Source organism: Lolium rigidum, chromosome 3 (genome assembly GCF_022539505.1).
Source record: "Lolium rigidum isolate FL_2022 chromosome 3, APGP_CSIRO_Lrig_0.1, whole genome shotgun sequence".
NCBI classification, from domain to species: domain Eukaryota; kingdom Viridiplantae; phylum Streptophyta; class Magnoliopsida; order Poales; family Poaceae; genus Lolium; species Lolium rigidum.
The window spans coordinates 39,942,207-40,010,569 of NC_061510.1; the positions used below are offsets into that span (position 1 = coordinate 39,942,207).

The following is a 68,363-nucleotide window of genomic DNA, read 5'->3' on the forward strand; positions in this document are numbered from 1 at the left end:
ATCTAATAAATATAACATGCATGATACCACATTGAGTACAAGTAAGTGCGGCCATCTCGTACGCTAAAAGACCCATCTGCCATGGAAAAAGACCTTTGTGGTCTGTGCCGCGGAAAAAAAAAGACCCATTTGGACTTGTACTACTGCGTCGTCCATTTGGCATTTGTACTGCACGTACTGCACGCGAGCGACAAAAAAAAAACCGCTGAACTTTGGTACTCGACCTCCCGACCCTGTTTTCTTTTCCGTCCTTCTCTTCCTGCCGGCGGCGGCTATTGGAAGTAGCATGACGAGCCTGCAGCCGGCGGCGGGTAATGGCGAGCGTTGGTCAGTGCGGCCTCCCCCATGCCCGCCGGCAAAGCTACGCCTCACCCACCTCACCGCTTTTGCCGTCGTCGCCCTCTACCTCCCCAGCCCCATCGCCTTCGCAAGGGTGATTTTGTCCTGCTAGGGTGTCGCGGCGATGAGGCGGTGGTAGATGGGAGCCATGGCGGAGGCGGAGCACGAGGGCTGCATGGAGAACCAGGCGGCATCGAGCTCCTCAGCCTCGGAAGGGAGCAGCCAATAGATGTCCCGATTCTGGATTGTAGTGTCTACATTTTTTGTTTCTCGGCGTATATTTTCGGCCTAGCATCTTATGCTGACCAGTTCTAGGAATTTGGTTCTAGGATTCAGATGTGGAAACTCAGAGATGGCCGCACAAAAAGCAGATTGACCTTGTCAAGGTATCTATCAACGTTCATCCAACGCCCGGGCTCCTCCTCAGCTGCAGCCAAAGAGGTACAACGATATCTGGTACCTTTATCTGATTGTAGAAGATTAGCTTGGCTGCAGTAATGTTTCAATTTTTGCGTTTGCCGTGTGATCTGATCTCCAGCTCTCCATCTATGGAGCAAATTGAATAATGGGGAAATGTGATTTTAAACAGCAATCCAGTGTGAGTGTTACATTGGGTCAGAGTTTATTTCATTATAACCATGGATATGAGTTCATTTTCTGAATTTATTCTTCGCTGACTTTCCCTATGTTTTTTCTTAAATGTGGTTAGAAAGGAGCAATAGAAGAAATCTCTCATGTCGCTGGCAAGATAACTGTTTCATCACCAGATTTGGGGTGGATCTAGGCAAAGTTGTAAGGCCACTGTCCAAGGTGCATGGGTTATTCCATGAGTTTTTTTTGTCAGTATAATGTACTACCTGTCACATGTTCGGCGAGTAACTAACCTTTGTATGAAATGGAAACTGACAACTTCAGTTTTGTTTGTTCTATTTGCATCTAAAAATTATTTGATCGCTTGTTTGTTCTTGACATTAAATTTTCTCCTTAATATTTCAGGAGTATCTGGTGAAAAAGAATGATAGAATTGACTTAATGGCAATGGTGGGAGTGTTTGGATCAGTTTTTAGTGGCATACAGATGTATCCTTGGAATAAATGATATTCTATTAAAATGATCCCATCTTACACCATTTGCATGACTTTCCATCGATTTTGATATGCACTGCATTATGTTTCCTTTTTGAGATTCCATATTATTCTCCTTCACGTTAGCACAGAAGTATTCTTGAGTGAGAAGAACTTCATTCTATTAAATGGAATGTTGATCCGTAAGTCCCTCACTGTTGCCAAATTTCCCCAAACTTTTGTACACATAGAACACTTGTAATGAAAAATATATACGGTGCACCCTAGAGAAAGTATACTCCTGAATAACAAGGCAAGTTTGGTGTAGGCGTGTAGGCGTGTAGCTAATTGATGTACATCCATGTCTCCAGTTGTGTATAAACTTGTTTCACTATTCTAGATTGTAAAGATCACATCATTTTCTGTGGCAGAGAAGTCGTTTTGAAAATCAAATAAAACAGAGTAAATCTAAACGTGCTGCAATGGGTAAGAAGGTTAAATTTACCAAGGGTAAAGGGGGTGGCGATGAGTATTCATATGAAGTTTCCTTGGATGAATATTTACTGACTTCTTTGGAATATGGGGATGCCACCTTCTTCTGGAAGGGTATGATCCTTAAAATTGTCTTCAATTGTTTTTTCTCGTGGTGTAATTTTATCTCTGGCAAGTTTTCACTCAACTATTTGTCATTTATTATTAAATTATGTGGCTTGTGCGAAAAAATTGTGTGGAACCTTTGAACTTATAGGGCCTTGGCATCGACCGGCTAGCAATATTGTTGACGAACTCTGCTAGCATAAGGGGTGTTATTGCTTTTCATGTTCTGAAGCTTCAGCAATAGGACCTTTGCTCGGGGTAAGATGAGATGCAATTTTGACAATGCTGGTAAGAAATTCTGCCAGTAGATCTTTTATACCATTATATAGATATTGCCTATTGCTTCATTGGTAATGGATGGTTAGGACGGCCAAGACTCCAGTCTAGATTTGTTCTTAGGAAAAATAGTCGATAGGTCCCAACACTGGTATTAAAAATGATTCGCAAATGCAGGAATGCCATGGATGTTTTGTTTTGACCCACTTTCGTGCTGACTAAATGACCTCTTGCTATGCTTTCAGGGGATTCGACAATTTGCCACCCTTTTGTTTGCAATTTGATTATGTTTCCAGAGCTGCAAAAATCATCGGATTAGCTAATTAAAAATGTCCACTTGCAATCAGCTTGATTTGTAACTGTTTCTTAAGAAAAATATTATAACCTTTCTTACATCGGGGAATGACAGTGCATCATCTTCCCGAACACAAAGATCCACCCTTCCTTGTTGCGTAGAAAACACCTGGTTAGCTGCATACAGGTCATGGCTTTTGGTAGTCGTCGAACTTGGGTTATACACACACGCCCAAATATATTTATTTCACTTGTAAATGCCTTTTTCTTTCAGTAGAAAAAAGATTTGTTTTAATGCTTTCTTGGTTAAGAGTGCAGATTCGTACTAATTAACAGGAGGCAAAATCTTCAGTTATTGGCAGAGCTAGACTTGAGTGACACACATGGAGCCTGGAGATGCCACCATCGGTGATTCTCTTCATTGACAAGTGAGGACATGATCTTTTGCCTTACCAGGTATCTTATATATGCGGCAATGGATATGTTCATTTAGTTACTAAAGATCTTTCAAGGCAGTCAGAATGTCCGAATGGTATCACTAGATCCCAATCCTATTTGGAATTTGCAACTACTTAGTTTGCTCTTTGTATCATCGACCAATGCATCCAAACTCCCGTGTAACCTGTAGTACTTTGTGCGTTGACCTTGGCCTCTGTTTTCTCTCCACTTAGTATGATATGACTGCAGTTCTAGAGTGACAATATATCTTAGTGTGCATAAACAAATTTATTCCTATGATACCAGGTGCCATGCTACGGAAAACAAAGTGGGATTTGCACGGCTAAGATTTACATAAACAAAAAAAGAGATTTTTCTATGCAGTGCCACGGAAAGCATTGAGCTCATCATCAGTTCATCAGAACACTGGATTTTCCTATGACGAGGTTTCTACCTGGTTGTGAGTTAAGGACTGTTTTTGTTCAAGCATCGTTTCAAACTTGTCTGTAAAGTGAACCGTGTAACGATCATTACATGTATCAGCTACTTTTTGTATTTTCGTCAAGAAAAATCAAATGTACACTTTGTTTTCTGGTAGTCATTGCTGTAAACAAGTTTTGTAAGTTACATATTATGGAAATCAATCAGAAACCAAGCGCAACCTCAATCTTAGTTATTGGTGAGGTAGGAAAAAACACGTTGATATGAGATTGTTGTGTGTCCAAGATGACTTGAGTTGACTGGAACTAAATGAAAAGATTTGGCCATTGATTGGACTGCACCTGACCAGTCAGGAGGCGCCCCATGGGGCGCCCCAACTACTAGTATATGTAACTACCCACTATGAAGGTAGTAATATAGAGTAGTAACATGCACAATGTTACTACTCTATGTTATTCTCCACTATGACCAGTCTCACGATGCATAGTCAATCGGATGTGCCAGGTTTAACTACCGTCAGAATAAATATATCTCATAGCTCGCGGTGGTGCATATGGAATCATCTCGCACCTCAATACTTGATTCCGCCGCGCGCGACGACGAGGTTAATGTACACATGTTGTTCTGCGAATCGTAGCAGCGGAGTTCCCATCGGCCTCGGCGACCTGCGATGCAGCGTGTAGAGTGGATGGCTCGACGGATTTGCAAGGACGCCTGTAAACTCGTTCACATCCAATGTCAGGGCGGTAGATCATTCGTAGAAACCATAGATTAACTTAGACACGATATTTCGCGTGAAAACTGTTGCTACAAAAAATTACGCATGCATAATTGCGTGTGATGTCCAATTACAACTTACAACACAGAAGCATTACAAGAGCAAGAATGTTGGAGATTTGTAAAAAATTGAATGTATTTAGTACTATTTTTCGATAAAAGATGCTTTGTTACTCGAAGATTCAAGCATTACACACAGCCTCTGCATAACTAGGATGCACACATCCGTTTAAAAATCTAGTATCCAACAAAAAAGAGTAAACAAAAAAACGAGAGGAAATAAGCCAACTAGTCCGTAGCTCCATTGGCTTCTATCCTACGGCTATGTAGCCACCCATGTTGGAAAATAAACTCCTTGGCCGTATTCTCCAACCGTACAAATACCCCCATAAATAGGTCTCGGTCATCCAAGCGTTGAAGCGGCGACCATGAACAGAGCATATCTGTACACCGGTAAATAACCTGCATGATAGAATAATTTTTGTCATTAAAAATCTTGTCATTTCTACACAGCCAAAGTGATCATGCAACCGCAATCGCTTCCACTCTGATACTCGTTTTGTACCTAGAATCCACCTCATTTAGCCAATTGCCAAAAATGTTAGCAATACTACGGGTGGATACAGGGTAGAACATATCTGAATGATTGACTATATAGATCTAGCAACCCGACAATTGAAGAAAATGTGTTTTATTGTATCTTCTTCATGACAGAACACACATTTTTTACAACCCTGTCATTTATGTTTTGCAAGGTTATCTTTATTAAGAATCACATATCGACGAAGATACCATATGAAGACCTTTGTTTTCAGAGGTATCTTCATCTTCTAGATGGATTTATTATTTACGACTGGTTGAGTAGGAATGCAAAGAGCTTTGTACATAGACCCTACCGAGAATACACCGTTCTTGGTAAGACTCCACCAGAATTCATCAGTTCTCTGAGCCAACTGAATTGAATCTACCCGCTGAAGCAGATCGTTCCAAGCATGTAGTCGGGGGCCAATAAGATCACGTATGAACATCACCGAGGGAGGAGAAGATTCCATCACCTTCTGTAAGGTATGCCCCTTATAACGAACAATATTGTACAAGCCAAGATACTGTTCACGAAGAGTGGTTGTTCCTAACCATCTATCCTCCCAAAACCGTATCTCCCTCCATTTAGTACTATTTAGTGTCTAGGTACACCTAAATTTAGACAAATCTTAGTTCATGAAATGGAAGGGTATGACAAACTAAATTTAGATGAGATAATATGTTGTCAACTAGATGTAGTATTATTCGGTCTAGCGCATGACTTGGCGATGATGACTTCGGATCAACAATAAGTGCCATCACGCTGAGATCCAATATCTTGAAGTCAACTTGTACGTGGGGAGTGGAGCTCAAGTTGACCGTGTAGAAAATGCTGCACTAGCATGTACCAATTTGTATTTTTGAATCATGCAAATATTGATATACTGGTACGCTGATTCTAGTTAGAGTTTGGCCCTGTTGGAAAGCCTATCGATGGGAATGTGTAGGATCATTTTCCTAAATAAGGTTTCCTCTTTGACTTTACATAAAACACCACCTCCAATAGTTGTTTTTCGCCTGCCTACGGTTGATATTTGTGTACCAGTGAGACCTCTACTAGTATTGTTCGTAGTAACAATGCTGCATCGACTGAAGAGACATATTGACGTTTTCTTATTTACAGTAGATCGATACACATAGATGTATTTAACTTCCCATCTCTAGTAAGATCGTGTTCCATGATAAAAGTCAACAGCTCCTCAAGTTGCCATAGATCTCAAGTTGCCACAGATCTCAAGTTGCCACAGATCTCGACTCGTAACTTTAGAGCAATTCCAATAGTATAGCCAATTGTTGGCTATAACAAGATGTCATATCATTTGTAGTCATCATATAGCTAACATGTACAATAGTTGGCTATAAGAATGTAGTACTTTACTAATATATGGCTCCACCTTTCACTCTCATGAGCGTGCCTGGAAGACGCTGCAAGAGCTGACTATTGTATAGTAGCCCACCTCTCTTCTCTCTCCTCTTCTCTCTCCTCCAACTCATCTAAAATATATTATTTAATGTCTTATAGTCAGCTGACTGGACTCTATTGTACTTGCTCTTAGTGCAACTTGCATCATTGAGGTTTCCCAGTCGATCTAGCGGTTGCCCTTCTTTGGTGCCCATAAGGCCATAAATAGCATCCTAAGTGCACCGGCTAAGTTGATCAAACGTCTTCTCTGCATATCTCCCTCTCTCTTATTAGCTTTCTTGCTGCCACAATAATGGCTTCAGGTTCATCCACTCTCGCTCTCAAGGTTGATATCATCGCTGTCATCCTCGTCGTGCTCGTCGCGCCTTCCATGGGGCGCTGCCGATCGGCACCACCGCTGCCGCCGCCTCCAGCGCTCACCCCACCACCGCCTCCTCCGCTAGCACTACCAGCGTCGACACCGGCGCCGGGTCCGTCACCGCGGTTGGATTGCATCAAATGCAATGACCAGTGCAGAAGGGAGTGTGAAGACTCCATTCCACAAAAATGCAGCGTGCTTTGTGAAAACTGTGAAAATTGCAAGACCGACGCGTTCAACAGCTGCCAGTCCCACCCCAACTGTAACGGCACTTGTGACTGCAGCGAAGTTCTCAAGACCAGATGCACCATCATATGCAATAGCAGCCCATGCTACAACTGCAGGGGAAGTCTTGGTTATGAGTGCCAAGTCAAGTGCTGCCCCCCGGTCAAATGCGACTGGGATTAGGCGAGCTACCAAGCAGATCCCCTTTCGTCGCTGGCTTTGTTCACGGTAGAGGGCAACCACAACTCTAAGCTGTCATTTTCTTGTTTTTCTTCTGTTTGTTGTTGTCCTTATTGCTTGTAAGCTACTCAAATAGCACAGTTGTATCCATATCTTTACAGGCCACCCTCAGTTCGGCTGCGAAATCTGTGTATCTGCGAGTTGGGAAGCTGAATTTACCGAGCACGTTAAAGAAACTTAAAGATCGCGCCTATTTACGGTATCTTGTGTAGTATTTTTTTCTCCAAAGCCGTAAACAAATGATTATTTTAAGGATTGAGAGGATATAAGGGATTTTCTAGAGTTGCTCTTAGCGTATCAAGACATCGATATCTCCCTTTCTCTCTTCTTAGTTTGCTTCCTGAGAAAACAACCGCAAGGACTAAGGAAGAAAAGAAATTGGAAGAATAAAAACAAGTAACCAAGGCGACAAAAAGAAACTTGGCAGAATTTTCGCTAGAGAGTGGACTTTTGGAGCAGGTGCTTGGTAAGCACCCGTATCCATACCATGTATACTGCATCAAGATTCGTGCAAATTCTTTTTATCCACTCTCAAACAATTTCTCATTTTTGTATCTCTCGCACCACACATTGTTTGAACAAAAAAAATTTGCCGATCACTTAAACATAACAATTAGAACGTGGGAAAAATATTTTGGATTTTTTATTTCATTGTGTAAATATATATTTCAAGAACTTATTTTGAATTTTAAATAATTTGAAATTTGAAATTGCACAAAAAAAATTAGAGCTATTTTTGTCTCATTCCATTTGTTATTTTTTAGTGAATTGCAAAAAAATCAAATCAAAATATTACATAGTTTGAGAGATATAAAAAAGAGAAAATCAAAAAATGTGAGGGTGCGCTCTGCCCACCTGCTCTCTCACACTTTTCCCTTTTCGCTAAGTTAAACTTAGTGTTCCGAGTAGAGATCTTCATGCTCCTTGGTGAACTCGGTGACTTGTTCCCGGCTATCCTTAAGGGCGCCGACTTGCTCCTCAGCAAGCTTCTTGGCTGCCTCCAAAGCCTCCTTCAGGGCCTTGATATCCTCCTGTTGCTTGTTCACAACAAGATCGGCGCGGCGGAGGCCTGACGGCATAAGATTCACTAGGATAATAATTTGTTGGGATTTCAAGCGCAAAAGTGATGTAGCAAGGGCTTCTTCCCCATATGGGTGACTCGAGAGCTTATATCGAACTCTCGGGGAAACAATTATACTTCTATTGCCTCTTCTAGCAACCTACAAAATGAAATAGTATGCCTTTTGTCCCCAACTCCACTAAGTGGCTGTCAAGCACAAAGTCATGCCGGAATTGAAAAAAAGTAATTAAATAAATTAAATATGCTACAAAATAAACTGTGTAAATGCAGTGCAATATTAAAGGTAGAGCAAATGCTATGTAAGAATGAAGTAGTATGGTAATGGTAGTGGTTAGTTTACGTGATAGAATTAAATGCAAGAAAGATTTTTTTATATTTTCGAATTAATTAAGTGCTGAAATTGTAAAGCTATGTAAGTGCAACTAAAAGGTGTTTTTATGATTAAAAAGGATAATGGTTCATGTGTTCACTTGTCTAATCACTTATAAGCACGATGAACTCAAATAGGCTCCAAATATAAGTACGTATTGAATTGTAACTTCAATACATGTTTGATAAATTTCATATGGGCACCATGTTCTATGATAGAGATGATACTACATATCCCACTAATACTTCTATGCATAAATACCTCTACATAGATTTAGGATGAATAGAGTATTGCCTTTGCTTTTATGGCATGATGTTCAATATCAAATATGCTACCTCAAAAGATATGAGATCACCATTGTTGGTCACTTGATGATAGTAACACGTACGTACATGCATTCATTTATCACTACTGAGGTAACAACGAAAAGGTAAAAACCATAGTAGGGACAAACTGTCTGGTCACTATCCAGTTCCATACTACCATGTTACTCCAACCAATGCACAAGTTTTCCCTCACATGCCATATCATTCTAGTTGGATCAGAACTTTTGTACTCTAAAACGAGGTACATAATATATATTAACTCGCACGTCAAACACAAACTGAAAAATACAATCTCAAATACCAATCTTAATAAAAACCAAAGATCCACCACACAAGGGATTACATAAATATGGTCACAGTCATGAGGAAAGATCATGTGACTATATAATCATTGAAGAACTAGAGAGAGATGGATCAAGCTACTGCACAAACATGTAGTCCGGGGGTGGACTACTCCCTTTTTATCATGGAGACGAATGAGATGTTTTTGGAGAGGTTGGAGATGTGAGCCGGTGGTGTTTCCCCCTCGAATCTTCGCAGCAACCTTCGTTTCGGCGTTTCTATTTTGTGGTTTGCCGTCCTATGAGATCGCGATCGAGACCCTTTTTTATAGAAGATTTTAGGTCAAGACAACGAGATCGATGCGTAGATGGACGACAACGGAGCCGCAAGGCCCAAAATGGGACCCGTCGTGCGACATGGGTATTACCGTATTAGGCTGCGCCATGGGCTCTATTGTGTCCCTCTTGACAGCTGACATAGGCATCCCGAATGGGCCTGCCGAATAAGGTACCCGAGGATAGCTGAAGGCCCACGACCCGAAGCTTATGAAGTCCGGAAGCCCAATAGACATCGATATGGAAGATAGAGATAGATTAGGAATAGAGAGTCTTGTAAAAATACGGGAAGGACTGAAATAGTCTCCCGAACTTTGTAACTTGTACGATACGAAAGCCTCGGCTCCACCTCCTATATAAAGGGGAGCCGAGGGAGAAAGAAGGGATCGAATCATTGTCAACACAAACCCTAGTTTTTCATAGTCGAGCACCTTTTCGGCTGAACCTTCGAGATCTACTTGCCCTCTACTTTCCGCGAAACCCTAGTCTACAACCTGCTGGCATTGACAAGTTAAACCCTTGTCAATTGGCGCCATTTGTGGAAATTGGAGGCGACAAGGAGCTGATCTCGATGGCATCGTCAACATCGTCAACATCATCAGTAGCAAGCAACGCGATGGACGGAGGTAAACCGGTCAAACCTGATCTCGTCGATTTTGTTCCTCACCCTCCCGCCCGTTTGCATATGCCGATCTGGAAGATCCGACGGAGATGATGTTCGGGAGTTTCCACTTCCTCGCCGGGAAACAAGGATCGCACCGTTTCGCGGCACCGATTTTTTCGGGACCGTTAGCGGCCGATTCCGATTTTTCGGGATCATCAACATCAACCGTCGAGTCAGGCGACGAGGAGGTTTCGCCGCCAAGCTTCACCAAGCCCGCCATCTGCAGAGAACTCGTCGATATGTTCGGCGACATGTCTTTCAGGTTGTTCGCGGGCTTCGATCTGAGAAGCGACTCGGAAAGCGTCGACAGCTTCGACATGTCTACTTCTATTCGGGAGGTTTTCGCCGATCTATCTGACGGTGTCACCGACCTTGAAGAAGAAAACAAAGCTACAATATATCATCAAGTCTGCGCAATCGGTGACTCAAGTCGCCAAGAAGATGAAGCTCAGAGGCTTTCGATGATTTGGGCAATCCATACACCGATCCCACTGATCCTACGCGAGGAACCGGAAATAAGTACGTCGGGACTACACCTCGCGAAAAAGTGCAGCTTTCGCAAGCAGCTTGGGACAAAGCTCAGAGAGCCATGGATGGCACAGAGCCGATGACCATAACGGCCACAACAGAAGAACTGCAAGAATATCAATATAGACTCGCTCGTGCCGGACGTGAACTAGAAAAACAAAGAAAAGTACTTGATGATAGAAGAGCTGCAGCTTCCGCATCAAGTGCGCGCAGGGCCAACCTGAGCCGACAATCAGGAACTTCGGGAGATAGTCACAGAGCAACCGAATGGCGAACGTGCCCGATAATGAGAGCGAGAATCTGATCCAAAACCTCGACATGTCCTTTATGTCGATAGATACAAGAGGGCACATCATTCCCAAAACACCGGAAGCAGGATATATGGCGACCCACGCCTTCATATTGGCATCCAAGCCACTGATGTCTACGGGTGTTTCTATTCTTGTAGACAGTGTTGGGCCTCCAAGAGCAGAGGTTTGTAGAACAGCAGCAAGTTTCCCTTAAGTGGATCACCCAAGGTTTATCGAACTCAGGGAGGAAGAGGTCAAAGATATCCCTCTCATGCAACCCTGCAACCACAAAGCAAGAAGTCCCTTGTGTCCCCAACACACCTAATAGGTGCACTAGTTCGGCGAAGAGATAGTGAAATACAGGTGGTATGAATAAGTATGAGCAGTAGCAACGGCGCCAGAAAAGTGCTTGATGGCGTGCAGTTGATGGTATTAATATTGCAGGAAGTAAAGATGCAGTAAAACAGTAAACAAGCAGCGATAACAGTATTTAGGAACAAGGCCTAGGGATCATACTTTCACTAGTGGACACTCTCAACATTGATCACATAACAGAATAAATAGATAGATGCTAGACTCTACACCCTCTTGTTGGATGATGAACACCACTAACCGTGTAGGATTACACGAACCCTCAATGCCGGAGTTAACAAGCTCCACAATATTCAATGTTCATATTTAAATAACCTTAGAGTGCATAACAGATCAACATAACCAAACCAAGTACTAACATAACATGCACACCTGTCACCTTCACACTACGAAAGGAGGAATAGATCACATCAATACTATCATAGCAATAGTTAACTTCATAATCTACAAGAGATCACAATCATAGCCTACGCCAAGTACTACACGATGCACACACTATCACCATTACACCGTGCAGGGAGGAATAAACTACTTTAATAACATCACTAGAGTAGCACACGGATATATTGTGATACAAAACACATTGCAATCATAAAGAGATATAAATAAGCACTTAACTATGCCATTCATAACGAGTGAATAAGTATTATGTGAAATATAGCCTAAGAGACCCACACGGTGCACACACTCGTCACCTTTACACACGTGGGACAAGGAGTCTCCGGAGATCACATAAGTAAAACCCACTTGACTAGCATAATGACATCTAGATTACAAGCATCATCATATGAATCTCAATCATGTAAGGCAGCTCATGAGATTATTGTATTAAAGCACATAGAAGAGAGATTAACCACATAGATACCGGTACAGCCCCGAGCCTCGATGGAGAACTACTCCCTCCTCATGGGAGACAGCAGCGTTGATGAAGATGGCGGTGGTGTCGATGGACAAGCCTTCCGGGGCACTTCCCCGTCCGGCGGCGTGCCGGAACGGAGACTCCTGTCCCCCGGATCTTGGCTTCGCGATGGCGGCGGCTCGGAAGGTTTTCTCCGGTTTCGTCGAACGTGGTAGGGTTTTCGCGACGGAGGCTTTAAGTAGGCGGAAGGGCAAGGTCGGTGGAGTCCGGTGGGGCCACACACTAGGCCGGCGCGGCCAGGGCTTGGGCCGCGCCGCCCTACTGTGTCCCCACCTCGTGGCCCCACTTCGTTTCCCCTTCGGACTTCTGAAAGCTTCGTGGAAAAATAGGACCCTGGGCGTTGATTTCGTCCAATTCCGAGAATATTTCCTTACTAGGATTTCTGGAACCAAAAACAGCAGAAAACAGGAACTGGCACTTCGGCATCTCGTCAATAGGTTAGTTCCGGAAAACGCATAATAATGACATATAATGTGTATAAAATATGTAGATATCATCAATAATGTGGCATGGAACATAAGAAATTATCGATACGTCGGAGACGTATCAGCATCCCCAAGCTTAGTTCCTGCTCGTCCCGAGCGGGTAAACGATAACAAAGATAATTTCTGGAGTGACATGCCATCATAACCTTGATCATACTATTGTAAGCATATGTAATGAATGCAGCGATCAAAACAATGGTAATGACATGAGTAAACAAATAAATCATAAAGCAAAGACTTTTCATGAATAGTACTTTCAAGACAAGCATCAATAAGTCTTGCATAAGAGTTAACTCATAAAGCAATAAATCAAAGTAAAGGTATTGAAGCAACACAAAGGAAGATTAAGTTTCAGCGGTTGCTTTCAACTTGTAACATGTATATCTCATGGATATTGTTAATGTAAAGTAATATAACAAGTGCAATATGCAAGTATGTAGGAATCAATACACAGTTCACACAAATGTTTGCTTCTTGAGGTGGAGAGAGATAGGTGAACTGACTCAACATAAAAGTAAAAGAAAGGCCCTTCGCAGAGGGAAGCATTGATTGCTATATTTGTGCTAGAGCTTTGGTTTTGAAAACAAGAAACAATTTTGTCAACGGTAGTAATAAAGCATATGTATCATGTAAATTATATCTTACAAGTTGCAAGCCTCATGCATAGTATACTAATAGTGCCCGCACCTTGTCCTAATTAGCTTGGATTACCGGGATTATCATCGCAATACACATGTTTTAACCAAGTGTCGCAAAGGGGTACCTCTATGCCGCCTGTACAAAGGTCTAAGGAGAAAGCTCGCATTTGGATTTCTCGCTTTTGATTATTCTCAACTTAGACATCCATACCGGGACAACATAGACAACAGATAATGGACTCCTCTTTAATGCATAAGCATTTAGCAACAATTAATGTTCTCATATGAGATTGAGGATATATGTCCAAAACTGAAACTTCCACCATGATTCATGGCTTTAGTTAGCGGCCCAATGTTCTTCTCTAACATTATGCATGCTCTAACCATTAAATGAGTGGTAAATCTCCCTTACTTCAGACAAGACGGACATGCATAGCAACTCACATGATATTCAACAAAGTGTTGATGGCGTCCCCAGAAACATGGTTATCGCACAACAAACAACTTAATAAGAGATAAAGTGCATAAGTACATATTCAATACCACAATAGTTTTTAAGCTATTTGTCCCATGAGCTATATATTGCAAAGGTAAAGAATGGAAATTTTAAAGGTAGCACTCAAGCAATTTACTTTGGAATGGCGGAGAAATACCATGTAGTAGGTAGGTATGGTGGACACAAATGGCATAGTGGTTGGCTCAAGGATTTTGGATGCATGAGAAGTATTCCCTCTCGATACAAGGTTTAGGCTAGCAAGGTTATTTGAAACAAACACAAGGATGAACCGGTGCAGCAAAACTCACATAAAAGACATATTGTAAACATTATAAGACTCTACACCGTCTTCCTTGTTGTTCAAACTCTTTACTAGAAATTATCTAGACCTTAGAGAGACCAATTATGCAAACCAAATTTTAGCAAGCTCTATGTATTTCTTCATTAATAGGTGCAAAGTATATGATGGAAGAGCTTAAACATGAGCACAACAATTGCCAAGTATCAAATTATCCAAGACATTTTATCAATTACTACATGTAGCATTTTCCGTTTCCAACCATATAACAATTAACGAAGCAGTTTCATCCTTCGCCATGAACATTAAAAGCTAAGAACACATGTGTTCATATGAACCAGCGGAGCGTGTCTCTCTCCCACACAAGCATTTATTCAAAAAAAACAAAAACAAAAACAAACAGACGCTCCAAGCAAAGTACATAAGATGTGACCGAATAAAAATATAGTTTCAAGAGAAGAAACCTGATAATTTGTCGATGAAGAAGGGGATGCCTTGGGCATCCCCAAGCTTAGATGCTTGAGTCTTCTTATAATATCCAGGGATGAACCATGGGGGCATCCCCAAGCTTAGACTCTTCACTCTTCTTGATCATAATATATCATCCTCCTCTCTTGACCCTTGAAAACTTCCTCCACACCAAACTCGAAACAAACTCATTAGAGGGTTAGTGCATAATTTAAAATTCACATGTTCAGAGGTGACACAATCATTCTTAACACTTCTGGATATTGCACAAAGCTACTGGTCATTAATGAAACAAAGAAATCCATCCAACATAGGAAAAGAGGCAATGCGAAATAAAATGCAGAATCTGTCAAAACAGAACAGTTCGTAAAGACGAATTTTATTGAGGAACCAGACTTGCTCATATGAAAATGCTCAAATTGAATGAAAGTTGCGTACATATCTGGGGATCACTCACGTAAATTGGCATAATTTTCTGAGTTACCTACAGAGAATTAGGCCCAGATTCGTGACAGCAAAGAAATTTGTTTCTGCGCAGTAATCCAAATCTAGTATTGACTTTACTATCAAAGACTTTACTTGGCACAACAAATGCAATAAAATAAGATAAGGATAGGTTGCTACAGTAGTAACAACTTCCAAGACTCAAATATAAAACAAAAGTACTGTAGCAAAATAAACACATGGGTTATCTCCCAAGAAGTTCTTTCTTTATAGCCATTAAGATGGGCTCAGCAATTTTAATGATGCACTCGCAAGAGATAGTATTTGAAGCAAAAGAGAGCATCAAGAGGCAAATTCAAAACAAATTTAAGTCTAACATGCTTCCTATGCATAGGAGTTTTGTAAATAAACAAATTCATGAAGCATGATCTACAAGCATAGAAAGATAAAACAAGTGCAGCTTCAAGATTTTCAGCAAAAAGAGAGGTGTTTTAGTAACATGAAAATTTCTACAACCATATTTTCCTCTCTCATAATAATATCCAGTAGCATCATGAGCAAATTCAACAATGTAACAATCACATAAAGCATTCTTATTCACATGCATAAAAGTATCATTACTCCCCACATAAGCATAATCAATTTTATTAGTTGTAGTGGGAGCAAATTCAACAAAGTAGCTATCATTATTATTCTCATCATCAAATATAGGAGGCATATTGTAATCATAATCAAATTTATCCTCCATAACATGCGGTACTAAAAGACCAATATCATTATAATCATCATAAATAGGAGGCAAAGTATCATCAAAGAAAATTTTCTCCTCAATGCTTGGGGGACTAAAAATATCATGCTCATCAAAGCCAGCTTCCCCAAGCTTAGAATTTTCCATATCATTAGCAACAATGGTGTTCAAAGCGTTCATACTAATATGTTCCATAGGTTTTTTAATTTTCGCATCAAACCATCCATGTCTTAAATCAAAAAATAGAATAAGAAGCTCATTGTTGTCCATTATGCCTGACTAGTGTAAACAAGAAACAAAAAGATGCAATTGCAGGATCTAAAGGAAATAGCTTCGAGCACACACACAACGGCAACAGAAAAGTACTTTACCTGAGACCGGAGTATGAGTGCCATTTACCTTTCCTCCCAGGCAACGGCGCCGTAAAAGTGGCTAGTTGCCGGGGTCCGTGTGTGAGTGCCGTTTACCTTTCCTGCCCGGCAACGGCGCGTGAAAAGTGCTTGATGTCTACGGGTGCTTCTATTCTTGTAGACAGTGTTGGGCCTCCAAGAGCGCGAGGTTTGTAGAACATCAGCAAGTTTCCCTTAAGTGGGTCACCCAAGGTTTATCGAACTCAGGGAGGAAGAGGTCAAAGATATCCCTCTCATGCAACCCTGCAACCACAAAGCAAGAAGTCCCTTGTGTCCCCAACACACCTAATAGGTGCACTAGTTCGGCGAAGAGATAGTGAAATACAGGTGGTATGAATAAGTATGAGCAGTAGCAACGGCGCCAGAAAAGTGCTTGCTGGCGTGCAGTTGATGGTATTAATATTGCAGGAAGTAAAGATGCAGTAAAACCGAAGAAACAAGCAGCGATAGCGATATTTAGGAACAAGGCCTAGGGATCATACTTTCACTAGTGGACACTCCCAACATTGATCACATAACAGAATAAATAGATAGATGCTAGACTCTACACCCTCTTGTTGGATGATGAACACCACTAACCGTGTAGGATTACACGAACCCTCAATGCCGGAGTTAACAAGCTCCACAATATTCAATGTTCATATTTAAATAACCTTAGAGTGCATAACAGATCAACATAACCAAACCAAGTACTAACATAGCATGCACACTCGTCACCTTCACACTACGAAAGGAGGAATAGATCACATCAATACTATCATAGCAATAGTTAACTTCATAATCTACAAGAGATCACAATCATAGCCTACGCCAAGTACTACACGATGCACACACTGTCACCATTACACCGTGCAGGAGGAATAAACTATTTTAATAATATCACTAGAGTAGCACACAGATATATTGTGATACAAAACACATTGCAATCATAAAGAGATATAAATAAGCACTTAACTATGCCATTCATAACAGTGAATAAGTATTATGTGAAATATAGCCTAAGAGACCCACACGGTGCACACACTGTCACCTTTACACACGTGGGACAAGGAGTCTCCGGAGATCACATAAGTAAAACCCACTTGACTAGCATAATGACATCTAGATTACAAGCATCATCATATGAATCTCAATCATGTAAGGCAGTTCATGAGATTATTGTACTGAAGCACATAGAAGAGAGATTAACCACATAGATACCGGTACAGCCCCGAGCCTCGATGGAGAACTACTCCCTCCTCATGGGAGACAGCAGCGTTGATGAAGATGGCGGTGGTGTCGATGGGGAAGCCTTCCGGGGGCACTTCCCCGTCCCGGCGGCGTGCCGGAACAGAGACTCCTGTCGCCCAGATCTTGGCTTCGCGATGGTGGCGGCTCTGGAAGGTTTTCCTGGTTTCGTCGAACGTGGTAGGGTTTTCGTGACGGAGGCTTTAAGTAGGCGGAAGGGCAAGGTCGGTGGAGTCCTGGTGGGGCCACACACTAGGCCGGCGCGGCCAGGGCTTGGGCCGCGCCGCCCTACTGTGTCCCCACCTCGTGGCCCCACTTCGTTTCCCCTTCGGACTTCTGAAAGCTTCGTGGAAAAATAGGACCCTGGGCGTTGATTTCGTCCAATTCCGAGAATATTTCCTTAGTGGATTTCTGGAACCAAAAACAGCAGAAAACAGGAACTGGCACTTCGGCATCTCGTCAATAGGTTAGTTCCGGAAAACGCATAATAATGACATATAATGTGTATAAAACATGTAGATATCATCAATAATGTGGCATGGAACATAAGAAATTATCGATACGTCGGAGACGTATCAGCCACCCCCGGAGATTCCAGAGAACCATTGTATCAGATGGCTATGGCAGGAGTCGGCTTCATGGGGACAACGATAGCGGGTTCAAGCACACCGCAACCCGAAAGTGACCCACGAAGAAATAGTCCAAGGCAAAATAGTCCTCGACCTACTGCGGTGGCAACACGAGACCCTCCACGGGAAGGTGATGCAAGAAACACGGTGACTCAAGCTCGAGTCGATAGAGCACGCGAAAATAGATCAAGGCGGCACTCGCCAGAAGTCGATGAAGAGGACATGTGTGGACTCATTTGTTTTACCCGGCGAGTTCGCAAAACTCGGGTTCCCTCTGGTTTCAAGCTACCTGATAACTATAAAAAGTTCGATGGTTTGCAAGACCTAGAGGATTGGTTAATCGACTACCTGGAAACAGTGAAATTGATGGGTGGAACCAGAGCAACAGTCATGCAGAGCATTCAGGTTCACCTCAGCGGAGCCGCAAGATCGTGGATAAAGAAATTACCAGGAGGGCACATCGACAGCTGGGAAACTTTCGAGGACTTGTTCGTGAAAAATTCCCGTTCCACGTGCAAGAAACCTGCATCAATAGAGCAGCTAAGGGCCTGCAAGCAGAAGTATGACGAATCAATGAGGATATATATCCAGCAATGGAACATCATAAAAAGTTCGGCAGAAAACGTATCTGATGAAAGAGCAATTGACGCATTTGTTGTGGGGATCCGAAGAAGAGACCTAATCGAGGATTTGGGTAGATCCAACCCGAGAACAATAGCAGAGCTCATGGAGATAGCAAATCACTGGGCGGATGGCGAAGATGCTGTTCAAAATAAACGGCATAGATCACCCGAGGAGGATCTCACAAGAAACAACAACCAAAATAGGCGACGATACTCTCGCCAATTCTCAGATTACGACGGTCCCGGCCAAGTGGCGGCTGGCTTCCAATGAAATAGTGGAGGAAATCATTGGATGATTATCAGAGAAGCAACAAGCAGTGCAATGATCATAGAGATGCGCCAAGTTCCAGCAGACAAAATAATCGACCAAGGTTTCAGAGGCCATACAACATATCACCCGAAGATCTTCTGAACGGGCCATGCCAGATGCACTTTTACCTCGACAGTGAAGGGAAAAGACAGTCAGGTCATCTTCAGAAGGACTGCCGAACCTTCCAAGCTCTGCATAGATATGCGGAGCACACAAATGCACAAGCAGCGAACAGGGGGCACGTACTGGGGCCAAGCAGTGAAGTCCATCTGCCACCACCACCCGCAGTTACCAGCTAAAACCAACATCAGTTGCAGTTGGCGGCACCTCCAGACAACAATGACGACTACATTGACACAACGGGAGTAGTGTCGATGATTCAGAAAGGCAGACCCTCGAATAGGGCGCAGAAGGTAATTTCACGACAGGTATACATGGCAGAGAAGATGCCTCCACCAACCATCGAGTACCTAAATTGGTCGGCACCGGACATAGGATTTATTCAAGCAGACCACCCGCCTCAAGTTCCACGACTAGGACAATCATCTATGATCTTACTAGCGGTGATCGCGGGAGTCGAGGTCTCGCGCATATTCGTAGATGGATGAAACAGTCTGAACCTCATGTACGCGATACCTTGAGGAAGATGAATATTTCTCTGGCAAATTTGACACCAACGGACACGCATTTTCATGGTATTACACCTGAGAAGCCGAACTATCCCCTGGGAAAGATCCTACTCGATGTACAGTTTGGAACTCGAGAAAATTTCAGAAGGGAGAAGCTGGAGTTTGAAGTTATAGATTTTCCATCACAGTATCACGCTCTATTGGGATGACCCGCGTATGCCAGATTCATGGCTGTGCCGCATTATACATACCCGTTATGGAGAATTCCTAGACCCAATGGCCCAATCAACCTTCGGGATGCAAGCTGAATATAAAGCGTCTAGGCTAACAATCAACTATGACGTGTTACCTGACAGAGGAAGGCCACTCAAGGAGCAAACCTTCCACACCTCCAAGAATTCCAAAGAAGTGCAGATTCACTCGACAGATCCCAAGAAGACGACAGCTATCGCAACAAACATGGATAGCGCATAGGAAAGCGCGCTCGTCGAGTTCCTCTGTGGGCGGTGGGAAATCTTTGCATGGTGTCCAGCTGACATGGCAGGAGTACCCGGGGAACTTGCCGAGCACCCTCTCAATCTAGATCCAAGAGCTAGACCAATTCAACAACCTTTGCGGCGTTTCTCCGAGCCAAACCGCGAAGCTATGCTATCCGAGATTCGTTGACTCAGAGAAGCGAATTTCATCAAGGAACTACACCGAGGCCACATGGGTCGCTAACCCAGTGCTGGTCCCGAAGAAAAACAGATGTCCTTCGCATGTGCGTCGACATCATGTGTCTCAATAAACATTGTCCAAATAATCACTTTCCCCTCCCGAGGATCGATCAAATTATCGACTCCACAGCGGGTTGCGAACGTCTTTCCTTCCTGAACGCATATTCTGGTTACAATTAGATCCGCTTAAAAAAAAATGAAGTCAAAACAACTTTCATAACCCCTTATAGCGTGTTCTGCTACAGAACAATGCCCTTCGGATTGAAAAACGCGGGAGCCACCTATCAAAGGATGATGCAGAAGTGTCTCGCCACGCAGATTGGCAAGAACGTCCAAGTATACATCGACGACATCGTCATAATAACAAAGCAAGGATCATCCCTGATTGATGATCTCAAGGAAACCTTCGACAACCTCGACAAGTTTCGCCTCAAGCTGAACCCGACGAAATGTTCCTTTGGTGTTCCTGCGAGAGAACTCGTCGGATACTTATTGTCAGCCAGGGGAATCGAGGCCAATCCCGAGAAATACAGGCTATCGTGACGATGAGGAAACTAACCAAGCTCAAGGAGATACAGCAGTAGACTGGACGTGTCGCAGCTTTGAGAAGGTTTGTCGCCAGGTTGGGAAAAAAAGCGCTGCATTTCTACGCGCTCATCAAGCAAGGGGATAAGTTCGAGTGGTACGAAGAAGCAGACAAAGCTTTTGAGCATCTCAAACGCACAATCTCGACACCTCCATTATTGTTGGCTCCGAAAGAAAAAGAACCTCTCCTGCTATACATCGCGGCCACACCTCAGGTGGTCAGTACAGTCCTCGTGCTGGAACGAGAAGAAGAAGGGAAGATCCATGGAGTTCAGAGGCCAGTATACTTCATCAGCGAAGTACTGTCACCATCCAAGCAGCGTTACCCGCATTATTAGAAACTAGCATACGGAGTATTCACAACAACAAGAAAGCTACGACACTATTTTTCGGCATACCCAATAATAGTGGTCAATGAGGCACCCCTCTCGAACATCCTAAACAATCCAGGAGCCACATGACATGTCTCCCTTTGGGGAATCGAGCTTTCCCCTCGGGACATCACATATGAAAAAATAAAGGCGATCAAGTCGCAAATTCTGCTGGACTTTGTCGTAGAGTGGATGGAACTGCAGAATACAGGACCCACAGATTTATCGAGTACCTGGCATATGAACTTTGATGGGTGCACTTTTGCGATGGCCAATGAGCCTCCGCACTGAACGATCTCGTCGTGTGCACTTTTGCGATGGCCATCCACTGCGCCTCTTTCTTGAACTCCTTCACATTCTCGGCCGCTATCGTCACATCCTCCTTCTCATCATCGCGCAGAACTAGGTGTTTCAGAAGATCGTTCGGAGCCACCCCCTTCGAAGAAGAGGCCACCGCCGACGTCGCCATCTCCCCAAACCATAGCAAACAGGCCGCCACACCCAAAACCCTTGCGAGCTCAAACACCACGCGGTACCAGTAGGTGAGGGAGAGGAGCCTGCCGCAACTACGCTGACCAGAACGAAGAAACTATGGTCGGAAACGAAGCCGAAAGCAAAACCGATCTCACGGGTCCTGCGCCGCTGGAGCCCTAAACCCTAAACGGGAGGGTACAATCTTTTGGAGATTATTTTGTAATTTTTAATTTGCAGTATACTAAGTGTTTTTTACTGTAGATGCATAAATGTATATTTAATTCCCGCCTCTACTAAGATATATTCCATGATAAAAGTCAACAGCTCCCCGAGTCAACTTTTGAGACGAATATTCGATGGAGCGGACGTTATGGCGCCCGGACTCAATCCCGCCCGGCCAATACAGGAGGAGATTCGCGCGCAGCGTTTTTGCAAAAAGACCCCTCTACCTTTTGTAATTCGGAAGTAATCCTGGGGAGATGCCTGTATAAAAGGCCCAAATCGGGATGAACCCTAGAAATCTTCCCCCAAATCTCCCCAGCCGCCGCCTTCTTGCTCCCCTCCGCCGCCCTGCTCGTCGCCGCCGGCCAGACTGCCGCCCATCCTCCTCGTGGCCGGCAAGGTCGCCGCCGCCGGCGACAGGGCTGATTCTTGGTTGCCGCCTCGCGCCGGGCCGGCACGGCACCGCACGCCGCACGCCGTCGGCCGCCGTTGCTGCGGTTCGCCGCCGCTGACGAGTCGCCTCCGCCGCCTCCGAGGGACAGGCTGAGCGTCTGGCCAGCGTCTTGGATCTCCTCCTGCGACCTCGAGATCCTTTTTTACATTTTCTTTCTCTTGTTAGGATCTTGTTAGGATCCGTTGAATTGATTGGATCTAGTGGTTGTTAGGATCTTGCTTTAACAAATGGATCCAACACTTGTTTGTCATGGATCCAGCACTTGGTTTGTCATGGATACTTTTTTCATGGATCTAGATATTCATGCTAAATCTGGTTTCTTATGAAGATCCATGTACTCCGTAGAACTTTATAGAGATCTGTGGTCGAAATAAATGTATCCAATGGTTTCTTATGATTTTTCATGAATTTTTTGTTGTGGAAAAAAGTTACTTATACAGGGATATATGGATGCACACGCATTTTGTGAACATCCTCTTTCAATGTCCAAATTTGGAAGATCTTCAGATGACAACAGTGGATCCACATAAGAAATTTGTGAAGAAATTTTTAAACAACAAGGACTGCTAGATATGAATCTGGCAAAACCTAGGATTTTTTTGCAAAAATGAATCACCAATCTTGATGCAATGGACGGTGAGAGATAGAGTCTGGGCGCCATAAGGTCCTGCACAAATCCACGTTCCTTTTGAGATGCGTGGATGCCATAGATCTCGACTCGAAACTTGCATAGACATACTAGTGCTGACTGTTTAGTGTGATCAACCGATCTAGCTAGCGTAATCATAATTCCATAAATAGCATCGTATGTGCACCGGCTAAGTTCATCCCGCGTCTTCTCTACATATCTCCCTCTCGCTTGCTAGCTTGCTGCCACAACAATGGCTTCAGGTTCACCCACTCTCGCTCTCAAGGTTGCTATCATCGCTGTCGTCCTGGCCGTGCTCATCGCGCCTTCCATGGGGCGCTGCCGATCGGCACCACCGCCGCCGCCAGTGCTCACCCCACCACCGCCTCCTCCGCCAGCGCCCTTTCCACCACCGCCTCCTCCGCCGGCACTACCAGCGCCGGCACCGGCGCCAGGTCCATCGCCGATGGCGTTATGCAGAGTATGCAGTACTGATCCACAGTGCGGCCCGCAGTGCACAGACGCCGTTTTCCTGAATTGCAGGTTCATCTGTTCCATAGACTGTGACAACTGCACGACGGCCGCGCGCAGCCGCTGCGAGTCCGACCCCAACTGCAACTGCCCCCGTGACTGCAGTAACATTCTCCAGGCCAGCTGCTCCAGCAGATGCAACAGCAGAGAGTGCGACCGCTGCATGTATAAAGGTTACAATGACTGCAGAGACAAGTGCTGTCCCATGATCCCATGCGACCAGAAATAAGAACAGGCGAGCTATCAAGCACATCTCCCTTGGTCGCTGCCTGCCTGATGCTTTGTTGTGGTAGAGGGCATGGATGACTCTAAGCTGGTTGTTTTCTTGTTTTTCTTCTGTTTGTGGTTATCCTGGTAAGCTTTTTTTTCTTTTCGAAAAAGGTTATCCTCGTAAGCTGTTCAAACAACACCCTTGTATCCAAACTTTGCCGTATCCGAACATCGATTTCTCACTCTCTCTTCTTAGCTTGCTTGCTGCCACAACCATGGCTTCAGGTTCAGCCACTCTCGGTCTCAAGATTTGCTATTTCTAAGTCGTCAAGAAATAATTATTTCTAAGTTGTCATGATTTTGAAATGTGAAACTGCTCGATTTTCATTGGGTAGAGAATTGATGCTTAAGGTCATCGACGTAGAACTGAAAACATTTCAGTGGAATTAGAACGACAATTATTTTTGCCATTTATAGGACATGAAATCCTCATATTTACAGTAACAATGCTACCGTACTAATCCTTACAAGCAATCACGCGGAGTCGCAAGAGATCTTTCCTGCAGGAGTCTCTCTCAATCACTTAAGTCCACATCGTAACTCTAAGCAAATTCCGTAAGAGAGTGCCCATAAGTGTACCATTATTGTACATATTTACCATATGTAGCATTTGACCCTATCCTTCTTTGAGATATTTTTTTGGCCCTTGACTTCACATTTACACGTTGACAATCCATTAACATTATTTAGCACGCCTAATATCTAAGCTAGAATTCTTACACAAAAAGATTCTTCCATACTAGACAAGATAGCACACTTCGATGCATTGACTTCACGCCTACCCAGACAACATGTGGATTATCTCAGATCTTTGAAATTGAATGAAGCAAGAGAAAGATCAATACGAATGACAAGATCAAAGAGGCCTTACATAAGCTTTTTCTCACGGTGTCAATCGGTGAATCAACCATTAGATGCACTCATTTGCTTTCTTTATAACTATTTCAATGTCTTCTTGAGAGCCTTCTCGGTGAATTGGCAAGCGCAGCTAAGGGCTTGGCTTGCTTGATACCTAAAGAAGAACTTAATATTCTTCGTACTAGACGACGTGGGCTTAGCCCAGTGGTTAGGGTCGCAGTGGCGCACCCTAACGACCAGAGTTCGATTTCTGACAGGGACGAATTCTGGAATTGTCACGCCAAGTCCCGCTTCTACTATATCAATAGTGTTATAGTTACTCCTAGACACTGTTTCATTTTTTTAATATTCTTCGTACTAGACAAGGTAGCATGCTTTTGCTGTGCAGTTGTAGTGTTAGACCGATTGCCGTTTTTGGAGAGTGTTATAGATGTTTGTTGTCACTTTATTACTGGCATTCATAGTTGGTTCAGCCAATGTTGGTCATAATGTGCACTCTTAATATGATAATTATGGATTTTTGCATCTTTTTTTGTTGTTGTAGATAATGTAAGATAATAACTTCCTAGATTTTCAGGAAAAAGGAACTACTGATCGAGATTTTATATGCATGATTTTCTTAGAAATGGAACTTTTATTACCCTGGCCTCCTGATCGTAGAGGCATATAGCCTTAATTATTATACTATTTATTGCAAGTCAATCAACCTAACGAAAGGATGGAAGAGGTCGACTTGAGGGGGTGAATAGACAAGTGCATATTTTAATAGTATTTTCTTTCTCAATTTAGAGATAACATGAATTTATCTAGATTAGAAAACTAGGCGAATAACCTATATTACAAGGATACAACAAGCACACATGGTATAACTAGCTACGGTAGATTAGCAATTAACAAGCTAGTGCAAGTAAGCAGATCTTGAGAAATAACCACACAATGTATCCCGAAGTTCCCACATTAGGGGGTGGTAGTCACGGCGGGGTGATTGGCATCGGTTAGGAACCGCCCTGTGCACTTCAACTACTCGATGAAATGAGTTCCTGCTAGGTTGCTACTGGTTGTTTCTTTGCGGAGTTTGGCTGTTCTCCATGATCCCACATGTTAGGAACTATGTCAAAGTGTCATAATTTGAGTATTAGTGTGATTTATAATAACATGCTTCAGAACTGGTAGTTTTTAAGAAACTCAAAAAATGTACTAACTCGTAAACTTAATCCTAATTGTGGCAGTTTTATGTAATTCACTTGAAGAAGAAGGGAATGTCAGGAAACGTGATACTCCTACATCACACAAGGCATGACAAGAACGAGAGAAGATGTTGCTAAAAGAGAAGGAACAAAGGAAATAATACCCAAGCTTAGAAGGACCGAAAGGGAGTGAAGACAGGCAACACGTTTCAGCAGCGGGACCACATAGGCGCAAGGGTAAGCTGAAGCCAGTTGGAGGAGGACAGCTGGCATGACCCATCGACACCCAGGCGATGTATTTAGTGTGGAGGTTGCACTCCATTTGAATCATAGTTTTAAATAGCTGCGCTGTAGCTCTTTTAGAAGGTTGCCGCTGAATTAATTCATGTACAATTTTCCCCTATAGTCTCGTTTAGCTACTATTTAGCCCCGCTATAGCTGTTTTGGAGGGCTACCGCTATTTGACGACATAACTCTGAATTCTCCGTCCCCTGTTTCTCCCCTATCCCAAACTTCTTCAAGTTCATCCCTCATGCTGAGAATTACTCCTGTATCGGATACATTGCAACATCTATTCAGTAAAAATTCTTTACGAAGGTGTCTACACGGTTGGAGGAAACGACAAAGGGATTTTATTATCCAACATGGGTGGCTGCATAGTCGAAGGATTTTGCCTCCTACAGACTAGTTATGATCTCTTTTGAGACTACATGTTCATGTGCTTTTATTTTTCGCTGTGTTTGAGAACCCTGGATGGCTGTGTGCATCCTAGTTATGCAGATGCCGTATGTATTGCTAAACTTGAGTAATAAAGCGCCCTTTATCAAAAGAAATCTATTTTTTTCGAGGTGAACGGGGGGAAACTTCCCACCGCTTGTTATATTACCCGAAAACGGCCAAGGAGCCTATCCAAAGACATAATAGAGGATACATGGGGGGGAGGGGGGAGAGAGAGAAAGAGAAAAGAAAAACTCAGCTCTCAAGGCACGAGAGTACATATGATCGCAGCATATCTAGGGGTTCCCTGTGAGCGGCACGGAATCGCCATCTCCAAAGGGCAAGGTCGTCGCAGACCCTCCGAAGAGTCGAGTCCGCCGAGTGAGCGACCCCGTTGAAGACGAGATCGTTACGCGACTTCTAAAGGGACCAAAGGATCACCGCCACGCCAACGCGCCACACAGCAGGGTCGAAAGGCACGGGGGCCTGCAGCTCCCAAATGGAGAAATCCCCCACCGGGATTGGGACATCCAGGCGGGACCACGTCGCTGTAGCGAGGCGACAAGCGAAGAACAGGTGTCTACCGGTCTCGGGGCAGGGGCAAGCAGCACAGACATCAGAAGGGGCGCAACTCTTGTGGAAGAGATTCGCTCGCGTGCTCAACCGGTCGATGTCAGCAAGGTACGTGAAGATCTTGATCTTCGAAGGAGCCTGGAGGGCCCAAGACATGCACGCAGAGGTGTCAAGGGGCTGCGCTGGCGCGAGGGAGCGGTAGGCCTCGCGTGAGCAGAACCGAGGTGTCGAGGGAGAGTCGATGACGCGCCGATCCTCGCCGTGTCGGAGGGTGATGCTGTCGATGAGTCCGCGGACCACCAGGAGCTCAGCCTCCGCAGCCCCCGTCAGTCGGGGCTGCAGGTCCAAGCCCCCACTGGCCACCGTGGCGACGGTAGCGTGGCGCCTGGTATAGTGGGAGAAGAGAACGGGGAAGCGCGTCGCAGCGCCCCCCCTCCAGCCACCTGTCGAGCCAGAAGGACGTAGCCCACCCATCCACCACCGCAACCTTGGTGATGGCGCGGTAGAGAGGGAGGCACTCGTCGACGATCTTCTCCAAGAAGGAGGGAGATGAAGAGCACTCCCCGAGATCTCGACCTGTATGAGAGAAAAATCAAGTCTTCCAGGGCAAAAGGTCAGGTTGGTGTAGTTTGTGGATGAACTTTAGCAACAAGCACCTGTTCTGCCGGTGGAGATCCTTGACGCCGAAACCGCCCTCCTGCTTAGACAACAAAACTTTATCCCAAGCAATTAGACAACGAGCACCGGAACAAGAGTCCTTTCCGGTCCAAAAAAAAGCACGACGTCTCTTATCGATACTTTCAACAACACCACGGGGTAACAGATACGAGCACGTGTAGTAAGTTGCGAGGTTGTTAAGAACCGCATTACACAGGACAAGCCTACCCCCAGAGGATAACAGGTGCGCGCGCCAGCCAGAGAGACGACGGTCGAAAGAGAGAACGAGGGGAGCGAAAGCCAAGGCAGGGAGCTTCGTAGGAGAAAGAGGAAGCCCAAGATAGGGTTGGGGAAAGGAGGAGAGGGGACAACCGAGCACGTTGGCCATCCCAGCGGCCTCATCCGACGGAACGTGCATCGGAACGAAGCAGGATTTGTGAAAGTTGATAGCGAGGCCAGTTGCAGAGGCAAAATCGTCCAAGACTTTCCTAAGGCAAGCCACCGCTTCTTGGGTGGCCCTGCAAAGGATCAGGGTATCATCCGCGTATTGGAGGACGGGGCACGGGAGGTCTAAGGAAAGGGGGTGAGCGAGGGAGCCATTCTCCCAAGCCTGAAGGATAAGGCGTTGGAGGAGGTCGGCAACGATGATAAAAAGGTACGGGAAGAGCGGATCCCCCTGACGAAGACCATTGGGACAACGGATGGTTCTTTATAGTATTGGTCATGGAATGGTGATTTGCCATGTCGAACACCAAAGGTCCATGATTACCCCGAGATGAACCATCAGCCACTATATCCAAAATTCGTTTTTTATTTATATTTATTTATGTCTTAGTAGAAATCTGTTACAGAGATGCTTCTATTCTGCCAAGAATGAGCTTGGCAAGCTGGAAAACTGCAGCGATATCTCTTTAATTTCTCGCTCACTGTTAGATCCCGACTAGCTGGATTTCACGACATATAGTTTTGGATACAACTCTCGCCAAGTCTGTGGTCGGATCACGAATTCGAATTCTATCGATTACAAGGAACGGCAGAGCCGCCTTCTACCAACCTACTTCTCCGGGAATCCTTTCCTTCCCTTTATACCAGACAGGGACGGAGACGTCTTCCTTCGGTCGCGATAGCGGGCCGGTGTCCTCCGTTCCCTTGGGCTCTTCCGTCGTGGGCCTTGGACCGGGTCGTTGACAATCTCCCCTCCCCGAGAACCCGCTTGCCCCCAAGCGGCTGCTCCGAGGAAATGCCGACGAAGTGCTTCGGTATCTTCCCACGTAGCCAACGATTCCGGTAAGTCACTCCACTGCACCAGTACTGGGATACCGCCGATGCACCCTTGCGCACCATCCGACGCTGAAGCACACGAATAGGTACCTGCATGGCCGGGTCAGCAACGAGCAAGTCAGTACGTACCCGAACATGGCTGCCCACAACCTTCTTTAGCTGGGAGACATGAATAAGCTGGGTGAATCTTGCTTGTTTCCGGTAGATCCGGTCGATATGCCACTTTACCGACACGGGCTACCACTCGTACGGTCCATAGTACTTGTACGCCAGTTTCTGGTTGGAGCGAACTGCCACTGAATTCTGAATATATGGCTGCAACTTCAGAAAAACCATATCATCCACTGCAAATTCTCGAAAAATACGGTTTTTGTCAGCTGATTGCTTCATCTTGTGTTGGACCCTGAGCGAGTTGCTCGGCGCAAAACGTCCGGGACAGTAGTGCGCTCATCTAACCATTCTTTCGGATCATGTACTTGGGCAAGCATCGGCAGGTGTCGGGCCAAAATGGCGAGGAGGATGATTGTACGAGTACCTCAAATGGAGATTTGTTCAGCGCTGAATGCCGGTTGGTGTTGTACCAATACTCGGCAAGCGATAACCACTTGTGCCCATTGCCGCGGACAGGTCTGAGCAAAACAGCGAAGGTATGCTTCCGGCGATTGGTTGACGCGCTCAGTAGCGCCATCTGTCTGTGGGTGATAGGACGAACTGAGGCATAGTTTTGTTCCAGCCAAACGGAAAAGTTCCGTCCAAAAGGTACTTGTGAAAATGCGGTCTCTGTCAGAGATAATGGACTTCGGCATGCTATGCAGCTTGAATATGTTGTCCAAGAATAGACGCGCAATACCGGCAGCCGTGTAAGGATGAGAGATTGGGATGAAGTGGGCAAACCCGGAGAGCTTATCCACTACTACCATGACACCATCATAACGGCCAGACTTGGGAAATCCTTCAACGAAATCCATAGACACCACTTCCCAAGCATAATTAGGTACTGGAAGAGGTTGCAGCAATCCTGGATACTTCACTCTTTCTGGTTTAGCTCTTTGACAGATAATGCACTCTTGGACCGTTTTGCGCACAAACTGCTTCATCCGTGGCCAAATGAATAAGCCTTTGATACGTCGATAAGTTACTGGAAAACCAGAATGTCCACCCGTAGGGCTAGCATGCATGGCATCAGTAACAAGAGCTCAGTAGAGTAGGGTTAGTACCTAGCCAAATTCTGCCCTTGTGCCGGATAACTCCATCGCGCGAGTGTATATCCATCTATGCCATCGGGATGTATTGCTAACTTTGCCAAAAGTTCCATTGCCTTCTTGTCGGTCCGATATCCCGAAGTAACTTGCTCAGCCCATGTTGGTTGTATTGTAGAAATGGCCATAGATGTGGCAAGCTCGTCGATGGTCGTCGAGATAAGGCATCTGCTGCAGTATTTTCCACTCCTTTGCGATAAACAATGGTGTAGTGTAGGCCCATCATCTTGGTAAGTGCTTTGTGCTGCCATTGGGTGTGCAGGTGTTGATCATTCAAATGGGACAGATCTGCGTTGATCCGTGACGATCTTGAATTCACCACATTGCAAGTATGAGCGCCATCGGTCAATAGCCATAAGTATGGCCGGATATTCCTTCTCATAAGTAGATAGTCCACGAGTTTTTGGACCCGGAGATTTATCGACGAAAGCAATGGGGTGTTTATCCCGTAACAACACCGCACCAATGCCTCGTATCCGACGCATCTGTCTCGACAATAAATTGCTTGGAAAAATCTGGTAAGGCGAGAACCGGGGCAGTGATAAGAGACTGCTTCAGTTGCTGAAATGCAGATTCAGTTTCAGATGTCCACGTATACAACACTCCTTTGCGCAGTAAGTTGGTCAAAGGTTTAGCCAAAATCCCATAATGTTTCACAAATTTGCGGTAGTAACCTGATAATCCAAGGAAACTACGAAGTTCCTTCACATTTGTGGGTACTGGCCAGTCCCTCACTGTGTCAATTTTTGCCTGATCGGTGGCCACCCCTTCGCTGAGATGATATGTCCCAAATAGGCAATGCTGGTTTGTGCAAAAGCACATTTGGACATTTTAACTTGCCAGTGATTCTCCTGGAGGCGTCGCAGTACCAAAGCAATATGCTGCAAATGATCCTCATAGCTTCTGCTGTATATAAGGATATCGTCGAAGAAGACCAGTACAAATTTGCGCAAATAATCAGAGAGTGTATCGTTCATGGCACTCAGAAATGTCGCGGGTGCACCTGTCAAACCAAAAGCCATAACTGTGAATTCAAACTGGCCGTGGTGAGTCTGGAATGCTGTCTTGTATTCCTCGCCAGGTGCCATGCGAATCTGATGGTAGCCGGCGCGCAAATCAAGCTTGGAAAACCACTTAGCTCCCGACAGTTCATCCAATAGTTCATCGATCACTGGCACAGGATATTTACTCTTTATTGTCAGAGCATTGAGGTGGCGATAGTCCACGACAATACGCCAGGATCCATCCTTCTTGCGCACCAAAATGATTGGTGAGGAGAAGGCACTGGTACTGAATCGGATCACACCATTTTCCAAGCATCTCAGCAATCTGGCGTTCAATCTCAGTCTTGAGTTGAGGATTGTAGCGGTAGGGTTTTTTGTTAACAGGTTGTGCTCCAGGAATGAGTGGGATTGAGTGATCACAGAGGCGTCTGGGTGGCAAACCCACTGGTTCCTCGAATACAGCTTGGAATTTCTTCGGAATCTGTACCACTTCATCGGTAGTCGTGTTGCAGATTCTTCTGACTCGTGCACCAATAGCAGCTCCACCACTGTACAAGTAAAATGGCTGGGATTGTTATTGCTTTGCAGAGTAACAGTGTGCCCTTTGTGATCAAACGACATCCATTGCTCGTCCCAATCCACTCTCATAGGGCCGTGCATTGCTAGCCAGTCCAGACCAAGGATACCATCATATGCCCCTAGTGCCAGAAACTTGAACTGTGTGGTGAACTGATGTCCTTCACATGACCGGGGACAGTTAAGCGGGGCTTTGTCACAAACCATCTTGGCACCATTAGCTACCTTCACTTTGACATCTGATTTCAGTGCAGCTACGTTGGTGAAACGAGGAATGAGAGAGTCTGTTGATGAAGGAGTGAGTATCGCCGTAATCAACCAAAAACTGAATTCGCTGGTTCCGTACAACACCGAGTTAGCTGAAAAGTGAGAGTACTTGGGTCCTTGACCACCGATTCAGTAGTCATCGGATGTAGTTCAGCCATGCTACCGTTGTTTGACATTTGATCCTCCTCACTTGCTTCTTCTCCTTGGAATAAATCCAGCACCTCCCGCAAGTACATGAAGTTGCACAGTCCCCTTACACTGATGTTCCCTGGAATAACGCTCGCCGCAGGTATAACATTGACCTCGCGTGCGACGATAATTGCGCAGAGCAATCCACTTGGCGTCCGCTGTCACAGAAGCTTGAGCTGCCCTGCTGCTTTACGCAATTGGTTGTTTCTCCAGCTGCGCCTGCGTTACGTTAGCTGTCGGAGGTGGTGCAGGCGGTGGTAGTGGCCTTCTAGGAGGAGCAGGTAACGCCGGAATTGGCGGTGATGTCTGGCAGAGATAACTGTCGACCTTGTCCTTGAACTGGTTGTTCACTCATCTCTTCCTGCAACAATGCGAGAGAGTAGGCAGTATCGAGTTCTACAGGACATTGAATAGCTACTGCTGCACGAATATTAGGCCATAAACCATCCTGAAATCTAGTTACATAGTGCAGACTATTCATGTTTTGCTCATATGCTGCTAACTGATCAATAAGCTCAGCAAAACGCTCTACATAATCTGTGACACTGGTTTGTCGATGAATGTGATACAATTGACGGAGCAGAGCTTGGTGCTGATTACGACCAAATCGTGTAACCAACCATGAACAAAATTCAGTCCATGAAGTGTTATGCAATTTCGGTTGAATGGATTGAAGCCAGCTGTGCTGCAGCACCCTCGAACTGCATAGTAGCTACGGTGATCCACATCGACCGATGGGTACCGTAGAGGTTGAAATAGTCCTCACATCTCTCGTTGCCACAGCTTCGGACAAGTGCCATCAAATTTAGGAAAATGGATTTTAGGCAGAGAATGGTGGTGGTGATGCGACTCGGTATCACGGTGGTGGTTGTGGAAGTGTTCATCCGTGCGACGGTGTAAAAGAGGATCATCGCTAGCAAGTGTGAGGTCGGGGAATTTGCGCACCTCTTGCCGGAGGAGGCACATAGGCACCCATGGTGTCATGAGCCTTCCCCGGGTATTTCTGTCATCGCCGGGCCCAGCTCGGGCGTGGGTCGCCGTCGCGCGGCGTCGGTGGTGGCGATTGCTCCACCGCAGATGAGGAAGACGACTTGGAGCCTTGGCGTTCCATGCGCAGCTGGATGTCGCCGATGTCCGCGCGGATCTCGTTCAGCGTGGCGAGCATGGCGCGATGCTGCTCCATGTTCATGCGCTGCTGCTCCGCGAGGGTCGCCGCCGTCTCCGCTTTGCCGTCGGCGACGAGCTTGCGGAGGTTGTCGTAGATCTGCTGCTTGGAGAAGCTCTCGACCTCCATGGCGCGGATCCGGGTGAATTGACGGGTATGGTGGTGGGTGGGAGGGGGAAAAATTGGTCCAGATTTGCGGCTCGATACCAGATTGTTAGATCCCGACTAGCTGGATTTCACGACATATAGTTTTGGATACAACTCTCGCCAAGTCTGTGGTCGGATCACGAATTCGAATTCTATCGATTACAAGGAACGGCAGAGCCGCCTTCTACCAACCTACTTCTCCAGGAATCCTTTCCTTCCCTTTATACCAGCAGGGACGGAGACGTCTTCCTTCAGTCGCGATAGCGGGCCGGTGTCCTCCGTTCCCTTGGGCTCTTCCGTCGTGGGCCTTGGACCGGGTCGTTGACACTCACTTACTCAAACTGACGTCTGATCAGGAAAGTGCAGATGCTATCACTCTGAAATTCGTCACAAATTTTTAACATGGCCAATGGCACACCTACAGTGTGTCTGTGTCCCAAAGAAATGAACTCAAAACATTACGAAAAATCCAGACTAAGAAAGTATCCGAATCAGATCGGTCTAACGTGATCTGAAGACGTGCACCGCCAAGATTATAGTATAACCGGACCTAGGCAGCCTGTGGATGATCAGCAGCCCCGTCCTCATCCGTGGACTGAGCGCCGGCGTCGGGCAGGTTGGTGACCCTGACGACAAGCGGCGTGCGCACGCGGTGGTAGCCGTCGGACCAGACGATCTCGCCGAAGTCGTACCGGCCGCGCGACAGCTTCGCCGGCGTGACGGTGACGTAGTACTCGGCCTTGGCGCAGCGCGGGGAGAACACCAGCGCCGGCGGCCACACCGCGACACGCGCGCCCTGGGGGCTGACGACGGTGACATGGTACACGGCGTCCCTACGGAGGCCCACGTTCGTCACCGTCCGCTTCACGGTCGCCGCGGCGCCCAGCTCAGCGAGCACGATGGCCGGGTAGTTGAGGTCGGACACGCCGTACGGCATCCCGGCGCCGGCACAGCTCGTGTTGAGCGCCGGGGAGGGGAGCACCATCTGCCGCACCTGCGTCTCCGTGTAGCCGAGGCCACAGAGGTATCGCACGTGGTCGCGCGCGTCGGCGTCGTAGACCAGCCCCGGGTCCAGCGCCCGCAGCGGGTCCACGTGGCCCGCGCCGGTGTCGAAGGCATCCGCCGCCTTCATCGTGCCGCCGGCCAGCATCGCGTCGGACGTGTCGTCGTGCACGTACGCCGTGGTCATCAGAGCGGACTTGACGGCGGCCGGCGACCAGGTCGGGTGCACGGACTTGAGGATGGCGACGATGCCGGAGACGTGGGGGCACGACATGGACGTGCCCGTGTCGAAGTTCCACTCCGTGGAGCGCTTGTCCAGGGGGAGCACCGTCGGCGACGCCTTGGGCGGCCATGCCGCCAGGATGTTCACTCCAGGTGCGGTGATGTCAGGCTGCGAATTCAGCAATGCAACAAATCGTTTCAGTCATAGGCTCGCTCATAGCCCATCTCTTCACCATGCCCGGGTCGGTCAGAGGATTGTATCGTCTACCTTGAGAATGTTTGGAGAAATGGAGCTGGGCCCTCTGGAGGAGAAGTATGCGATAGCCGGCGCCGGCGTCTTGCCGACGACGGTCCTGCTCGCCGAGACGTGCACCGTCGGCCGCTGCCTGCACGTTGCACACGATGGATGCACGATCAGAGTCACCTTCTTCGATCCGCAGGTGGATATATGAGTGGATTGGTTACCTTGAACGGCTCTGGATGTAGTTGAGGATCTTGGTGCCCTGGCGCAGGTTGACGTGGACGGTCGGCAGGAAGTTGTCCTGGTTGGACTTCCGGGAGCTGGTGTCGGCGAAGATCACGCCGGAGCCGCCGGCGGCGTACACCGCCAGCGCCGCGCCCTCGCTGGACACCATCCCAATTGTGGAGAAGCACAAGACGATCTTCCCGGACGCCGCCGTGCGGTTCACCAGCTGGTCGAACGAACACGTCCTTCGCACACAAATCGATTTGTCAAACGCAAGTCACTTGTCAGTTGTCACTAGGCTGTGCTCGTGGTTGCCAAGTGAGAGAAATTTTACCCGTCCGCGAAGACGCTACTGCTCTCTACTAATGGCATTTCCATGTCCTTGACAATGAAGCCATCTCCCTGTGCAAATATGTTAGTACCCAAAATTTCATTCGTTATTTCTGAATTTCAAAAACAGCAAATGCATTACACATTGCTTAACATTTCACTAGTACTAAAAATTTCACCAATATAAAATCACCAGTACTAAAAAAGCCCGTCAGAAAGCCGTACTTTTGAAATCCTTTGAATCAAACAGGCCTTACTTTCTTGCATGCATATCGTGTACTACAAGCTGCCATGTACAATAGTCACTACTCACTATGTAGGACAAAAAAAAACTCACCACGACGGACGCGTTGTTCCCGAGCGTGATCACCGTGGGGAACCTCCTGTCGATGCTGCTGGCGGCGACGGTGATGCCCCACGGTGACACGTTCTGCACCATGGCCGCGTCCGGGCCATCGTTGCCCGCCGAGAACACCGTCGACACCCCGAGCTGCATCGCGTGGAACGACCCGACCTCGGTACTCGTCGCGAACAGTGGGGCCAGCGGTGGCGACGACCCGAGAGACGCCGAGATGACGTGCACGCCATCGTGCAGAGCGTCGTCAAACGCCGCCAGGATGTCCGCGTCGCTGCACCGGCCCGTCAGGTCCTTGAACCAGCACACCTTGTACACCGCCAACCGTGCTCTAGGCGCGCCACCACGCGCTACGCCGTGGCCCAAACCGCCGAAGTAGCTGGCGTTGGGGGACACGGCGCCCACCGCTGTGGATGCCGTGTGCGTGCCGTGGCCGACACGGTCCCTCGGCGACCGGTACTCCGTGCCACCGGTGGTGTTGATCGGGCCAAGCTCACTCTCGATGCCGGCCAGGTAGTACCGCGCGCCGATGAGCTTGCGGTTGCACGCGGTGGCCGGGTCGAACTGCTGACCTCCCACGCACGTTCCGCGCCATGATGACGGGATGGGGCCTAGGTGGGGGTCATCTCTGAAGCTCTTGGATTCAGGCCACACCCCTGTTGACAACACACAAATGAAGAAAATCATAAGATGTCTCAAGTGCACCGAAATGCCCGCATCACTGAAAAAAACATCAGATGTCTCAAGTAGACTCAAATGCCAATGACCACAAACACTGTAACGACTAACATGGATGAGAAAAATCGCTCCCCATATCGTGCTTGCATTTATCATTGCACACAACATTCCCTATGTAGAAACAGAAATTGGCAGCCCTCTCGAAGTGAGATTCCAATTCTTCAACTTCATTCCAGTAGTTTCTTTCAAAAAGAAAGGCGGATACTCTTTTCTTTCAAGTAGGACACTCTTTTCCGATGTCAGTACGTGCTAAAATAAAATTGTTAACTTCAAATCTTGGTAAGGGATGCCAGCATCCAGGAAACAACTTTAAGTTTCACTTTCAGGTTTGTTCAAAATAAATCCCATGCAGTGCTGTTGGAAACCACAATGTGATGATATAGTAGCTACATATTTTGTTCAGGCTAAAGAACATGCATTCAGGCAGTCTACTTTTCATGTGTGCAGATGGAGAAGGTACAGGAAAGTGCAGCAGGACTTGCATGGATGTAAAATCGTTAGATGACAAGTACCTGTGTCGAGGATACCGACAATTACGTCGTCTCCGTACTTCAAATGCATTTGTGAGGATGGTTGCTCCATCTGTAAATGCAAGCTGAGGCCCATGAAATCCCAGCTCCTGGTTGTATGGAGCTGCAGCATCCTGCTCCTGAATACAGATATGACCTCTTCTGATTCTGATTATAATGATCATGGAGTTCCTCGTAAGTTTATGGGAGTATCCAAGTGTGCAGAACTAGGTACACAGAGATACTTTCCTGACAACAAAATCTGCAGAGCATAAGTAATCGTTACCTGACAAGGTGGTGGCTTGCGTTGAATTGAGCAGTGCTGCAAAACCAGAGAATCCATAACTGTAGCTATAGAGAATAGCTTGTCTTGCTTCATCCAGCCTGCAATGTTGTGTTCATGTAAGTTTCTTCTTAGCTACAACTTCTTGCCAAATAAGAAAGCAAAGATAGTGGTTTTATTTTTATTTTTCCTAAATAACTAATTGAATTGCTTCAAGTTAAGCATGCAGTACAGATTGAGTAAAAGTTCAGAAGCATGATACATAGTTTCCACAACGTTACAAAGGATACAAATAAAAAAATTGCCTACATTTTTTTTTTGAGGGGAACAATTGCCTACATTTTAATTTCACTGATTCAACTTTATGGTTGTTTACCAGATGGTCGTAGTACTACGCAGCAGTAACTAAGATGAACTTGTATTATGAAATGCAGAAGATTGTGCTTCCGCACGTTTATTCCCACCAACTTCAAGAAACTCAATGGTCTTTTATTGCTCCCCATTAATTTTAATTCAGAAAGTAAGATGGTATATTACTCTGCAAAGACTCTTGACAGAAGTTGGAGATGAAACCGTGTGGTCAGAGAAGGAGTCAGACCGTTATTGTGGCCCAAGTACACAATGTGAACCTGCAACACAACAGAAAAGAGGACAGAAATGAAGTGAACAACTGATTTGACAAACAGACACAAGGCGAGTGAAAACCTGCACAAAAAACACTACATGTGAATGAGATTCTGGAGTGCATTGAACAGAATCAATGGAAGCAAATGAGAGCGAGGAAACAACGAGTAGAAGCAGTAAAGCAGCCATTGTCCTTTACACAATGACATCTGTGGAGTGGCAGGGACATATATAGACACCATACAGACAGAAGGACACGACATATGATTCTGTGGGGGAAAGTGTTCATGCCATGCCGTAGGGTGCTTGCAAGACAAGCTTTGCAAAGCTAGGATGGCCCTGACATTCCTCCATGGCTACATCATTCCCCTGCCTTCTTCATCTAGTGATCTAATCTATGGATGGTTGACGGCGATGATTAGGCCTATCGAGTTAAGTACACAGTCTAGCTACTGCAGAGAGTACAAGATAACAGACCTAGAGTTTGTTAATTGCAACCTAACCCTCTCATCCTCGTGTTTTAATCATCTGATCTACTGTTCTGTTACTTCCTAGATAGAAGAGGCAAAGATCCAGCTATCAGCTACAGACATATTTTACATGCTGTAGCCTTTGGGATCCTCCAAAGGCTAACTTCAAAGCATCAGCTTAAAAAACCTACTAAAAGTCTAAGATCTAAGTTCTAGAGTTCAACTAAATAGGCAAGTGTCTTAAGTTGTGAAGATAACATGTGCGCACAAATCATTAGGCTCTGAAGATCTAGTTTAATGACAAGACAAACTCTTTGAACCTTGCATTATTAGCTAGATTATAGTAAAGTAAAGTAAGTCTGTGAGAACATGTAAAGTACTTGACCTATGATATCTAGCAGTTGAACCCTCTGAGCTAAAGCGGAAAAGCTTTTCTGGTCGCCTGTCAACCATTTATAGTAAATCCAAAAGGATAATAAAATCCAACACAGTTTAGCTGTGCAATTAAGTTTACTGCACATGTGTGTACACTAGAGACTGTGTGCAAGCATAATGCATTGGCTGAACCATGATAATGCTGAGCACCCACTCTTTACAGGAAAATCTAATTCTTAATCTGCACGGACCATGCTTAATTAAATATTGTTTCATCCTTCACACCCTACTTTACATGCACTTGAAAATGCTTGCCTGGTAAACAGCAGGATGTGTTAGATCTAGCATGCAGTGAAGTGGCAATCATATATTCTGGTGTATTGCAGCTTGCATACAATCAACGAGCATGCTTGTAGAACCATGTAGTTTAGATTGTTCTTAGTAACTCTTGAATTGTCTTGGTGTTCTTCTTCTAATACAAAAGACACACACTGTGATGAGTGTTCGAGAAAAGAAGGAAAATAATGAAGATCATTGCAGGACAGGAAAACTGATATCTGACATTATGAAGCTTACCAAACACATCCCTTGACGTGAGAGTTAAATGTATTTCTTCACTTAATAAAAAGTTACCAGCATGCTTAGGAAACCATAAGTCTTCCATCTTTTAGGTGCACCAACATCTGTAAATTTGCATCATTGGCCACAACTCACAACACAAATAATGTATTTGCACATGCATTGGGTTTCTGTTCATCTCCTCCACCAGTGGCCTTACATCTGTTGCAAGTCAAATTATGGTCAACGCAATTGAGGGGACTAGCTGGCATTGGCTCTCTTCCATAATGAAAACCAATAATAATCATGGATCTCAAAAAAAAACTAATAATAATCATTTCAAGATGCGCCTTAATAGCATATATACAAACATTTGGTGCAAACATGCACCCTCCAAATCCGAATGTTGCTATGATTCTGGTGAGGGAATAAATAAGGATGAAAGATCTGCTAGTACTACTATTACTACAAGGATGAATTGACAATTGACCAAATAATCTCTTCGTCAAAAAATCGCATGGCCTGTTACATGCATGCTATTCTTCACCTGCATGAGCCCCTGAACTTTCACCAGGCAGGGAACTATGGAGTCTTTCTCAAACTGTCTTACCAACCTCTGCCACAAAGTAGCTATAGGATCACTAGAACATCTTGAAGTGACCAAACAGCTAGGTTTTCTGAGAGTATGGGAATTCCAAACTTTCATACTCAACTAAACTCAGTTTTTGCACCTGTCAATGTGACAGAGGAGCTAGGCTGCTAAAGCATTCTAATTTTTGGAGAAATTTTTTCAACTAAATCACGATATAGCCATGCAACATCTATATTGCAAATGGATGTGCATGGAGCTTCATTCTACCAGTAAAACTGAAGATAATTTGTATTATTTGTCTTCTCATAAAGTACTACATTTATATTCCAAAAGCCTTATGCATTATCAATATTTATATAGGAAATTAGAGAGAACAAATTAAAATTAAAATATTTTGAGTTCTGCCTTCTTCCAATATAAATGGCGCGCACTTGGGTGTGTGTTTAATATAAAAGGTAATATTTTGAGTTCTCCCCAATCTATATATATTGGAAGCAAATCACTTTACACCAAAACCAAAAGAAGTGGAGCTTTTTTGCTTCAAGAAACACTCAAAAAGTCAGTATGCACTAATATGGTAGTAAAGCTCGGCATCCATGAGATCGGACTGTACCTCTTCCTTTGGCAGCTGATCGAGAGCACACAGCTAACCAGGGACGATGACAAACTCATCTGGAAGTGGCGTGCAATTGGAAAGTACACAGTCAAGTCTGCATACGGAGCTTCTTTCCATGGTTCGACCAACTGCGCTTCCTGGAAGCTAATCTGGAAAAGCTGGGCACCTAACCGCGTCAAATTCTTCCACTGGCTTGCCAACTTGGATCGATGCTGGACGGCATATCGACTCGCAAGTCGAGGGTTTCAACATCACCCAAGATGCCTCTTCTGTGACCAAGCTCCAGAGACAATCCAGCACCTCTTCTTAGGCTGCTCGTTCTCTCGGCAAATCTGGCACGAAATCCTGTCCTGTCTGTGTATGTCTTGTAACCCACCCTCGGACGAAGCCAACCTCTTTGATTGGTGGCATGCCACAAGGCAACACACCCCGAAGCCGATGCACAAGGGGCTGGTGACCGCGATGCTGCTGGTACCAAGGATGATCTGGAAGCATCGCAATGACTGCGTCTTTGAGGGAGTACAACCTTCAACCAGAGACCTGTGTGCCAGGATCAAAGAGGAAGCAAAAAACTTGGGTTAGTGCAGGCGCAGAAGGGCTCAGAGATATCTTGCCACCAACCTGGGACGTTCACTGAACTCCCCAGTCTGTATTAAACTGTGTGTAAACCTATTAGGAGGCGTGTAACAAATCCTATCTTTTCAATGAAATGAAACGCAAACATTCTTTTGCGTTTTCTCGAAAAAGAACTGAGAGAAATTTTATTTGGTTACTAAGAACTGAGACAGCTCTGAGATAAATTATATATCATCTCGAGATGAAAAAATTCCATATTTGTGTTACGGAAGTGCAGAACAACATCAGAAACATCTTTTTCCTCCACATGGACAAATTTCTTAAGTCCATTTTATATTACAGCCAAGTGGATTGAAATGGATTCAGATGATAGCTGAGGCCTATGAACGTTAGGTTGTCAGAAGATGCCATATATATATAAACTTAACTATTTCGCAGTCAATCTCAAGCCTTGACAGTGTAACATGAACTAAATTTTATCCAAGTTCAGAGATTAATTGAGTATATAGGTGCTTCTTAACAAGGTAAACTTCATTCACTCAACGAAACATTGCCACTACATGGTTAGCTTTGGAATATAGGAAATGCAGAAGCAGAAAGGGATGAGAACGGTTCTCAAAGCATGCATAGTCCTACTATGAGCACATAAAAGTACACAGTACCCTCAGAATTTAAACTAGACAGCTAGAAAAACTAAATAGGTACTTGAGTTCACAAACAACAAGTTTAACGAACAATACTCTGAAAGCTGCATTGTAGAAGAATCTAGACAATTATCTATTCTAGTTTCACCAACAAAATAGGTAACCTTTAGGGCTTTCTAGGACCAGACAGTTGCAGAAGACCAAGTAGAGACTGTTTCCTTTAGGTGTTACTACAAAAATGCAAGTGTAAAGGGGATGCAACTTATAAAGTCTTACAGCCTTTAGCTCAGCAGCTCAGGTAAATAATTCCCTTGGTGAAGGGATAAAGTCTATTCCCACTCAAGACATGGCTACAGGCTATGCTCAAAAGTACTTAGACTTTGGAGTAGTATGCAGTTGTCAAGTTCGGTGTCGTAGCATTGTACGTATGATCTGCTAGATGCTACACCATAGTAATGCGATTCTAGTCAATTAGCATCTTTCATATCAGCCATGGACAAATCTCTCAGCGCCGTCAAGGTGCAAGTAGTCATGCAAAATCCAAAGACAAATCTCATCCATACATCACCCCAACTGAATTCTACATAGTTGCGCAAACTGAAGGAAATGGGCAGGGCAATGTGCTAATTCAAGTGTAGAGCCAGCGGGAGCTCAAACTGTCTAATCAGTTATAATTTTACCTTTTCCCTAATCCGTTGTGAATTCGAACACTTAACTACTACCCACAGTGTGCAGAGCCAGCGCCAAAAATCTCATAGACATTCGGTCGAATACCTGGCGGGCGCATGAAGGTTCTTCTGAAAAAATTACTCTCCGGCAAACAAGAAGTGCATAATGTGGTGTAAAGGCCTAGGAGATCAGCCTGATCCGAACATGGCAATTGGCCAGGTAATCAGAGGATGGGGACAGTGACACCCCCAAAATGTAATTGGACAAAGGGGAATTTTCTTTTGTTTGACCTAATAAGATGTGGATCGAGGAGGAACAGAGGTTAGTTGGATGTTGGACTTGGAAGACTGCCACTGGCCGAGGTATCTCCCTCCCACCCATCAATAAAGCGATGATGCCCCCGAGTCCACGCAAATTCCCCACCGCAACACATCTCCGTGAGGATACTGCCCTGTGATCGGGACACCCACTTGCCCTGGAGCGAACGCAAATCATCACATCACGAGGGAAACAAAGCAAATGCGACAAGGAAAAAAAAGAAAGCCGAGGGATGTGCACACCACTACCAGTCCACCAAGAAACCCCATCATTCCGCCTCCGTCGTTGAGAGATCGACCAGAGGAGTGAGGGCAACGCTACCAGGTCAAAGATGACCCTGGAATCCAGCCACCACTACACTCCGCGATCACCATTGTCTCACTCCAACTCGAGTGCGCCCTGCCCTCTCCAGCTCTCATCGGTGGTCCGTCAGACCATGCCTTTACCACCTGGCCGATTGCTGCATTTTCCCACCACACTTTCCTTCTCTTCCAAATACAGACGAAGAGATAAATGCAGGGGAAGAGAAATCTTCCATACCCGTCTTAAATGCCCGTTGGTGTATAGGGGTGCATAAAAGGAAAACTGCCTGCCAGAATTGAACCTGTTTCTCCTCTTTGAAACGCATGATAAATTGAGAAAGGGATGTTCTATTTGAGCCCTTCTTTTGCGTTTCTTCATCCTCTGTAGCTTTCAGAAGATAGGAATCTGTACCTTCTTCCTTTGTGTTTGTTGACAACTTGCTTCTTCTTCCTCCTCCTCCTCTTCTTGATGTTCTTGGTGAGACAAGCAGAGGGCTAAATTTGTGCTTTAGGAGTTGCGTGTTATGGGTAACTGCTGGTTTAAAGGGAATCCATATTTTAACAGGGTTTCTTCCAATGCAACGAAGTCAGGTACTGCTGTTCTTTCTTGGTATGGTTTATGTGACTTTCTGTTATTCCTTTGATTCCCCAATTTAGAAATATATATACATGCATGTTGATATGCAGTATTTTTTCATGAGTACAAAATATTGTTAGCCTTTTAACATCTATGGCAACCTCAGACAATCAATTCTCAATACAGAGGTACCATACCTTCATGCTCAATCAAATTGTGGCTATTCCAACACTAAAGATTTCAGTATGAATACCCATTCATCATGCATGTTTTCGAATTGATTTTTCTTCAATCAAATCCATGATTAAAAAAAAGTTTAGTGAACTGTGCAGAGTATTCTGATCTATTTCTTGCAAATTAATTTTGAACTTTAGAACCATTTGAAACTTGTAGGCCTACCAAGCTTGTGACATGCATGACTTGCCCTTTTATCCATTGCAGAATCTCCAAAATTGCAGAGCCCGTCGGAGAGAGCCGAGAAGGATGACAGCCTACTGCCCTCCAACCCGAAGGAGGTAGAGGAGCTGCGTAAGGACTCGGCTCGGAAGAACCCTTTGATAGCGTTCACATTCGAGGAACTCAAGAGCATCACCAAGAACTTCAGGCAGGACTCGGTGCTAGGGGGAGGTGGGTTTGGCAGGGTCTACAAAGGGTACATCACCAATGATCTTCGCCAAGGGTTAGCGGCCGAAGAGCCGTTGCGAGTTGCGGTCAAGGTCCATGATGGAGACAACAGCTACCAAGGCCACAGGGAGTGGCTGGTGATTAGCATTTCTCAATCATCTTTCTTTTGTGGTATGTTTTGGTTTACTCTTTGTTACATATGAAGCCCTCATATCTGCAGGCTGAGGTAATATTTCTTGGGCAGCTCTCACACCCAAATCTAGTGAAGTTGGTCGGGTATTGCTGCGAAGATGATCACCGGGTTCTTGTTTACGAGTTCATGCCTCTGGGATGTGTGGAATCGCATCTGTTTTCAAGTAAGTCTAAAACCTGTTTTTTTTTAGGTAAAAAGAGCAGGTGTTCTGCCAATTTAATTAAGTCTAAAACCTGTTCTTGGCATTGTTTCTTGTTCTGCTGAAGATTATCTTGCTTCCACGATGCTCTTGGTTATGACTTATGACGCCAACCGGTTTCATTCTCATAAACTACTTTATCATTCAATTATACTATCAGTTTTGCAGCTACTGTGAATTTGGAACCAAATTTGTTACTTGATAAAACTAAATTGGTAACCTAAAATGTGTAACAAATTGCCTTTTACTATTTCTTCGTAGTCAATGACGAATATGGTATAGTATGCATTATTATTTCTTTCACATGGTATTACACGCTGCATTGTGTAGATTTGTTCAAGGAATTGCACTTGCTAATGCAGGGGTGATGTTGCCACTGCCATGGTCCACCAGAATGAAAATTGCACTCGGAGCTGCAAGGGGACTTGCCTTCCTACACGAAGCTGAGAGGCCAGTCATTTACAGGGATTTCAAGACGTCAAACATATTGCTAGACGAGGTAGAGGCCGCCTTCCGTTGCTCCAATGTTTGCAGCTATCCATTCGCAAATGTATTGCTAGACACCCACTTCTGCTCCGGTGCTCCTCCCCTGAATTTTTTTTGGGTGCGTTAAACACAACAACGGTGGAAATCTTCCAATCCCTATACATAAGCGGGGACACGATCGTAATTTCAGTGTAGGTCCACCATCCATACAACCTTGTACATGCCCGTATGGTCCATGTTGTGTTGTACCTCGTTTTTGTACGACGTGGGGCTGTACTTAGATGAATGAGATCGTTAACTGATCAACGTGATCTCTTTTTTTTTTCTTACGCGAGGTACACATACCGTATCAATACAGACGGGTATACATGGGCTAAATATTAGATTTCGGTAGACCCAACACACAAAAAAACCCAACTATTACCCTTTAACTTCCCGTTTAGGGGGGAGCACCGGAGCAAGGCTCCTAGACACCAAACATTTTTCGTTGCTACATTGTTGTTTCTGTCTTCTTCTCTGATGAATATTTGCCAATGTTCATCATCAGGAGTACAATGCGAAACTCTCTGACTTTGGGCTCGCGAAAGACGGACCGGTCGGCGACAAGTCGCACGTTTCGACGCGCATCATGGGCACCTACGGTTACGCTGCCCCGGAGTACATCATGACAGGCAAGTAATTAACTTGAGAGCAAAGCAATGGGAGTTGTATGTTCCCAGAAGAAGATCGCCGGAGATCTCTGTACTATTCAGCAGCAGACGGACATAATGACGCGACGGTGTGGCTGTTGTGTGTGTTGCAGGGCACCTGACGGCGATGAGCGACGTGTACAGCTACGGGGTGGTGCTGCTGGAGCTGCTGACGGGGCGCAAGTCGCTGGACAGGTCGAGGCCGGTGAGGGAGCAGGCGCTGGCGGATTGGGCGTTCCCGCTGCTCACGCACAGAAAGAAGGTACTGGGCATCGTCGACCCCAGGCTCGCCGCCGACGACTACCCGGTGAAGGCCGTGCACAAGACGGCCATGCTCGCCTACCACTGCCTCAGCAAGAACCCCAAGGCCCGGCCGCTCATGCGCGACATCGTCGCCACACTCGAGCCCCTGCAGCAGCAGCCGGTGGCCCTGGTGGGGGAGAACACGACGAACAACGGTGTGGGCGGTGGCGGCAGCTGAAGTGCCTGGTGTTCCCTTGTACCTGAAACGCATGCCGCCATGTAACCTGCATATACTTGTGAGGATCGTATAGTGTTATTCTTGTCCCGCATATAATGGCTGTACTTTTTGTGTGGCCACTGGCCACCGATAGAACAGAGGTTTAGCATCAACTAAATTCCGTACGTTTAGCTCTCGCTTGAACTAAATACCAGTGGGCACACAAAAATTACGACCAATTCATACGGCGCCTAAGAGTCTCCCTCTTTGCATCCCGCGATTCTTTTAAAATTTCGAGTGACGTGGTTCTATTTGTACAAACGTAATAAACTCTTGCAAACGAGTATATAATGTTATACTCCCGCAGACCCATTAAACAAGTCAGAGCTTTATCGAAATTTGGATGTATCTATATTCTATTTACATATAAATTTAGATAAATCGCAGATAAGTTTCATGTGATGGGAGAGTATTTTCATGGCCCTACATCAGCTAGGCAACCTTTGCACCCACAACCACAAGCCAACATTATGGGCACATTTGGTAGCTTGCATGCTCTCTAGATAGGCTCCACGGAGAAGAAAACATGATGCCTGGGCTCCTCCATGTTGTGGCTCGCACTATCCTTAAAGCAGCTTTGGGCTAGGCTCGGGAGGAACTGCCGAATCGGTTGTTTCCACGGAGTCACACTCGTGATTGGTGGGGTCTATGTTATTACATCCATAAGATAAAAAAATAACCTTATGGTAAATGTACCTTTTATTTTAGGTCCCCATGATTTTTTATTAGAGAAGTACTCCTGCATTATAGGTTTGGCAATGGTTTTGACATGACTAGATTAAGAATGAAGAATTTGAAGCGAATATTTAGAAGATATAGACCAAAAAAATTCCTTAATATGTCTGTATCATGAATAAGACCACAATCCGCAACAAAATGATAGCAAATACGTTTGAAGTCCAACCATGTCAGCGCAAACAATCTTACTGCAGGTACTTATAACAAACATAGCTACTCCCTCCATCCAAAAATGTAAGTCGCGGATTTCTTTAAATTTGGATGTATCTAGATATAGTGTCTAGATATATCCAAATCTGCACATCATTTTTAGGATAGAGGGATTGAGGGAGTACTTATTTCTTCTTTGTGTAGTGCTTTTCAACCTCTTTCGTCAGAAAGTATATGATTTATTACATATCTGAAGGAGAGAACATAAGCGTCACATATCGTTGTTGCCAATATGTCAAGGGTGAAGTTCATGTGAAGCATCATGATGATGATACTCTGAGTTTCATCTCAAACCGGGAGAACATGCTGTACAAAATAACCTAAATGAAGGTGATGTGTACGTCTTCCAATTTGGAGTCAAAGAGGGCTCTCTTATTGGGATGGTACACACAATATGAACTTAGTGAATTATTAGCATTTAGGATGTAGCTAGCTATACATGTAGGAGATGAACTATGAAGTTGTTGGGTTGAGAGGTACTCCATGTACGACATATGCTCATGTCCATATTTTTTCAGCTGCAAGTTTCATTTTGTGTGCTATAAGTTTAATTATATTTTATATTTTATTTATATATTATATAAATTGTGTTGGATAGTCAAATTGCTACACAAAATATCGAACCGATAGACACCTTACGACACACTAATTTAGTGTTGTTATAGCAAGTTATGTGCAGCACATAATGTCCGCTGCCAGTCCGTGAAGCGCATCGTTAGTTAATATGCTACGCCAAAACTAGCTCGGTGTATTGCCATGTGTCACACACACAAAAAAACGCGGGATACATATAATCCTCGATGCAATTATCACTAGGATTTTAAGTGCCACTAGAGCGTGTGCGCAGCGAATAAGCGTGTGCCTCAACATTTAAAACCATTAGGATCCGCCCCTAATAGATGGAAAAAAACACACGAAAGTTTCCTTCCTAAGCGGGGCCTAAAATGCATTGTTAAATGGAAAATTTCTAGACTTCAGAAAAGTTGAAAGATAAAGTAGCCTGCACCGCTTAGTATAGTTGTCACGGTATGGTGTCTCTCCTATGAATAGGAAGGCACAAGAGACCGTCTATTTATACTAACACGCATGGCTATAAAAATCGATTACGTTACGTGCATGTAGCAACAAGGCGAAATAAAAAACTAGAGTTCTTCGATTAAATACCCACCTGTCACCTCCTCTATGCCGATGGAAATTGGGGGGGGGGGGGGGTGGGCATGATGATGCTTAGGTGCCTCATCATAATATGGGTAATGAGTTAGGAACAACACAAAAGACGATTTTTTTTCAAAAAAAAAAATAAATCTAAGAAAATCATTGTTTGTCTAAAGGAATGATACAACTTGCATAGTTGTAGATGCATAGGCAGATAATGAGTTAGGAACAACACAAAAGACGACTTTTTTTCAAAAAAAAAAAAGGAATCTAAGAAAATCATTGTTTGTCTAAAGAAATGATACAACTTGCATAGTTGTAGATGCATAGGCGGATAAGCCTACCCAAGGACAAAACTCATAAACAAACCTACCGTGGTCCAAAATCATAAACAAGCGATTATGAGCTATCGATCTACCAGAGCATCAACCACTTCATGTCAGTGACTATCAAAAACTGCTTTATAAGGAGCAAGACTTCCCTAAGAAAATGAATAACTTGTTCTCATTTCTCTTCCGTGACTTGGAATTACACAATTCAAATTCATCATTTTTTTATTGTGTACATGCAAAATTTGGTAGGTATAGGCTTAGAAGGTATCGGGCATTACCAGTAGATTGCAAGAACTACACCATGAGCTCAGTTGACTCATAATATCACAATGTTTCTCTATTCTACTATAACTTTGTCAACCATTCTCCCTCTGCTTTATCAATTTGCTTACCTCCATGCCCACGTGATTCAATTGTCTCATACATCACACCTTCATCCCACCATGAGGAGTCAACAATCGTCTAATTCTCTCTTTGTTGGGATGTACTTTAGATCACATAGAAGAATGGTCAGACAAAAATGGTCAAAATAAGGTACTATGAAGCAAGATCAATTCTTTTGAAGGTTTAACATGAACAACTGTAGTCATAGATAGATATGAAGAATTGCCGATGCATCTAGTACTCATGAGTAGTGGCTTGGTTTGAGTTTGTTTTCGCGGCTACCTGTAAATTGTTCTCCGTAATCCGAAATATTTAGTGTTTACGGTTAATGTACGGTCAATGTACGTATAAGGTGCTCACAAGTTACAACCTTGAGTGTTGCCGTTACTCTTAACCTAAGAAATTTTCTCAAAGTAAAACAAGTTAACACAAATTTCTACATGACATTAATTTGTGATTAAAATTCTATCCACTAATAGTGGTTCATAACTCCATTTAAATCTGCTAGAGTTCAATCTAAATCTGAAATATTACCAAATTCTATTTTGATATATTTCCGTACCTGAAACTAGATTATTTTTAGTTGAAATCACCGGTAGCACCCATTAGAAATATAATTTTGCTAGTTCTCGCTCAATTGAGAATTGGCTTATAGCATTGTGATTCGTGCATCATATGCGTTGTGTGTTGGTTTATAACTGAACTTTTCTCAATTACGAGTAAAGGGCAACTAGGGAAGAGTGTTTAGGAAAAGTATTTCCGCCGTTTGATTTGATTCGTAAGCCATGATAGCTAGAAGTTACAATTGGGTTGTAAGTAGAGAATCAGAGAATCGATGTAATTGTCAGTCCACTAGGATCTCTATGCCTCCTTGTCAACCGTTTGGCATAAATTCAGAATACATATTTAAGTGCATCTTGAGGGTAGCAAGCCGCATCCCACGTGGGTTCGCAAAAGCATTATTCGTTTAAACTAAACTAATTTCTTTAAATAAATTATGAAATACAATTTACTTGACCGGACTACAAAGTGGGACAGATCTAGTGCAGCTTTGCAACCCTAGGTGACTCAATCTAGGCAAAATGAGAATCAACATGTGGAGGACACTGACACCCTCAGCAATTAGAATTTAAACCTTAAATTTAACATTCCATTGTGTTACAAAAGCAGAACATTCTTTTATGGGAGGCGATGTTTCGTTGATAGCGAGACACGGTGTGGTGACTTTGTTAATTCCAGATCATAAAATTATAAGGATAGAGTGTGCGTGAGTTTACAAGGATGATTACACACTACTTTTTTTTTGGAGCAACCGCATATTTCATTAATCGAACACCAAGTTACATGAAGCAACACATGTGAAAACTAAAAGACAAACCGAGATAAAATGATTATCCTGAATTTGCAGATAAAAACCTAAAAAATTGAGAAATACAAAACGATCTCTAGGGTTTCCTACAACCACCGTAGCCAGCGGCCGCCGTCCAATTCCAACGCTGCCGAGACGAACGCGACAAGAGACGCCGAGCCTCCACCGTTGCAAGATCCAAAAAAGCACCATCGCCAACGAGGCTTTGTGAGTCGATGAACAGGCCTGCTGCAAGCAACGAGGCACATGTCGCTGTGGCACGTCGACCGGGGGACGTCCCCGTACTGTCTTGGATCAAGATACGCCGCCTCCCATCGACGAAGTTGGAGAAGAACGACATAACCACCACCTCCGGACCAACATCTTTGCTCCAGAAGAACCACATCGCCCTGGCCCCCAGCGCCGTCGTGGACAACGACAAACGCCAGTGACACGTTGAGAAACAGATCTCGCCAGATCTGAAGAACGGCGAGAAGACCAAGCCGCCGACCTGAAAGATCGACAAGCACACGTTGCCAACAACTCCGAGACGCCGCCGTGAAGGTTGCCGCCGGTGTGGGAGTGGAGTTGTGGCAGATTTATTTGCCCGGGCGCCGCTCCCACCACCCCAACGACGCACCATAGAAGACAAAAACTAACCCTAACTACTAGGCCAGAACGGAGGAACGACCTTCATCCTCCCTCATGTCGTCGCCAGAGCGGCAAGCGGATGGAGAGGAAACCAGGCCCAACGCCTTGGCCGGAGATTGGGAAGATTGGATCGCCTCCGCCTCTCAGCGGAAGAGGTTATGTAGTACTGTCAAGTGTCTTGGGATGATTACACGATACTATTTGTGAGTGTAAGCACGTGGAGAACATACCGTCGGTCTGGTGGCTAGGCGTGCGGGGGCGCACGCTGCCCACCCGGGTTCGAACCTTGAGTTCGGCGGGTGCTCAGGAGTTTTCTTCTATAAAAATGCCAACGGGTGCTAGTGCATGGTTGCGAGTGTAGGCAAAAAAGGAAAAAAAAGTGAATCCAGGCAAAATTTCGTCGCTTTGCTCTGATTAGAAACGGTAGAAATTCCCCTCAAAAAAAAAAAGAAACGGTAGAAATAGAACTCCGTACCCTCTCGTCTCCGATGCTCCGAATCCGATCCCATCCCCCAAATTCCCAAATCAGTCGCGATCCCTTGGCGGAGCGAGCGATGAAGAACCCTAATCATCCTCCAGCAGCCAAGCCCTCCGCCTCCTCCAAGCCGCCGGCCTCCGCCAAGCCCCCCGCCTCCGCCTCCGCCAAGTCCCCCGCCGACATGGCTGCCCGCAAGTCGCGCTGGGGCCCGCCGCCCGCCGGCGCCGCACCCGGCGCCGCCGGAGAGAAGGGCGCGTCCACCTCCCGCCGCACCCCGACCCCCACTCCCTCCTCCAACGCCAGGCGGCACCCCGCTCCCCACCCCCCTGCACCGCTCGCCCGCAACCCACCCTCGCCCGCCGCCGCCATCCGCGCGCCGCCGCCGGCGGAGACGCCTCCCCCGCCGCAGTACGGCTTCAACAACCTCGACCGCCGCACCATGCTGCTGGCCGACGGCACCGTGCGCACCTACTTCGCCCTGCCCCCCGACTACCCGTTCGAGCCCGCCCCTTTCCCCCCGCCCGCGCACCTCCCGCTCCATGCCGGCCCCGACGCCTGGCCACCTCACCATCAGCCGCCGCCGCACGACGCCAAGCGCAAGCACCACGCCGACCCCGACGAGGGCTTCTCCAGGTACCCGAAGCAGCCCCGGTTCGAGGCGCCGCATCACCCTTCGCAGGCGCCGCCTCCCGTCGACCGCCAGGCGGTTAGGAAGGCGTTCCTCAAGTACTCCAAGATGCTCAACGAGAGCACCGCCCAGAAGCGGAGCTACCTTGAAGGCGGACGCGTCCCGTGCCTCCCCTGCGGCAGGTTTGGTGATCCTGCCTTGCTTGTCACTTTCTTCCTGGGAAACGTTATTGTGCAGATTGTAGCCAGGTTTCTGTGCTGGTTCCTTTCCATTGTTGAGCTCCTTCTTACGCTCTGACTTCATATGTCTCTGCTCTCTGTTTCTTATATTGTCCTGAACTGACAGTGATACTATATGTCTGTATCATGTGTGTATCTTGCTGGAGAGACCCGCTTCACGAATGCTAACCAATAGTTTCGTGGGCCGTAGATTTTTTATGTTGTTCAATTTGCACGGTATTTAATCGCGGTCTATTTGGATATGGGCAAGACAACTGGTTGTCCGTTCACTTTTCTAGATGTCAGTTAGTACTAGTTGTGGGGAATTCTAGCTTCGGTATTGCTTCCATTTAATCTTGTTCAGGCCTAGAATTGAAATGCACTTGATGCAGTGGGCCGATAGATTTTCTGCTCTGTACTACTAGGTGCAATGCCTATGCCATTATGGTTCCTAAAATTAGTTCCAGTTATTAATTTTCTATTTTGTCAAGTGAGGAGAGTTATGGTATCATCATATTATACCAGACCATTTAATTGTTGCAATCGCTTTGTGCTCCTTTCCTGTCCGGACGTATAATCTGTTCGCATGCCTTTGGATAATACATGCGATTTATGCTGTTTCTTTTCTACCCACTTAAGCTCAAAGCAAAGTGGCATTTTACGTTCGTGGTCACGAGAGAACTGTGAGGCTTTCTTTTCTAGTTGTGGCATATAAAATCAAACTCCTTGCTGTTGTTATTTGAAACATGGGTATTAGACTATCATTGCAGAGCTTGGAAGTTATGAATATCCTTTCATTTTGTCAGAGCTACATGTTGTGTGGTGTTTCTGATTCAGCGTACTGTGGAATATACTGTTCTGCAACAATATATATACTGCATATTGTGCTTTACTTTTCTCAGATGAGTAGTTACTTATTTGCTGATACTGCTCAGAGAGATTTGATACAATATGCTTCTTTGTTGGCTACGAATAGTAGTTGTTTGTGTTATTCTAGTTTGAATCCTGTGCCAGCCGGAATGTACCATTCCACCACCCAAAGCAGCTCAGCAGAGGCTACATTCTGTACTACCTGAGTTCTCTCTTATTGTATCCATTCTCGTCAACTATGGTTTTGAGTGATTTGCAAGTAGGAGCAGACCTCGTAGCACCAGTCCTGCATCGGCAATGGGTACCCATCACCTGCGTACCCTCCGGGTAAAAACCCAATAGAAGTACGGGTATGGGACAAAATATTACCCATGGGTTTGTAAATGGAAAAATATTATACCCATCGGGTAGAGCGGGTATGGTTATGGGATCGTAGAACCCATACCCACGTACCCATTTACCCATCTAAATTAGACAAATGAGCCGCTCTAATATTCTAAAGTACTTAATTTTACTCCTAATCATGCCTTCATGTTGCTAGGGTTGAACCTCACGCTTCTTGGTCTTACAATCGTTGGTAGATTAGTGATGCTTACAACCCTATTTGTGATCGCTTCACCTCATGTCATATTTTTTGATTAATTTGATGTGTTTTAAGCATGAGTATTTTTACCCGCGGGTACCCATTTACCCTGCCGGGTGACGGGTATGGGAAAATGTTATACTTGTTGGCGGGTATGGGCACGGGTGACGGGTAATATTGAAGACGACGGGTACGGGTATGGGATGGCTCTACCCGTACCCATACCCTGCGGGTGCCATCCCTCACGCCCTGATGCGGCGCTTGCCTTAGATCTGTGTACGAGTAGTGCCAAAGCTGTACTGCTTCACTGCCGCATGCACAGCTTCATGTTGTATACACATGCTGCTTACATAGTAATAAAAACTGAACTGAGCCACGATCCAACTAGAAAACCCTGGAACCAGTGGCCTGTCCTTTCTGGTGCAGTAAGAATACCATTTAAGCATATGAACTGGAGAAACCCCAGTCTGACCATCTGATTCAGCAAAACTAGGACAGTCAAACAACCAAGTGCGCCAGGGGATTCCTCTTTTGATATTCCGCCGAAATTCGGTGCGCGGGTGGGACTTGAAACCGCGACCTCACCCACTGAGGTCCGAACTCCATTCGCCACTAACCAACTAGACCTGATTGCTTTGTTGTATAATCCCAAGTTAGGACATATTTGTACTTTCATGAACCAGTTTCATATTTGGTGAACCAGTGGTTTGACCAATGAATCGATGAATTTAGAGCCTGAACCCTCATTCCTCCGTCTTTTAGAAGTATGGTCAGGAGCTTGATACTACGTGGTGGGGTACTAAGTGCAAGTTTTTTTTTTTTTTTTTTTAGAATTGTGAGGGAGGATAGGATAGTGGGATAGAAATGGAGACATGAACGGGCGGGTGGCCAGTATATCCCGTTTGTGTGTCTTTCTAATGATATTGCGTTTGAATGCTTGCTTACACATGTCATCGCTACAATTCATGTTGGAGGGGTCTGTGAGAACACGTACGTGTAATAGAGCTGTGAACCAATGGATTATATTATTGCAATTTCATAAAAAACATCTTGAAATGGTAAGCCCAAATGGGCTTGTACGACCGTACGACATATTCCCATCCAAGAGGCAAACCTCGAAGCAATTGACAACAATGTTGGCAATGGAATATTTTGCTTGTACCTTTTAGGTGTATCTATGGATAGTTTGGTAAACCATGACATAGTGATTTTGCAGTAGGTAAGGCGATAGAGAAATAGCTGTTATTATTGTATCAAAATATTATTTGTTTGCTGCTTATTTTTTTAAATAATCTTATCCCAACGGGGACTTGGAGATATCGCAGCTGTACAGGCACCACTATTATTTATTACACCCAGACTCAGCCAACATGGCTGGAGAAAACGTGGACCAGATAGGTTGTTTGCTCTAGGTCTATGGGCCATGATAAATTGTTTTAAAAATAATTTATCTCAGCGGGGACTTGGAGATATCATCGTTGTAGAGGCACCACTACTATCTGTTATTACACCCGGATTCGGCCAACATGGCTGGAGTAAACATGGACCAGATAGGTTGTTCGCTCTAGGTCTATGGGCCATGATAATCGTCCGTCTGAAATTTAAACCTACAACCTCCTGCTTGAGCTGGTTTATAATCAATTTGCATGTAAAAACATAGTATATTCAACAAAACTAGCACATTTTAATTGTCTTGCTACTTCTTAAATGTAATTATAGCTAATTTATTACATCTATATATTAGAGGAGTGTTTTAGGGAAAGCACGGGGCCCACTGGTCACCAGTGACCAACTGATGTGAGACCTGCAGGGGTGGTTGCAATAGCATTGCCAAAAGGGTGATAATAAGATCCTAGTAGATGGCTAGAAGGCTCTGTCAGCCCGTCAAATGGCAACATGAATTATTCCTTCATCCAAAGGGTATTAGGGCAGTAAATAGTTACTCCGTGAATGTCATCTTATCTCCACTTAACTACATTTAGTATATTTTGACTGTGAAGGAGAAGTGAAAAAGGACAAAAGGTAGACACGACCAAATTTCCTTTTGCATATCCTCCTTGGTTTCCATTTGCGATGTTTGTTCAGACTCACCATATCTTATACTGCATATGGTATATCTTGATAATCTTCATCTCTTTCCATAGTTCATGCAAAATCATCCCATCTCGAAAGCTCACTTTTCTTGTTCTACAAACTGGTCGTTTGCATGGTTACCTTTCCTAACATGTTCACAAGGATTTTCCTACACACAGGTTCCATCAAAACCCTTTGATAGAACAACTTTCCTCTGTTACCCTTCATTCTAATCAGCAGTCAGAAGTGAATGCGCTTGCGCGTGTGTACAACTTAGAGAGGGTGATCTGTACAAATGGCAAGCTTAGCGGTTGGCGAGTCTAGGGGATAAATGGATGAGTTGGTCTCATTTGTGGGCCGGTACATGGTTGTAACTGCTCCTTATGTATTGCATGGTAGAAGGTACATCCCATTTGGGGCGGTGGAAATATGGGCCAATTACTAAGGGATAGTCAGAATAACCTCATGGCCTTTCTGTGTGTGTGGTGGGGTGTTAGTCCTACGAAAGCTCCAGCACTGCCCTGCTGCGTCGTAAGCAACATCACACAGTGCCAGCTGGAGTAGCCAGTAGGTTACTTAATTAGTGAACATGAACAAATATCTACACTCTTTTTTGCCCATGGCCTCTTCTTTACCATTGGAATCCCATTTCCATGCTTTCTCATGTACCACGTGGGATTGATATATTTTGCTGCTTGTCATAAAAAGTTTGTCACGGTTACATTTATTTTGGTAGTTTTCAGCTCGTTGACCACATCCTAATTTTTTGTGATCATGTCTGGTCAATGTGCACAATTCCAGGTCTTCTAAGGACTTCGCTGATGTGCATGGGCTTGTCATGCATGCTTACAACCCACCAAATGCTGATTCATATGTTGATCATCTTGGTTTACACAAGGCATTATGCGTCCTTATGGGATGGGATTATACAAAAGCCCCTGATAACTCTAAGGCATACCAATCATTACCTCCTGACCTTGTTCGAGCAAGTAAGGAGGACCTTATCATGTGGCCGCCGACTGTTATCATTCGTAACACTGCTTATGGGAGGAAGAAAGATGGACGCTCTGAGGGTTTAGGGAACAAAGAAATGGATAAGAAGATTGCAGGTATGTCTATATTGCAGTCTCTGACTTATAAAGTGAACAGTTCCATAGTTGGTTGGATAAGTGCACATAAGAGGTTTCTTATTTGCACTTGATGTGCTTGGTAGCCATTTTCATCACATCTATGCAGAAAAGTATTGGGGGATTGGATCACGTAGAAAGGAACCAAAAACCTTATATAGTGACACTTTTGTGGCCCATCACATAGAAAGGAACCAAAAAAACTTATATAATAACGCTTTAATGGCCCATCACCCTGGTCCTTCACTTTCCACTGCAATATCATTAGAGCATTCCTTTTATGTTAGGTCTATTAGAATTGAACATACAGGACCAGTGGATCGCCCAACAAACTGATGGATTTGAGAAGGAATATTTCCCATTTTTATACGACCTCAATCTGCTCACTATTCTCTTAGGCCTGTAGTGTGCCACTGTCATGTGGCAAGGTTGACAAAGCTGACTGTTTGTGTCAAGTAGCTTACTTGATATGGACTTGTAATCTTGTGTGTTTGTAACTTTTGTTAGGCAGGGTGTGGGTCATGCGGTTATTCTATTTTGTTGGTCATAGAGCAGAACTGTCTTGGCTGATTGGACATGCTGAGGCAGTAGCTCCATAGTGTTAGATTTTTTTTTACCAGAGAGTGTTAAAGACATGATACTGCGCTCTTGCAAGCTTGATCTCTGCAGGAGTGGTGGAGTATCTCGTGTGCCTTGTTAGTCTGCAAAAGATTTCTGGCATCTAACACTTCATTAGATGGATTTCGTTGCATATGCATCCCTTGGGGAGGCAATTAATGAATAGAGTACTGTACCGACTGCAAGTTATTGCACTGTCCATGCAAAATTAGTTTGTGCATCCTGGTTTCAAATTCATGTATCATGTTACAATCTGATATGTGAGTCGGCAAAGCACCACATACTCCCAGAGCGCTATGTTTCTTTGGGCTTTTTGGTTCCCCCTAAGCTTGCCACATGTACAGTTAGGCATCCCACAATTCTTAGGGTGTGTTTGGTTTGGGTACCAAGTAGAATCTAGTGTCATGGTTCCATTCCAGAGGAACGGGTCGGTTCCATTCCTGTGTTTGGTTTGATCTTAAAGATAGAATGGGTTGGTTCCGTTCCTGTGTTTGGTTGGAGAGCAGAATGTGGCAGATTCTGGGAATAGAAGAGGTGGGTAAGTGTGGAGTGCCTTTACCAGAAAGTTTGACAAGAGAATAGAGGAGGTGAGCAGGCGTTGGGTGGCTTTAGCATAGAGGAACAGGGAGATTACACCAATTTCGAGGAATGAGTGCATTTTGGGTCTGAAGGGAATATTCTTTTTCGAGGAACCACCTCGCTCTGTTCTGTTTTACAACCAAACACCGGAACGACCTTCAGGTGCAGTACCGTTCCATTACATTCCACCTGGTGACCTCAACCAAACACACGCTTAGTTGAGTGTTTGGTTGGTTACCACAGTTGTGGCTTCTTGCCACTCTTTACTATTCACATTGACCCACATGTCCCAGAATTTTGCTTTGTGTGGTGCTGATTGTGTTTACTAAGATTTGGAAATAGGGGAAGAGTAGACTATAGGATTATAGGAAGAGTAGAGTATAGCATTATATTTGGGGTTCGCATTCCTATCTAAACCAAATATCTTATGTAGCAATTATGTTGATTGTGCAATTTAGAATTGATTTTTGAGCCTCACTTGGGCATTGAGAAATGAAACCACATGAGAAGTATTGTTCCCAGTTATGCAACTGTTGCTCTGTTGAGCACATGTTTATGTAGCAGTGCCGTATACAGCAAAGTAATATTTGCTGTGTTGTCATCTATCTTTGTTTTCAGAACTAGGGTTTGCTGGTGGCAAGTCGAAGTCCTTGTATGGAAAGGAAGGGCATCTTGGTCAGACACTTATCAAGTTTGCCAACAATCCAGCTGGCTTGAAGGAGGCTGAACGCCTTGCTGAGTTCCTGGAGAGGCAAGATCATGGACGTGTAGGTTGGTCACGGGTACAAGCCACTCACTCTTTAGATCCTGATACAAGCCCTTTGCTGGTTGAGACCGATAACAGGGGTGAGAAAAAGAGGATCCTTTATGGATACCTAGCAATTTCATCTGATCTGGATGAATTAGACTCAGATTCGAGGAAAAGGGCCACCCTGAAGAGCAGAAACGAATTTGACCCATCTGACTAGTCTCTTTTCAAAAATGCCACCTTCCTGTCGGTCTATTTAGTTTGCATCAAAACTTGTGTATCGTACCTTCAAAAATCTTCGAGTAAAATACCTGCTCGTAGGATGCTTATAATCGTTATAATTATTCCTGAGATTTATTTTCACCAAGGTGTGTCTGGCAGGCATCCATTGTTCACTGATTGAATGATTATCTGGAAGAGTATAACTATCCTTGCAAATTGTTAGTTAGTTATGTATGTGATCATCAGCAGCCTCCAATATGAAGCGTGATGTTTGTCTCATCTGTGGTGCGCCTGGTAGTGGTACCTAATTCTCTTAGCACCGTGGATTGAATATTGAAAGTGAAAATGCGATATGCCTTTGTTTTTTGCATTAGGTTGGTGCTACTACTATATCTCCTGTTTCTAGGGAATTGCCATAATCTTGGATGGTTGTCCTCTTTTTATTGGCCTTTACATTTGAGTAGGGCTCTCGGCAATCTGTTGCATGGGGCTAGATGATGGTAAAGCCACCTAAATGCCTTCTGGTTCTTGTTAGTACATTTTTCTTCATTTCATGTTTGCATTAGGAGCAGCTGTGATTTGGTTCTACCACTTTGACAGTTAGGTGCTGAAACAAATAAGGTTCAAAGATTAGCAGAGAATCATGCACATGTTTATCACACTTGCTCGTTGTTAATATTAAAATTTAGGTGCACATTCAAGTAGGTAGAGATTAGCTGAAGTATCACAGACATTAGTTACACCTCAAAAGAATATTAAGTTAGTATGGAGTAATAATTTATAGGTCAATGATTGGAACAAGTGAACTGAAATTTGGCGTGTCGATATTCTGCCAGTGTAAGTCCAAGCATAGATATCTATTTCTCCTGCTTTCTGTATATTATTCTTTACCATATCATTGCCCATTCTGCTTCTTGGAACTGAATGCTTGCTGTTGTCCAAGATTTTCCATTTCCATCCCTCTTTGTGGTTCCAGAGCATATGGGAGAAGTGGGTAGTGGCACGTCATCTCTTTCTAATTGTACAGTGTTTGTGCATCTCCACTCTCCAGCAGGGTGCAAGATCTGGTTTTACCGGTATAGTTGGTGTGAGTGCAGCAGTGTCGCTGTGTGTCCTATACTCCTAGTGCTCCTGCTGTGTCTGTCATGTGTACTAGCTTGTCCATGCGGCATATCATCACCCGTTTTGTTTCTCGGAGTCAGCTGGATGCTGCTTGTTGTCTAAATTAGGGTTGATTCAGAGCAGAGAGTGTGTAGGAGAAGTGGTAGTGGCACGTCCCCTCTTTCTAAATTTGCATTATTTCATGGAGTATACTGCATCTGCACTATCTCCGCCATGGTGCCAAATCTGTGTGCGTGCGCGTTCCTGGCCGTCAATGGCGATCATGTCCGTGCCGGCATGTACCACCATGATGTAAACTGATGTGGCTCGGATTGAGGAGCGTGGTCTGGCGGCAGGCTGCGAGCCCGCGACCAGCAAGAGACGGTGGCAGCCGGACGATGGCTTGATGCTCTCCTGTGTAGATTCCGTCAAGCGGAGCTCCTAGGGAGTGGTTGCCTGTGCGTCTTTTCGAAGCCATGCTAGACTGTACCCTGCGCACCCCGGCCCTTGTTCCGGTTACATCTTAGACCGTGTCATCATCCACCCCCTGCAAGAGGCTACTGGGGCAGCTTGCTAGATCACCAAGCAAGAGACTGAAGCGGCCAATCAGTGTCCATGACAACAGAGAGTGATGCGGACCTCAACACCACCACTTGGCCTGCAACTAGAGTTGTAGAGCACCATTGTCAACATCGACAATGCAATGAACCTACCAAGTGCCTGCCATTATCATCAGTGAGCTCAACAACCTGAATACCCAGCGTGCCCTTGACACATTCGACAATCCAAACATTGCGTTTGACTCGCGTGGCCTCAACCTAAGCGTCCACCCTGAACTAGCCCTTCTCAGAACCCAAGTGCCCATGTCCACATGGGAAGGACATCCCCGAGCATAAAGGAGGAACCCAACTATCAAGGAGGTCGGTGGCGGCCTAGACCTTGATGATCAAGATCAATTCACATGCGAGGCTAATGACGACCAAATGATACTGACACCCATCGAGAGTGTGTTGACCATTCTTGTTTCTGCATGCATTTTGTTTAACAGCAAACTTCAGAATCTTGAGCGAATAGATTGTCTCACTTATCTAATTTGTGTGTCTAGCTATCCTTCTGAGTCTACTGAAATTTGAAGTTCAATGATAGTCGAACACTCTGAAAATTAGTAAGTACATATGCGTATACTGTTACACACAATGTATGTACATACTTTACATGGATAAACAGATCCCAATATGTTCCTTTGTCACTCGCCAAATAGGAGAGTGACGAGGCAATGAGTGTGGCTTGACATGACACATATTTAGGGATAGGTAGTGGTGTGCCATCAGTGTCTTTTATAAGTACCATGCAATGTTTTTAACCGTCTCATGTATTGCACGAACCTCTATATATGATTGAACAGCTGACGCAAGGGGGCATTTACCCCTATCAGTAAATTCACCCCTTCAGATAATAATACTTGAGATCGAGAAATATTATTTGAAGTACTCTGAGTCACTAGATGTTATTACTACCTCCTTCGTTTCTACCAAATAATGTATTAATACTTGAGATCGAGAAATGACCTACTACTTCGTGTCGAATTTCCTTTCAATTGTACCAAGGAGTGCTCCTGAATGAGAGTACGCTAATTAAGAAAATGAAACTGCTCTTCTGTGTTAACCATCACTTCAACCCTTATTCACATTCACTTGTGCTGTCATCATGCTCCATGCCCTGAGTTGTGGCACCCTGACCGTGGTACTTCCATTGTTGAAGGCATACATGTGGACCCTGCCATCGACAAGTGCCACTGGATAAATCCTGGCTGTTATGCAGACCCTACCACCGCCACCAAAGCTCTCCACCGCCGACCGGTCAATCTGCAAGATAACACCGAGCCATCCGTTTTCAGTTCGACATGAACTGTATTAAATTTATAACATGAGAAATGGTGAAACCTGCGAACCTACCAGAGTTCTGAGAGATATCTTCCTTTCCTTTTCAAGGTCAAATTCAAAGAAGCCTCCATAGGCTGGTGTGTACAGTCCTGATCTCAGAGAAGACCTGAGCAAAAATCAATCTTTTTAGTTTTCAGACAAAAAAAAATATATGGAGAAGACTAACAAAAATGAAGGCAAATACCGTAATCACTAACCTTCTTAGATCAGAGCACATGAGGATCATGTGGCTTTTCTGTGATTTGTAAACTCTGAAGTGCACAGCAATGTGCTCCTCCATGTTGTCAGAGGCCAGGACAACAAGTCCAAATGGCCCTATGCCACCTTGAACCGATGCACCTGCTTCCCGGCAATGCCTCTCGACATCCAAAAGCCAGGAAGGATCAAAAGGATCGGCGCTGTCGATGGACGTCAGCTCAAAATCTACTTCAACATCAGCCTGATTCAAGAAAATGATGTGCCGGGATTAGCTGCAGTTGCTCTCAGAAGTATACAGAACACCTAAGCTGAGGAATACATGTCAGTCTTTATGTTGACAAAATATGCACACTTTACATATTTAATAATTACCGGAAGACTGCAGCTTTTACTTGCATGACACTTATTGAAGTGAAATTTGTATTTGGATGTTGGTGTAAAGGGAACTACGTACCTGCAAAGTGTCAATTCCCTTAATCTCAAATAGGTCTCCGTTCTTCAGCTCTAGTCCTTGATGGTTGATTTCATCTCTTCGAAGGGACTCAATCTCATCAATCGGCCATTGCAGCAACTGTTTGCCATCGCTGTCTAACCAAATTGTCCTGGGGATTGCCTAATAGATATAATAAAACTGGAGGTTAAAGACTGATTTGCTAAATCAGTTAAATCATTATCTCACAGCCAATAAGGTCAGATTTTCTTACATGGATACCTGCCCATCCTTTTGCCTTATCATCTGGAACACTATCTGTCTCGTTGGACCATCCCCATATGATCCTCCTGTCTTTTTTCGAGTCGAAGAAGGATTTTGAAGCATAGAAAGTGCCGTAATCGATCCTCAACCACAGCCGACGGTCATCTAGGACAACATCCGGAACAAAGGCATCACGTTTGAGATCATAAATCCCAATCATGTACTTGTCAGAGTAATCCACGCTCATCTTCAGGACATGTTTGGCGTCTTTCGGGATCGCCGCAGACAGGTCCAGTCCACTGTTATTGCCTGGCAATACCGCGAAGAAATCTGGGCACTCCCACATTGAGGGAGCATTGTCTGAATACAGTGGGTGATCAACTCTAGTCCAATTCAGAAAGTCTTCACTCTTGTACAACAGTGCGGCACCGTAACCATTCAGCTCAGCACCAATTGCTATTCTCCATAGTCCATCCGGTCCGATCCAACCGGTTGTCGGATCCCTGAACTGGGTCGAGTTCAAGTCTGGTCCGACTGGTAGGATCCTCGGGTTATTGTCAGCTTTGGCCCATTCCCTCAGGTATGGGTCAGATCGATTTTTGGGGAGCACAATGTTTTGGCTCTGATGATCCTTCGAGTCACGACCGGTGTATATGATGACAGGCTGATCACCAGGTAGAATTGTGATTGAGCCGGTCCAGCAACCATCTATGTCATATGGGGTATCCCGTACTATTGCGGGTTCAAGCTGGATCCAGTTGACGAGGTCGGTTGAAACTGAATGGCCCCAAACTATGTTATCCGCGATGGTACCACCGGGGTTATACTGGTAGAATTCATGGTAGATGCCATTGTAGTACATGGGTCCTGATTTTTTTTTTTATAAAGTCAGTATAAGTTGTAGAATGAGGCACTTTCCCCTCCCTTTTTTATTTAAAAGTATTTGTGCCTGAGATATTCATACCACATGGATCTTTTGTGTTGTCGTATATTTCCAAGGATCAGCAATCCATCACATATTTGAAAAAAAGTGAGCGAAGGTCAATGACTTGCAGCAAATGTACAATTAATAGTACATGATAACTAGTAAAGCAGGACCAAAGATATATTCTAGATTTCAAAAGAGGTCAGTATTTCATTACTTTTGTCTAGGTATAAGAGATTTGTCTAGAATTTTTTCAGATACTATTTGCTCCACTGTTAGTGTTACTTCTCGTCAGAATTGCTGTCCAAAAGTAACACTAACAGTGTAGCAAATAGTACCCCCAATAAGCCTCACATTTTGAGAGAAACTCTTACTCTGAATTTGTTTTGCCATTTCATGAATACCTCTGTTTTGTGCAATCATCTAAAATAATAGGTTATCATCATGGACGGGCACACATGTATTCATCGGTATTCAACTGGATACCCATAAATTTTAGCAAAACTTTCATTTCCTATGCTACAAACATCATTTCTGTATTCATTCTTATAAAAACCTGACCAAATTGAGCACAATAATGTGGACTAGGTGGTGTAGTTGGTTATAACACATGGAATTAGCATGTCAAGGTATCGAATGCTGCTAGCTTCACTTATATCTAAGTTCAAAAAAAGTTTCACTTATATCTAATCAATTTTTGGTAAGACGTTAGTTTTGAATACCCATTAAGAAAAGTCTGGGCCCTCACATGGCTATCATGATATTATGGTAGTATTCCTAAAAATCTGACCGCAACACCTTAGGCTGAGCATCTATTGTGTACACCATTCAGCAACATACTTACAAAAGCAACGAGTTGGCTACCAACCTTTCCGACGCCTATAATTAATTTTGACACGAAAGCAGTTTCTAATGACACTACTGCAAAATTTTATGTCCACAAACTGTACTTAAGAATGTGCACACACAACAAAAAAGATTCTACTGCAAAAATTTATGCACATTTTAACAATTATATGTTATTGAATATTGGCACACAAAATTAAGATAGGCTAGTGAAGTTTAACCTCTCTAGTTCAGTTGGGCAAAACAGTAACCAAATCAGAGAAGGAAGCACACCAAATCTGAGAGGAAACCAGAGGAACAAACATACCATTGATCCAGTTCTTGGGAGACTGGAAGTGGTAGGCAGTCCTGTACCTCTTGCTGGCAATGGAGGGGACTTCCTGAGACCGTGTACAGAGGAAGGATCCCTCGCCATTCCTGCTGCAGATGAAGAGCTTGGACACACAGGAGGAGAAGGAAAAGAGGGCAAGGAGGAAGAAGGCCCAAGCATGGGCCATGGAGGGCAGGAGCTGAAGGAGATAGGTGCGTTGTGAGATGAGAGGGCTTTTGTAAACTTTTACTTTGTCGACACAGGTCATGACACTAGATTAGGACGGTCCAGAGAGGTTCAACTGTCCTTTTCACAGATTTGTTTTGCGGGAAGAGAAGAGAATCGATAGGGATTTTGGATCCAGATCGTCCGTCCATTTGTCACCATGTCACAATGATTGTAGATTCAGAATGCGCAAGTGGCAGCCAGCTGCTCATATAAACTGTGCCTGGCCACATGTTTTACAGGCATTTGTCGACCAGGGTAAATCGACAAGGGAAATGTTAATTAAGACAACAGCATCGCTGAGACTTAGATCACCAATGTCGAGGAAGTGTGTAATAATACATAAATACTGTAGTCATACACTTGAAACATGCTTCTCTGTACGTTGGATCCCACGGAGTTCTTTTGGCGTAAGAGAGATGGTGAGGCGACACCAAATCGCTATACTCCCGGTGCACTAATTGCAATATTGCGGCTTTACCGGTAGAAAATGTTTATAGTGTGTGTTTTTTTAAAATCGTATCTGTATATGTTTTCTGTTGTATGAAAGGTTTCCTGGATATTCGTCACATGTACGTATATGCATGGTTGTCAATATCTTGATATCTCCATAATATTAATATATGCTCTTTATCGAAAAAATATGCATGGTTGTCAATATCTTGATATGTATCGTACTTACGATTTTACGATACTACCGTGGCTAACCGATATGTATCATGAATCATGATGGTATCTTAATCTGGTACTCCATCTCTCACAGTTTATGAGGCGTGTGCGTACCACTAGGTCGCAAATTTGATCAAATTAGCATTAGTTATATGTTATAAAAATTATATCATTAGAAAGTTTAGATGTTCTATTTTTAATGATATAATTTTTGTATTATATAATTTAAATTATATAGGTTAAATTGGTGACCTGCACTAGGGATACGGAGAAGACTAGTAAACTGAGACAGAGGGAGTAGTATCTAACTCGTATCCCGATACGTATCGTGGTATTTTATTATCCCGATATTAGACGGAACCTATAGTGTGTGATCCCATGCCTGTTCTAAAAAATATGGACACAACGGCATGACAGGCTGAAGACTAAAACTTATTTTATAGTTTAAAGGCTAACTAAATATTTAAACAACAATAAGTTTGGGCGAGACTGATTTTAAAAGGAGTTTCTAGGTGCAAGATAGCAGTCTCATGCTCAGTCTTTTGTTTTGCGGGTTCGTAGTTAGTTATGTTTGTATCATGCATTCGATGAGTCGGTTCATATTTATATTATATGCATGCATTATTTATAGGGGCGAAGCTCTCCTTTATAGGGGCGAAGCTCTCCTTTGGTGAGTCGGTTCATATTTATATTATATGCATGCCCTATCTTGATTTTTGGTGAATGTATTTAGATGTACATGTTTTTTCTGAACAATTTGAGTGGTCATACATCGAAAATAGACTTCATATGAAAAAGTTATACTTGTTTTGCCGAACACTGAGCAAAACTGATTTCGAACCGAAAAACCCTAGGTATAAAAAATATAGACTCATCTGAATAAGATTGCTTGACTTACATAGAATTACAATAAACCTTACTATATACAAGATTACATTGAGTTATTTGTTATTCATACAAGGAGAATTGGCTGATTTAAAGATTTTTTTATTAATATTTGAAAGACACATCATGTTTCCTCTAGCGACATAATCAGCTCATTGAATTAGATTTGCTTTTACCAGTGACGATGACAAGAACTAAAATGTATTTCCCAGCGATAAAGATCATCAAGACTGAGTTACGGGTTGATCGAGGGATATTCAGAATTCTTGATTGATAGGATTATAGAGGGTTAATAAAAGCATTGAGATGACAATTTGGTATGTTGGTAGGTTCTACTTATAATTAAACATGTTTATATTTATATTGTTCTAAGGAATTGTGTTAGAATCATATATATAGCAGTAATGTCTCATGACTAATTTTAGTCTTCGCATCATTTTCTAGGAATTCGCCGCCCTACCTCATATTGTTTCCGTCCTTCGCCACTGATTATTTACATGATTATACTCCATGAAAGACATAAACTATGCTCAAATTTCAAATTGAAGATTAAATTTAAATTTATTAGAGGTATAATGTTAACATATACATATATTTTAATTAAATGAAATTTTCATAGTGTCGTGATACTCCGGTACGATTCTATGATACGATATTTCTAACAAAAACAATACTACCTAGTATCTCGATACTGACAACCTTGCATATATGTACTATGCATTGTGGTATTTGACCCCATAGAATACAAGTTGCTACTTCCAACATGGCATCAAAGAAGAGTAACGGAATTGAGGTGTTCCAGATAAGAAAGGTTCTTGATTTTCGCAATTTAATAAAATTTGTGCTTGCCCCTTTATGTACACGTATGCCTTGCTGAGTCATAGATGAGATACTTTTATTCACATTTAGGC

At 44.4% G+C, this 68,363-nt stretch overlaps 4 protein-coding genes and 1 long non-coding RNA gene across 14 annotated transcripts; 3 read left to right on the plus strand and 2 right to left on the minus strand.

Annotated features, from left to right (window-relative positions):
* Positions 1-241: 241 nt before the first annotated feature.
* Positions 242-3,630, plus strand: LOC124695749. 10 transcript variants are annotated; one of them, XR_007000587.1, is made up of 7 exons: positions 242-780; positions 878-937; positions 1,049-1,149; positions 1,336-1,418; positions 1,556-2,288; positions 2,889-3,026; positions 3,315-3,630. It is a non-coding gene; the product is annotated as an uncharacterized LOC124695749 (long non-coding RNA). The 10 variants fall into 10 exon arrangements; XR_007000589.1 differs by having other exon boundaries at positions 2,907-3,026; XR_007000585.1 differs by having other exon boundaries at positions 2,923-3,026.
* Positions 3,631-34,124: 30,494 nt separating this feature from the next.
* Positions 34,125-37,725, minus strand: LOC124695751 (subtilisin-like protease SBT3.18). Its single transcript, XM_047228568.1, has 7 exons — positions 37,666-37,725; positions 37,383-37,547; positions 36,115-36,788; positions 35,782-35,849; positions 35,447-35,692; positions 35,250-35,367; positions 34,125-35,150 (listed from the first exon to the last, which is right to left on the minus strand). Exons 2-7 carry the CDS (start codon positions 37,510-37,512, stop codon positions 34,308-34,310), a joined length of 2,079 nt encoding a protein of 692 aa, XP_047084524.1. The 5' UTR covers positions 37,513-37,547; positions 37,666-37,725; the 3' UTR covers positions 34,125-34,307.
* A 5,763-nt stretch (positions 37,726-43,488) lies between these two features.
* LOC124701480 (probable serine/threonine-protein kinase PBL16) lies at positions 43,489-46,787 on the plus strand. The gene is made up of 6 exons (XM_047233548.1): positions 43,489-43,997; positions 44,425-44,744; positions 44,828-44,963; positions 45,362-45,498; positions 46,033-46,156; positions 46,288-46,787. Exons 1-6 carry the CDS (start codon positions 43,931-43,933, stop codon positions 46,653-46,655), a joined length of 1,152 nt encoding a protein of 383 aa, XP_047089504.1. The 5' UTR covers positions 43,489-43,930; the 3' UTR covers positions 46,656-46,787.
* A 5,179-nt stretch (positions 46,788-51,966) lies between these two features.
* On the plus strand, positions 51,967-59,797 carry LOC124701481 (early nodulin-75-like). Its single transcript, XM_047233549.1, has 3 exons — positions 51,967-52,800; positions 57,164-57,471; positions 59,305-59,797. Exons 1-3 carry the CDS (start codon positions 52,001-52,003, stop codon positions 59,652-59,654), a joined length of 1,458 nt encoding a protein of 485 aa, XP_047089505.1. The 5' UTR covers positions 51,967-52,000; the 3' UTR covers positions 59,655-59,797.
* Positions 59,798-62,233: 2,436 nt separating this feature from the next.
* Positions 62,234-65,902, minus strand: LOC124701482 (beta-fructofuranosidase, insoluble isoenzyme 4-like). The gene is made up of 7 exons (XM_047233550.1): positions 65,671-65,902; positions 64,557-64,565; positions 63,603-64,459; positions 63,353-63,511; positions 62,898-63,139; positions 62,713-62,806; positions 62,234-62,622 (listed from the first exon to the last, which is right to left on the minus strand). Exons 1-7 carry the CDS (start codon positions 65,858-65,860, stop codon positions 62,431-62,433), a joined length of 1,743 nt encoding a protein of 580 aa, XP_047089506.1. The 5' UTR covers positions 65,861-65,902; the 3' UTR covers positions 62,234-62,430.
* Positions 65,903-68,363: the final 2,461 nt, after the last annotated feature.

Coding starts and splice junctions, on each gene's coding strand:
- LOC124695751 (XM_047228568.1), bottom strand. CDS start 37,512: ATGCTGCAGCTCCATACAACCAGGAGCTGGGATTTCATGGGCCTCAGC. Junction 35,850..36,114: donor GGAACAACGCGTCCGTCGTG/GTGAGTTTTTTT, acceptor ATATTTGCACAG/GGAGATGGCTTCATTGTCAA. Junction 35,151..35,249: donor TTTCTCCAAACATTCTCAAG/GTAGACGATACA, acceptor CTGAATTCGCAG/CCTGACATCACCGCACCTGG.
- LOC124701480 (XM_047233548.1), top strand. CDS start 43,931: ATGGGTAACTGCTGGTTTAAAGGGAATCCATATTTTAACAGGGTTTCT. Junction 43,998..44,424: donor TTCCAATGCAACGAAGTCAG/GTACTGCTGTTC, acceptor TATCCATTGCAG/AATCTCCAAAATTGCAGAGC. Junction 46,157..46,287: donor CCCGGAGTACATCATGACAG/GCAAGTAATTAA, acceptor TGTGTGTTGCAG/GGCACCTGACGGCGATGAGC.
- LOC124701481 (XM_047233549.1), top strand. CDS start 52,001: ATGCTCCGAATCCGATCCCATCCCCCAAATTCCCAAATCAGTCGCGAT. Junction 52,801..57,163: donor CCGTGCCTCCCCTGCGGCAG/GTTTGGTGATCC, acceptor GCACAATTCCAG/GTCTTCTAAGGACTTCGCTG. Junction 57,472..59,304: donor AATGGATAAGAAGATTGCAG/GTATGTCTATAT, acceptor CTTTGTTTTCAG/AACTAGGGTTTGCTGGTGGC.
- LOC124701482 (XM_047233550.1), bottom strand. CDS start 65,860: ATGGCCCATGCTTGGGCCTTCTTCCTCCTTGCCCTCTTTTCCTTCTCC. Junction 62,807..62,897: donor ATGTGCTCTGATCTAAGAAG/GTTAGTGATTAC, acceptor ATTTTTGCTCAG/GTCTTCTCTGAGATCAGGAC. Junction 62,623..62,712: donor AGATATCTCTCAGAACTCTG/GTAGGTTCGCAG, acceptor GTTATCTTGCAG/ATTGACCGGTCGGCGGTGGA.